This window comes from Ovis canadensis, chromosome 7, assembly GCF_042477335.2.
Source record: "Ovis canadensis isolate MfBH-ARS-UI-01 breed Bighorn chromosome 7, ARS-UI_OviCan_v2, whole genome shotgun sequence".
In the NCBI taxonomy this organism is placed as follows: domain Eukaryota; kingdom Metazoa; phylum Chordata; class Mammalia; order Artiodactyla; family Bovidae; genus Ovis; species Ovis canadensis.
This window is the reverse complement of record NC_091251.1, coordinates 109263943-109336031: the sequence shown is the minus strand read 5'-3', so window position 1 is coordinate 109336031 and position 72089 is coordinate 109263943.

Sequence of the window (72089 nt, the reverse complement as noted above, 5' to 3'; positions counted from 1 at the left end):
TGAACCAGTCTTATAGAAGAGGCCTCACCAAGTTCCAGCCCCTCCCATCACTTGAGGATAAAGTGAAAAGTTAGGAATTTATAACCCAGGAGACAGCCTTCACCAGAATCTGAGCATTCTGGCACCCTGATCATGGACTTCTGTTGTTTATAAGCCATCCAGTCTATGGTATTTTGTTATAGCAACTCAAACAAACTAAAACAACAAGGTGGGAGATTATACTTTGTTGGAGTAGGGTTTGGGGAACAGAAAAAGATTCTCTGAAGTTTGAAAGAGTAATGGGATGATACCACAGATTTTTCTTTTTCTCTCAGATTCATATTTATGCTTTTTAGGGTAAGAAAAGTTACTTGAGGCTAACATAAGTAATATTCTAAATCTCTCGACACTTGTAGAAACAAGTTGACAATAATTTCATTTGCACAAATTGCTCACATCGTCATCCAGGACAAATTTTCCCATGATTTAGTAATTCTTTCTAAATCATCCATGACAGGTGACCACACAGCTTCAGCCTGAGCAGTTCTAAGAGGGAGAGACTGAGATTTCACAAGCAGCATGTTCTTGTTCTGTATTTCTTCTGGAATCATACACTCGCTATCTCACCAAATAAATATCTATCAAACAGAACTTCTAGCTCAAGCATTGGGGAAAAAATTAGGATATATGAATTAAACAGTTCTCATTCTTATGGAGTTTGTCACTAACTAAAAATATAAAGTACTTTACACAAACTCATCTAAATCACAATAAAATTCTTGTAATCAGGGCTTTAAAAGTACTGATGCTTTTAAAGTGGTGAACATGCTTAATTTAGTAGTAAAACACCAGCATAGATTTTGAGATAAGACAGACATGGATTACTTGTTATGATCCTGGATGAGTGACTTACTTCTGTAAACTGAAAAATGGGGAGACTCATGGTCCCTGTCTCACATGGAATGGATGGGGATTAACCAGAATAATGCCTGTAAAGCACTCAGACAATGTAGGAGATAAACTGAGTGCTTCATAAATAACTATTAAAATTCATAAGCATATTATCATTTTTAAGTGTTATGGGGAGGAAAGAAATGGACTTCTATCAAGAGTTTACTACATTCCAAGCATTATGTGCAAGGCATTTTACATCCATAACACAATCAAAGTAAAGCTTCAAGAAGACTTCAGAAATAGTCAGACATTCTTTTTCCTAGAGTGAAAATGCAATAAATGCATTAGGCTTCCTAGCAGAGTTTCATGAAGGCTAAACCATAACAAAAGTTTTTAACTTACCACAGTTATTTTATCATACAGAATAAAATAGTACTGTCCTTAAATTCATCTTTACAGCATTGATTTCCTACATGTCAGGGTAACAATGAACAAAGAGCTGTCCCCAGGCTGTGATAAAGCTTTTCATGTTCCCTTTCACTTTTCACTTTCATGCATTGGAGAAGGCAATGGCAACCCACTCCAATACTCTCGACTGGAAAATCCCATGGATGGAGGAGCCTGGTAGGCTGCAGTCCATGGGGTCAGGAAGAGTCAGACACGACTGAGAAACTTGACTTTCACTTTTCACTTTCCTGCATTGGAGAAGGAAATGGCAACCCATTCCAGTGTTCTTGCCTGGAAAATCCCAGGGACAGGGGAACCTGGTGGGCTGCTGTCTATGGGGTCACACAGAGCTGAACACAACTGAAGCAGCAGCCTGCCCCTTCTAGTACTGCTTGTAGCAAAAATATCTCAATTTTGTGTGAACAACGTAGATAGAATATGGACCTATGGAGCTGACTGATGTTAACTGGGTTAAAAAATTCCAGCCTTCACTTTCAACATTAGAGAAACCATCTGCTTGTTAAATTCCCAGCCAGAGACTCTACTCCCTATCTAATAAATATTAATTAAACCCTGCCATATTCAGAGCAAGATCATTTTCATACTTGCACTTTGGTTATTTGATACATAGCCCAAAGAAAATCCCTTGATTCTGTGCATTATTATATAACTCTTAATTTTACAGTCATTTATGTAATCATCTAATCATTCAAATATCTATGCAAGAAATAATACCAATAGCTTGTTATCTAAAACAGTGTACTGTGTGATGCTGAAAAGTAGAGTTGTTCCTTGGATAGCAATACTCATTAAGTTACATAAATAGCAAAACACTTCTGCCATTCATTTGCATTCGTAATGCAAAAATCAAGAGAACCAGACTACTTGGCTCAAAGTCAGATTCCTAAGATCCCTTTGGATCTACTTTTTCTTTGTGTACGAAGGAAAGAAAAGACCTATGTGATATCTACTAATATCTGTTTGAGGGCTTCAAAAGAAAACTTCAGGAAATATTTCAAATCCTCATTTGTTTGTTCCATTTTTAGGTGTTTTCTATTGGCCCATTCTCGGATGACGCAGTGGCAAATGAAGGAGACATTTGAAATTAACAGTCTGGAAAGACAGGCAGGAAATAAACAAGGAGATAAGTAAATGAATGCAAATATTTGGTAGGCATTTTGGGCTTCGCAGGTGGCTCAGTGGTAAAGAATCTGCCTACAGTGTAGGAAACATTTGGGTTTGATCCCTGAGTTGGGAAGATCCCCTGAAGAAGGAAATGATAACCCACTCTAGTATTCTTGCCTGGAAAATCCCATGGACAGAGGAGCCTGGCAAGTTACAGTCCACAGAGTCACAAAAGAGTTGGACACTGCTGAGCGATTAAATAGTAAATGACAAGAAAATTTTTCTAGGGGAAATAAGATTCTATGATAGAAAAATCCAACCTGTATTAGCTGGACAGGTCAGGGAAGCATCTCTCAGAAGGTGCCATTAAAATCAAGACTTTAAAACTAGAAAGAAGCTAGCGTTGTGGGGGGCTACTGAGAGAGCTGTACCCGGGGAGGGATGAAGGGTGGTACAGACTGTGGGGTGGAGGGCAGCGGTGAGCAGTGGATACCTGCATGATACTAGAGCAGGGAATGTGTGCAAATGGAAGGAGAAGTTAATGTTGTCTGAAATTTACTGCTGTTGATCCTCCTTTCAACAAGCTCATATTGGTTTGCAACTGTGCAGCCCAGCAGCAAAGGACTTCTGATAAGTGAGGATATTTATGTTTAGTTAATTGTAAAGGAAGGAAAGCTTTCCCTATAGAAGATGTAGGGAATTCAATACTGCTGCCAGCGTCATTGGTCCAGCAAGGCATGTCCTTTACCAGGTGACCTCCTGATGTCTTTAGATTTGAATTACTGTCCACGTTTCTAAGATTCAGCCTTGGTTGAGAATTTGTGTTACAGCTCTTTATTGAAACATCATTCTTGGCTTTACTTCATTTTGCTCCAAGGCCACTCACAATGTTTTCATAAGGTCAAAGCCAGTGTAAATGGAACTCTAGCCTGAAGCAACAAAACACAGGGTTTAGATGTGTTTATATTCCAGACCTGTCACAAGTGACTTTCACCCAAAGCCGCCCATTCTCTTTTGTCAGTCAACAACCTCCTCTCTGGGTCGATAACAAGAGCATATCTTGGCTGGAGATACAGCTTCCCATTTTCCTCATGGGTATTTATAGTCACTGCAGGCTTGCATTCAATTCTTGTTTCCTCCAGAAAGAGGATCCCTTAAAACTGAAAAACTTGGCAGTTAGCTCCTGACTTCCTATAATCCTATCTATTATTCTGATGACTGGGTTTTGGTTTATAGGTAAAGAGCAGCAGCTACAATGATTAGCTCTTTTGTTTCCTTAATGGTATCATGCATTTAATCTAGAAAGTTCTGCATTTCAATCTGATGGATTTGTGCCTACAAACACTGTTGCATAAGCAAATCCTCCCTTGCCCAAAATATTATCCCCTGTATATCTGGATCCCAGCCATTCTCCTTGTAACTTTTCTGGAGTATCTCATCTCACACAATTATCTCCCAAACTTTAATGACCATAGCTCTTTCAGCCCTGACACTCACTGGGCAATGAGTACTCTTTTTTTTTATTCTAAGCATGATTTCTAATAGACCATAAATTCTAAGAATATAAGAGTGCAATCCCCTAGTCTATCTTGCTTAGCATCTTCTTATACTGTATAGATGTTCAGTGGGAGACCTACTCAGACCATGTTGCTCTAAAAATTATGCATTTCTATAATGAAACTTTCTGTAGAATGTATTGCCACTGACTGAGATCTGTGTAAAGATTGTGTAACTTTGATTCAGACAAGACCTGAGCCTGAAAAGCCTCTGCTCACTAGTCCTGACATCTTGACAATGACGTCCATTTCCATGCTCATGACCATCTGAAATCCCTTCTAAACTGGGGTGGATATGCAATCCTTAAGAGTCTATGTGGGAGGCATGAAGCTTCTCCCTATTGGAGAACTGAAGAAAAGCTAGTACTCCCTTCCTCCTGACTCTGGGCCAACAGCCCCATGGATTATCAGACACCCTCACCCATCATTCTGGATCCTCAGTGGGTGTCAGTGAGACGAAGCAACAGTTGATGATGATTTCCTTGCCTAGTGTTCAGGGGCAGCTGGGGTGATTGTCCAGAGCTTAGGGGCATGAAAGTGAAAGAAAAGAAAGAAAGTGAAGTCGCTCAGTCGTGTCCGACTCTTTGTGATCTCATGGACTGTAGCCTACTAGGCTCCTCTGTTCATGGGGTTTTCCTGCCAGAGTACTGGAGTGGGTTGCCATTTCCTTCTCCAGAATATCTTCCCAACCCAGGGATTGAACCAGGGTCTCCTGCATTGTAGGCAGACGCTTTACTGTCTAAGCCACCAGGGAAGTTTGGAAATGTTTCTAGGGGCCTGAGTGTTGAGCAAAGGGGCACGCTTACCCTGTGGGGTAAACTTTGCTTTGGGTCTTACATCTAGACATTTTTGATTTCCATCCACTTTTTAGAGTACGTTCTCCCAGCTTTCTTGCCAACTGCTTTGCTGTTTAAGTTAACTAGATTTGGCTTCCTGGGCTGGCACTGAAAACGTGCCTGTATATCCATTTAGTAAAATGAGATGATCACGTCTACCTCCTTTCCATCTAAATGAAATTCTATTTATAAAATACCTAGCAGGCACCTGCATCACGACAACAAATCAGTTTTGTTATTATTTGCCAGTTTTCATGTCCTTATTCAAAACAGCTACTTTCTAAGCATCAAACTGCTCCTTCAGGAGTCGGCAGATAATTGTCCTTATTGTTTAATCATTTCCTTATAACGCTGCCACCAGCCCTGCTCACGTTTGGCTCGAGCCAGCTCATTTTACGGGAGCCGTTTGGCTGCTCTCGCTGCTGGCCAAACACACCTCCTCAGCCCGGTGGGCCTGGGGCTTCACTTCCAGGGCACTGTTGTCACAGTTCTGGCTATGAATATTCATCGTAGCCTAGAAGCAACGCTAATGAAACAGTGAGATCTGGACTACGTGTGACTACCGCAGGAAGTCAGATCAAAGAATTCCCCAAACCCTCATCTGACAGTTACCCATCTTCCTGCCAATGTTCATGCTGCTTTCTCTGTGCCCTTCAGAGACCATGAGGCATCTTCTGCTTTAAATTTTAGTTATTTGAAATTATTTGTTAATCTGTTTTTAATTGAACTCTAATCTCTTTAGGGTTGAATCTTTAGCTGTATCACATTATAATACATACAGTGATTATAATCAATGATATATTTGCTTGGCTGAATATGTTAATAATTACTTACAAATTAATGTGGTTGGAAATTACAGAGGATTATGTTGAAATATTGCTGCAATGCTCAGCAGATTTCCTATTATTTCCCTTAATATTATATTGGTCACAAATCTGAATATGTCTCTTTGTGGCCAATAAACAAAATTTAAAGGAGATATTCAAATTCCTAGAAAAATGTATCATATGAAAATCGAATCAAGTTTGAAAAAAAAAAGAATGCCTGGATTCTGGACCTAATCTATGAAGAATAGTCTATATAATAAAGCCAATTAAAGTGCTTTAAAAAGCTAACAAAATATGTGTTTTTGCAGCAAATTAACTCAAAAGGTAAAAATGACATAAACAAATGAGAGCTTTATCATGATCACGTGTAAACATGGACTGATAAAATATATGAATAATTGTCCTTTCTCCCTCAATAACTTCATAGATTTCATTCAATTTCAATAGAAATCGATCATGGTTTTGAGGATAAGCTGAATATAAAATACATTGAAAAGAACAAACCCCAAGAATCAGTTCAGTTCAGTCACTCAATTGTGTCCAACTGTTTGTGACCCCATGGACTGCAGCATGCCAGGTTTCTCTGTCAATCACCAACTCCCAGAGCTTATTCAAACTCATGTCCACTGAGTCAGTGATGTCATCCAACCATCTCATCCTTTGTTGTCCCCTTCTCCTCCTGCCTTCAGTCTTGCCCAGCATCGTGTCTTCTCCAAAGAGTCAATTCTTCACATCAGGTAGCCAAAGTATCAGAGCTTCAGCTTCAACATCATTCCTTCCAATGGATATTCAGGACTGATTTACTTTAGGATGGACTGGCTACATCTCCTTGCAGTCCAAACTCTCAAGAGTCTTCTCTGACACCACAGTTCAAAAGCGTCAATTCTGTGGCAATCAGCTTTCTGTATAGTCCAACTCTCATATCCATACATGACTACTGGAAAAACCATACCTTTGACTAGATGGGCCTTTGTTGGCAAAGTAATGTCTCTGCTTTTTAATGTGCTGTCTAGGTTTGTCATAGCTTTTCTTCCAAGGAGCAAGCATCTTTTAATTTCATGGCTGCAGTCACCATCTGTTGTGATTTTGGAGCCCAAGAAAATAAAGTCTGTCTCTGTTTCCATTGTCAGGGAAAAATAAGATTATCCATTGCTTAACCTGAGTTCCTTAAAAATACTGATGACCTAATGTTTTATTAGTGGGTCTAGTCCCAGATAAACAAGGGTGAGGGAATAGTAGAAGTGTGGCAGGGAAGAAGTAAAAACATTTAACAAGATCAAGATCAAGATTACTGCATGAGCCACCACTGTCTGGAGTGAAACAGCAGGTAAGGGCAGGCCAACATTTGTCCCAGCTTCCCTGATGTATTAATAGCTGATACCACCCAGCATTTGCAGGTGGACACAAAGAAATCTCAAGGTCCCAAGAGCTGGCATGAATAGGAACCTTTACACAGTACCAGAAGGATTATGATTTGGTGTAACCACTTTGGAAAATAATTTTCTGCTATCTCGCAAAGCTGAACATTTGCATATCCCTTTGTGTATCCCTTGACTCCATATGTAGGTATAGAAACACTTATTCTTGGGCATCTAGAACCATGTCAAAGGTTGCTCTTAATAGACAACAACTAAAGCTATAATGAAGAAAATAAGCAGGTGTTTGTTGTTGTTCAGTTGCTCAGTCATGTCTGACTCTTTGAGATCCCATGGGCTGTAGCATGCCAGGCTTCCCTGTCCTTCACCATCTCCCAGACTTTGCTCAAACTCATGTCCATTGAGTCAGGGATACCATCCAACCATCTCCTTCTCTGTTGTCCCCTTCTCCTGCCTTCAGTTTTTCCCAGCATCAGAGTCTTTTCAAATCAATCAGCCTTTCTCATCAGGTGGCCAAAGTATTGGAGCTTGAACTTCAGCATCAGTCCTTCTAATGAATATTCAGAATTGATTTCCTTTAGGACTGACTGGTTTTATCTCTTTGTAGTTCAAGGGACTCTAAAGAGTCTTTTCCAACACCATAGCTCAAAAGCAACAATTCTTCAGTGTTCAGTTTTGTTTATGGTCTAACTCTCATATCCACACATCAGTTCAGTCTAGTTCAGCCGCTCAGTCGTGTCTGAATCTTTGCGACCCCATGAATCGCAGCATGCCAGGCCTCCCTGTTCATCACCATCTCCCAGAGTTCACTCAGACTCATGTCCATCGAGTCCATGATGCCATCCAGCCATCTCATCCTCGGTCACATGACTACTAGAAAAACCATAGCTTTGACTATATGGACCGTTGTTAGCAAAGTAATGTCTTTACATTCTAATACATGTCTAGGTTTGTCATAGCTTTTCTTCCAAGGAGCAAGGTTTTTTTAATTTCATGGCTGCAGCCATCATCTGCAGTGATATTGGAGCCCAAGAAAATTAAGTCTGTCACTGTTTCCATTGTTAGGTTGCTTATAATATGGTACCCGTATTATAAGTCTCAAAACAAGCCTGTCATGAGATATATATGGAAATACTATGAACATAAAACAAGTGAATGGCAGATTCTTGTTAAGTTTTTTTCTCCTCAAGAAAATGAAAAGTGGTGGGATATGGACGTAGCACTCAAGTCTGTATACATGGAAGTAACTGATAGCAGTCTAACCTCACAGAAGAGGGTTGCTTTTATGACATTCATTTTGTCACTGTGACTTAATATTGACAAATAGATGTATACACACACACACACATAGTGTACAAAGCACAAACTATTATTATTTTTTTTTTAAACAAGAACGTTTCATGATTGTAATGTAGACAATTTGGGCTGTTTGGCAAAGCCCTGCAATGTGCATTAATGATGCCTTATTAAAAACGCAAAAGTGAAAACAAACAAAAAAACCCCAAAAACAGTCCCCACGGGGGTACATGTGCCCCCCGTCCTGAGCCCCCTCCTACCTCCCTCATCCCATCCCTCTGGGTCATCCCAGTGAAGCACAAATTATTAAAAAAAAAAAAAAAACAACTAAACTAAAAATAAGAATTGCTTTCCTGAAAGACACTGAAGTGGGCATCTTGTGAAGCATATGATGACCTTTTGGTTGTGTCTTTCTAATCCTCCCTGGCCTCCTCCCAGTGTAGACTGCTAAGCCAGGTCTACAATTTGGGCATCACACTTTGAAAAAGATCCCCAGAAAAGGGAAAGACGACTCACTCCAGTATTATTGCCTGGAGAATTCCTTGCTACAGTCCTTGGGGTTGCAAAGAGTTGGACATAACTGAACCATTAAAACTAGTGTGATGATAGCTTTTGTATGCTTTGAACTGGTTACTTGGGAAGTCTATATAATAATGCAATTTTATGCCTCTTGTGTTCCCTATCTCAACAGAGTGCAAAAACTTTACAAGTTGAATGAGGGAGAAACATGGATATTATCCATAACTCTCAAAACACCCTCCCTATGTCACTTGTACTAAATCACAAACTGCTCTAAGACCTATTCAATATGCACTGAATATATTCATTTTTCTCCATCCTCCACATTACTATTTAAGACAAGATAGCCATCATAGTTATTCTTCTGTATTATTATAACATAATTGCTCTCATCACCTGGCCCCCCCTTATGCTACAAACAGAGTAGCAGATGCATATTCCAAAAATCACAAATCTAATCATGTTGCTCTTTTACTGCAAATCTTTCCCGCTGGTCTCAGGATACAATACGACTTTCACAAAGCATAGCACACACGCTTGATTATTTATCTGGCCCTGTGCACTCTCTGGTCTCATATGTCAATATTACTATTTTATTACTGCCCCGATATTAAAAGCTTAGGACTTTCCTCATCTTTCTTTTGCTTGTCAATGTTGTACTCCCTAGAATGCCCTTTTACAAATTTTTGACTGACTGCTCTCTTTCTCTCTTTTCCTTAGAATAACATAACTTCTATTTATCTCCTAACAGTGGCCTTTTTATAGTGGTTAGTATCCCCATCTGTCAGGTGGGAGACTGGGGTTCAATTTCATGATGGGGAGGTTGGCAGCTTCTTTGAGCTTCCCTGTTGACTCAGAGGGTAAAGCATCTGCCTGCAATGTGGGAGACCTGGGTTTGATCCCTGGGTTGGGAAGATCCTCTGGAGAAGGAAATGGCAACCCACTCCAGTACCCTTGCCCAGAAAATCTCATGGATCGAGGACCCCGGTAGGCTACAGTCCATGTGGTCGCAAAGAGTCGGACACGACTGAATGACTTCACTTTCACTTCTTATACATCTTTGCCCCATGCAGTGTGTACTTATTCTGATCACATACTTATTTCTGAATTTGGATCTTAGAAGCCCCAAGCACTAGAAAGTGTACAGTTCCATGCTAAATCATCATGTATAATTTAAAAATGAAAATGATGTTGAATCATACAGTAAGTGTATGGGAGTCTAAAAGAGGGTTGATTTCTCCTAGTATGATTATGTCTTGCTTATGTTGAAACATCAACTGCACAATCTAAAAAATTCATGTCCCTCGATTGCTGTGACTCTAATGAAAACTGGTCTTTATATTGAGTAGTTCACTGTGGCATGTATTTACTGTGGTGTTTCAAAATTGCCTTTCTATATCTCTCTACCTTGAGGATAAGGATTATGCCTTGTTAACTACTAGACCCTCAGTGTCAGCTCCAAAATAGTGCGTCACACTCATCCACTAACAGAAAGGACTAAATGAGTCAATGAGGGGCCACAGATTCACTCTTCTTGCCTTGCTTCTAATTACAAAAAGTGGCCTCTTGCACACCTCTATTCCACTTTACTCTTCTTGGCTACATACTTAATTTACTGGACTGGGTCACCAAACTAAATGAATAGACAATTATTCCATGGCTGCTTTTTAAATAGTCCTGAGATAGAAGTCTCCTAAATGGCATTTATTTCAGCCATTAATTCAAAAGTGAGTTTGAGTTCTCCAAAACTCACAAGAAGCCACCAGAGATGGGAAAACATCAGATGGCAAATATATCTCACCTTTCCGTTTTGTTTTCCAAATGGAAAATCTAAAGCCATTATTTTTCCATTTACTGGAAATTAGTTATCTACTGATGCATAATAAATTGCTCCAAACATTAGCAGCTTAAAAAGCTTAAAACAATAGGTACTTTCTCTTTTCTGATCTCCCAGCTGAGTCATGAGTCAGGGCAGTTGTTTAGATGGTCTTCTCTCAGGGTCTCTCATGTAGCAGCAATCAAAGTTTCAGCCAGGGTTGCAGTCATCTGAGATTTAACTGGATCTGGATGATCAATTTCTGAACTCACACAGCTGTTAAGAGAAGATTATGACTCCTCAATATCTGTGCCTCTGCCTAGGACTTCTGTCTAAGGCGTGGCTCCCCTCAGACGGGTGATGTGAGAGAGGTGAAGGGAAGTGGGGAGCAGGAGGAAAAAGAGAGAATCCATAGTCTTTTATCAAACAGAATCCATAGCCGTTTATCAATATAATCTTATTTTGGATGTGATGTACCATCACTAATGGTCACATGAACCAGACCTTGATGCAACATGAGAAGGAATCCTACAAAGGGGCAAAGACTAGGGTGTGACATTATTGGGGACCACTGCGGGGGTGCACAGGAAGAATTTTGAGCAAGTATATAGGGTGAGCTGACTTACATACACATAATAACCCTACTGGTTGCTTTGTAAAAAATAAAACGGAGATGATCAAGAGTGCAAACAAGTAGATCAAATCCAAGGCTGCTGAAATTGGAGAAGTAGATAATAAATTGTTACTTGAACAAGGGCTGTAGAAATTATGGTGTTAATAAGTGATCAAAGAAAATTAAGTCGTTCAGTCATGTCCAACTCTTTGTGACCCCATGGACTATAGCCTACCAGGCTCCACCGTCCATGGAATTTTCCAGGCAAGAATACTGGAGTGGGTTGTCATTTCCTTCTCCAGGGGATCTTTCCAACCCAGGGATCAAACCTAGGTCTCCTGCATTGCAGGCAGACACTTTATCATCTGAGCCACCAGGGAAGTGATAAGTGATCAAGCTATATGCATATTTTTAAGGTATAACCTGATGGAGCAGAGGTGAACTGTGAGAATTAGAGGAATTAAAGGCAGGCTTAAGTTTGGCCTGAGAAACCAAATAGATGGTGGTAACACCAAGAAAGAGAAGACTGGTAGAGGGGCCAATTTGGAGCAAGAGGAATCTAGTATTCTGGATGCATCCAAGTAGAGAAGTCAGAGAGGTTGTTGAATTACAAGTGTGGGTTTTAGGAGAAGGGTTGAGGCTGTAGATATAAAAATAGGAGTCGTAAAATTACAAATGCAGTCATCGTAGTGAAAACAGCATTTAGAATCATGAGTTGGCTGATATAATCTAGGACAAGAGTGTAGAGAGAGAAAACGATGAAGACCAAAGAAGTGAAGTACTTATATTTGGAGATAAGGAAAACGTGAAAGATACAATGATGCAGGATTGCAAGGGACAGTATTGTTTTAAAAGCCAATGAAAGTGAAACTCACTCAGTCCGACTGCATGTGACCCCAGGTACTATGCAGTCCATGGAGTCCACCAGGCCAGAATACTGGGGTGGGTAGCAGCTTGTTCCCTTCTCCAGGTGATCTTCCCAACTCAGGGATTGAACCCAGGTCTCCTGCAATGCAGGCAGATTCTTCACAAGCAGAGCCAGCAGGGAAGCCCAAGTAGACTGGAATGGGTAGCCTATCCCTTCTCCATCATATTTTCCCAAGCCAGGAACCGAACCTAGGTCTTCCACACTGCGGGTGGATTCTTTACCAGCTGAGCTACCAGGGAAGTCCAAGAGAAGACATATTCTCTAAAAGGAGGATGATCAGGTAAGTCACTCACAGCTGATGAGTCACATAAGATGAAGATGAAGTGGACCGCTGGATTTGGGAATGCTGAGGTCACTGCCAAGCTTATAGTGCAATGAAAGTGGAGTGGTATGGGCAAATCCAAAATGGTATGAATTTCAGAGATATTGGTAAGAAAGGAAGAGAAAACAATGAGTGTAGAAACACTGTTGAAACGTTTGTGAAAATATTGTAATAAGGAAACAAAGCATTTGGGTGGTAACTGAAGGAGGTTGTGTAGGCGAGGAAGAATATCTGAAGGCTGGAGAATATTGTAACACATTTGAATCTCAATCTAACCGGCTAATTGGGAAACAGATGATGAATAACCAAACCCAACTGTTGTTGTCTGATCGCACAGGTTATATGCAGCTTTCTTTCTTTATTCCTTTCCTGACAACATTATATCTACTTGGAGTGAATTTCTTCATTTTTTCCTACATGAAAAGCATCCATTCTTCAAGATCCAATTCAAAATTTCTATCCAAAAAGAAATGGGCCTGATGTTGTTCTGAAAAATAGGTCTTCAAATATGTTGACATCTGAATCTCCAGAACATGGAAATGTTACGACAGTGACTTTGCAGAAGCCAAGGATCTTGGGATGCAGAGATCACCCCAGGTGGGGCTAATGTGATTGAAGCCGTCCTGATAAGAAAGATGCAGAAAGAGTCAGAGAGAAGGGGATATAATGAGGGAAGCAGATATTGGTGATGCAACTTGAGGAAGGATGCAGGGGCCATCTGCTAAAGAATAGAGTCAGACGCTAGAAGCCGAAAAAGGCACGGAAGTCGGTTCTCCCCTCAGAGCCTCTGGAGGGAATCAACTCTACCAATATCTTGAGTTTAGGGCAATGACACTGATTTCGGGTTCTGAACACCAGCAGTGGAAATGAGTACATTTATGTTGTCTAATGAAACCAAATTTGCGTTAATCTGTTCCCACAGCGCTATGAACATGATGCCGATGCCCTCTAAAAGTTCTTCCTTCTTCTGTCCTCCCCATGTCCCTACCTCGTGTGGAAATTTACTTTACAACAGCTTTCAGTTCAGTTCAGTTCAGTCTCTAAGTTGTGTCCGACTCTTTGTGACCCCATGGACCACAGCACGCCAGGCCTCCCTGTCCATCACCAACTCCCGGGGTTTACTCAAACTCATGTCCATCAAGTCGGTGATGCCATCCAGCCATCTTATCCTCTGTCATCCCCTTCTCCTCCTGCCGCAATCCCTCCCAGCATCAGGGTCTTTTCCAGTGAGTCAGCTCTTTGCATCAGGTGGCCAAAGTATTGGAGTTTCAGCTCCAGCATTAGTCCTTCCAATGAACACCCAGGACTGATCTCCTTTAGGATAGACTGATTGGATCTCCTTGCAGTCCAAGGGACTCTCAAAAGTCTTCTCCAACACCACAGTTTAAAAGCATTGATTCTTCCATGCTCAGCTTTCTTTATAGTCCAACTCTCACGTCCATACATGACTACTGGAAAAACCATAGCCTTGACTAGACAGACCTTTGTTGGCAAGGTAATGTCTGCAACAGCTTTACTGACATGCAATTTATATATTATAAAATTGAGCATGTGCAATTAAATGACTATTAGTAAATCTACCAAGTTATGCAATATCACTGTGAACTAGTTTTGGATGATTCTGATCACTCCCAGGTTATTCCCACTCCCAGCCTCAGCCACAGACAATTAGCAGTCTATTTCTTGTTCCTGTGGGTTTGCCTTTTCTGGACACTTCATGTACGTGAAATCACACTCTGCATTGTCTTCTGTGTCTGGCTTCTTTCACTTACCACAATGCTTCTGAGGTTCATCCATGCTGTGCTATGCATTAGAACTTTGTTCCTTTTTATCACTGAATATTTTCCCATTGGGTGGATATGTCACATTTTGTTTTTGTGCAATTAAATGTGTGTGGGCATTTGGGTTGTCTTTCATAATAACTTAATATTCATCTTTTTCATATAACACCTACACCTACTTCTTTACAGCATGTGACATAGTCGTGAATCATGAACAGGGAAAGACGTGTGTCTGATTCACTTTTATATGCCCGTAGCCTAGTTCTGCCAGATCATCAGTAATTACAGGCTGTGTGTGTGTGCACGCTCAGTCACTCAGTTGCGTCAGACTCTTTGTAACCCCATGGACTGTAGTCCGCTAGGATCCTCTGTCCAAGGAATTTTTAGGCAAGAATATTGAGTGGGTTGCCATTTCCTTCTCTAGGAATTGAACCTGTGTCTCTTTCTGTTCCTGCACTGGCAGGTGGATTCTTTACCTGTGCACCACCTGTGAAGCCACCAGACTTCTAAACAGGCTCTTTCCATTTTTTGCACTGATTCTAGCCACTTGCACTTTTTTAATGCTGCACTTACTACTGGCAGATTGTTTAAGTCACAGTCTGCTCAAAACTCACCCTTTAAAATTCCTAGTGCAAAGGCCACATGCTTTGCAGAGGTGAGGTCTAGATATGGATTTTGGGGGCGTTGGAGAAAGAGCAGTTATTTGAGTAAAATTTTACCTATGATTATCTTGTTCTTTTGCCAGACAACATTGCATTAATACATAAAAGTAAAGATGAATGACAGTGAGGACATAAACTTAAATGGAAACCCCTCAGTCTCAAGAACTCTAAGCATTTAAGGAAAGGAAAATAAAAGTCTTCGTGAGGTACAGTTAAATTCCTTTGGATGTTTCCGATGTTCTGTTTTGAATTCCAATAATCAGCAGAGAATTTTGGCATACGATTCCTAGGAGCCTTCGATGAACGCCTCTTTTTAAGGATTTAGTTTCTCTTTCATAGCATGTTAGTAATCACTCATGCTGCTAAGAAAATAGGATAATGGCCCACAATACATCCTGGAATGAAAAAGAATGCAAAGGGAAATAAAGCGAGAAAACCCACAACACGCAGGCATTATCAATTCAGGCTCAATCAGGCTTCGCAGGTGGAATCAGTCTTAATTCAAAGGGCCGTCTCCTCAGAGATGGAGGCAAGTGATACTTTTCTTTGTGGCCTTTCAGAGCTTTTCATTCCACACAATCATAGCATACACCAACTTTGAAAGGCAGGCTTTCAGAAATATGTAACAGGACGTTGAAATGAGAAAAGGGAAAGAGGCAGAGGGACATTTTATTGAAAAGCATAGTGTAGAGCTTAGCTTAAAATTGGACACTTGCCTTTGATGGGTCTGCTTTTAAAATAGGAAATTGATTTTCAGTTAACCAACTGAAAGAAAAATGCACAGCTACACTCTGCTCTTAATTCTGCAGGCAGTCCTTTCTTCCTAACTGACTTTCCTGGTAAAGGCATTTGAATACTTTGCAAATAGAAAGTGCATGGGATTTAACATGCTGTGTCCTGAGCAGTTCAGGCTAAGTTTACGTTGGTGTGCCTTCTGTTTTCTCCAGGACTGAAAAAGGAGCACTTCCATTAAGACGGGGTACAGCTCACTGGAAACTGCATGTGCAGGCAGCTCTTTGAATCGTGACAACGTGTAATAAGTGAATTACATTCTAGTATATGAAATGTGACACGTATGAATTAATTACTGTTACTAAATTGATTTACATTAAATTGCCAGTGATTTGTCATTTTAAATTATCTATGGAAAAAAATTATTTTGGTTTATGGTCCATTTCAAATGAGGAACTTTAAGTAGGCAAGATAAGATAGTATTGTGGAGTGGAAATACCCAGGGGAGGTTCAGCCCTCTCCCTCATCCTGCCACTATGAATTTTATGACCACAGGGACAACATCTTCCTTCTCAACTTCTTCAGTGCCTAGCAGAGTGCCTTACACATACTAGGCCCTCAAAAAATATTTGCTGAGTATAATTGAATGAACGCTCAGCAGTGTCAGAGTCTTTGCGACCCCATAGATTATAGCCTACCAGGCTCCTCTGTCCACGGGATTTTCCAGGCAATAGTACTGGAGTGGGTTGCCATTTCCTTCTCCAGGGGATCTTCCTGATCCAGGGACTGAACCCGGGTCTCCCGAATTGTAGATAGACACTTTACCATCTGAGCCACCAGGGAAGTCTAATTGAATGAACAGTATATATTAAGTGGAATTTGATCTCACAAGACTTTTGTTTCTAAATACGTAAAAACAAAACAAAATAGAACAAAGCTGGGTGTGCTTGTTGTTGCTGTCTGCTCTTCCAGTCGCGTCCGACTCATTGTGACCCCATGGACTGCAGCACGCCAGGCCTCCCTGTCCCTCACCATCTCCCAAAGCTTGCCCAAGTTCATATTCATTGCATCGATGATGCCATCCAGCCATCTCATCCTCTGATGCCCTCTTCTCCTCCTGCTTTCAATTTTTCCCAGCATCAGCGACTTTTCCAATGAGTCAGCTGTTCTCACCAAATGACCAAAATACTGGAGCTTCAGCCTCAGCATCAGTCCTTCCAACAAATATGCAGGGTTCATTTCCTTAAAGATTTACTGGTTTGGCCTCCTTGATGTCCAAGGGACTCTCACGAGTCTTCTCCGCCATCACAGTTTGAAGGCATCAATGTTTTGGCACTCCACCTTCTTTACGATACAGGTCTTACAACCATATGTACCACTGGGAAGACCACAGCCTTGACTATATGGACCTTTGCTGGGTGTGCTATCTAACCCCAATACTCATAACATATAGGGTAGGAAGTCAACTTATTCAATGAACATTTAATAATATTTGAATAAATAGTCATCTTGTCTCTGCTTAAACATTACAATTCACAGGAGATCTATCATCTCATGAGGAAGCCTATGTCATATTTGGTTAGCTTTCTTCCTTTAAAACATCATATCTCATATTGAGCTCAAACATAGCTGCCTTCCCAGGTGGCACTAGTAGTAAAGAACCTACCTACCAGGGCAGGAGATGTAAGAGACAAGGGTTTGATCGCTGGGTTGGGAAGATCCCCTAGAGAAGGAAATGGAACTCACTGCAGTATTCATGCCTGAGAAATTCCATGGACAGAGGAGCCTGGTGGGCTATACAGTCCACGGGGTCCTACAGAGTCAGACAGGACTGAGGCGACTTAGCATGCATAGCTTCCTAACACACACCATCGTCTTTGTGGATAATATATGTAACAAGCTGTTAGATGTAACTCTTCATGTTGCATTGGTATTTTAACAAACACTTCAACAGTCAAGAACAAAACAGTTGGTATGCTCTTATCCTAACATGAGATTACCTAGATCATCTATTCAGGACTTGTGGTGGAATTGGCCGCAGACTAGCTCCTCATTCACAACCTAGCAGCACAAACAAGTATTACTACTGCACCGGCAGAGAGTGAAGAGATTGGACTAGGATGCTTTACTGCACGTTTGCAAAAAATTATGCTTGTTTTCTTTTTTTTTTGCCACTTCAAGTCAAGTAAGTGGGGTTTTCAAAAGAACTGAATGCTTGACATGCTTTCCCTGGAGATTGAAAGACAGAGAATCTGGCATCTACCATTTGTCCGAGAAGTCTAATGGTAGGAAGGTGTGGCTAAAGAACCCGATTTGGAAACAGCAGAGAGAAGGGCTTGCGTTGAGAATGGTGCTAGGATTCTGAATACTGCGCTGGCCTCCAGGAAGGCAGATGTGGCCATCACAGCGAAGGGCTTGTCTCCTGAGAGGGTCTCCTCCTTAGAATAACATCTAGGAATTAGGATGCCTCTAAAATAAAAGGAAACTTCTGGAAACCAAGAACTGGAGAGGGCAAAAGAGGCAAAGGGGAAGTGACAAGACCCCCATCACAAGATGCGAAATTGCAATGCATCATGCCCACAACTTTCCAACACCTGATTCCAGTTCTTATCAGTCAGGCGCACTTCTTCTTCCTTGAGCTTCCTTGCCTTTGACACGTAAGACCCAAAGCATCACCTACCAAATACAAGAGAAAGAGGAGCAGAAAATAGAGGTAAAACTGATCACTTTCTGTTTCTCTTCCAGAGATTTCCAACTGAAAATCAGGCCTGATACAGGAAAGGGAAAAACATTTCATTTTGATGACATTTAGAGGTTTTGTGATGTCGGAATCTAGATTTTATTACCAGAAGAAGAAAGAGTCTTCGCAGATTTTCTGACAGTCATTGGTAAAGCTGCCATCCATAGTTAGGAAGGAGGAAGGATAGATTTAAAAAGTGAACTAAAATAAGCAGTAGTGGAAAAGAATAGCTGTTTCCTGATAACATATTAGTAAATCCAACTCACTCAAAAATATGTTTACACATGGAACATAAAATTCCTTTTCTAGATCGCCAAAGTTCAAATATTTATTTGTACATAAGACTCTTTTGCTATATGTAAATTTTTATTTCCTTTTGCGAAAGAGGTGACTCACGGAGGCAAGAGTTTAATTAACTGTGCATCAGGAATAAATGTGGAAGACTTCGAAGCAGGCGAAAGAGATTATTGCATCTTCCTTTACTTCAGTGCTGGGTGTTGTCTAGTGGGCTGTGCTGGAATTATCTGATTCTACAGCTCTCTTTGCCTTTGATTGTGTGACCAGGTTATTCCACCACTCTGTCGAGAGAAAACGTAACTACTGAAAACTGGCAGCTATGCACGTGTTTGCTGTCCATAGTTATTTACAAATAACTGCTACTCATAGAAGTACAGAAAGATCTTTTCTGGTCGACAAGATAAAACTCTGTAAGTCAGATCCTCATTTGGATGGTTCTAACGTTTACCAGTGCCCTCATTAGTGAGTGGGTTATGCAAAATCTTTGACAACAGTTCATTTCATATTTGTGTGAAAAGCATGCTCATACTCTCTTTTAAAAAATTCCCTCTGACAGAAGGCTGGGGGAGTTGGCAGAAGGTATGCTACTCAGAGGTCTGGATTCTCTGAAAATTGCCCATAGTAATGACATCTACCTAGCTGGGAGCTGAGTAGGGAAACAAAGTTGCTAATTCAGAGTGCAGTCCAGTGACCTACACAAATGCAGTGTTCAGGAGCAGACGCACTGGGCAGAAGGCTAGCATATCCAAGACACCGCAATATTACAGGCACAAGAGTAGGCAGCGGAGAGCAAGCTTTTGTAAAATTCTGGTAAAATTTATGAGAGAGAACCTATCTATCTGTGGCTGGTCCTTATATTCTTACTATGGTATGGCGCTCAAGGAAGCCGACTGTATTAAAGGCAAGTAATTGGATAGACAGACCCAATGAAAGTTTGTGGATTGCACCGGTTATATCTCATTCATCTTTATAGCCTCAGCTTTTATCTCTTAGACATTTTCATATGATAAATGCTTGCTGTATACAGACATATATATGTATATACATATATATACACACATCATATTGTATGGGAAAACATATATGTTTATATATGTATTCCATTCAATATAACAAAACACAATAACAAATAACACATACACATACTTGAGAAGTTCTGTTTCCTAATCTCTTACCTTGAAACTGCAGGTTCCTGAAGCGTTTGCTTCTCAAGTTGTTGCAGGCCGTACTTTTTTCATGCTTTGCCAAGGCACTACACGGGTCATCATTATTCCAGCACACGTTTCCTGTCAGTTTCCTCTCCAGGTCCACCATGCCAACACTGCATATTTTAATGTTTGTCGTGGTTGCGTGTCTTTCTCTTTTGGCTGATTTCTATATTCGTCAGGAGAGACTAGTCATGTTGCAGTTAACTAACAAAATGTCAGCAACCACGTGAAACTACTTCATTCACATCAATTTAGGGCAGCTCTCTACAGCAACTGACCAATATGAAGGGGTTCAACATTTGATGCTTTTGAACTGTGGTGCTGGAGAAGACTCTTCATTGATGCTTTTGAACTGTGGTGCTGGAGAAGACTCTTGAGAGTCCCTTGGACTGCAAGGAGATCCAACCAGTCCATTCTGAAGGAGATCAGCCCTGGGATTTCTTTGGAAGAAATGATGCTAAAGCTGAAACTCCAGTACTTTGGCCACCTCATGCGAAGAGTTGACTCACTGGAAAAGACTCTGATGCTGGGAGGGATTGGGGGCAGGAGGAGAAGGGGACGACCGAGGATGAGATGGCTGGATGGCATCACTGACTCAATGGACGTGAGTCTGAGTGAACTCCAGGAGTTGGTGATGGACAGGGAGGCCTGGTGTGCTGCGATTCATGGGGTCGCAGAGAGTCAGACACGACTAAGCGACTGAGCTGAGCTGGACTGGATCTGCCATCTCTCCTGTTGCTGCATGGAGCATTTTCAATGTCACTGCAGCAGGAATAAGATGGGAAAATCCTGTTGAATTAAGTCACTCAGTTGTGTTCAACTCTGTGATCCCATGGGATGCAGCACGCCAGTCTTACCTGTCCATCACCAACTTCCAGAGTTTACTCAAACGCATGTCCATCAGGTCGGTGATGCCATCCAGCCATCTCATCCTCTGCCATGCTCTGCTCCTGCCTTCAGTCTCACCCAACATCAGCTTTTCCAGTCAGTCAGCTCTTCGCATCAGGTGGCCAAAGTATTGGAGTTTCAGCTTCACATTCAGCCCTTCCAGTGAAAATTCAGGACTGATTTCCTTTAGGATGGGCTGGTTTGATGTTGCAGTCCAAGGGGCTCTCAAGAGTCTTCTCCAACACCACAGTTCAAAAGCATCGATTCTTTGGTACTCAGCTTTCTTTATAGAGTCCAACTCTCATATCTTTACATGACTACTGGAAAAACCATAGCTTTGACTAGATGGACCTTTGTTGGCAAAATAATGTCCCTGCTTTTTAATATGCTATCTAGATTGGTCATAACTTTCCTTCCAAGGAGCAAGCGGCTTTTAATTTCACGGCTACAGTACCTTGGAGCCCCCCAAAATAAATTTTCTCACTGTTTCCATTGTTTCCCCATTTATTTGCCATGAAGTGATGGGAACAGATGCCATGATCTTAGTTTTCTGAATGTTGAGTTTTAAGCCAATGTTTTTACTCTCCTCTTTCACTTTCATCATGAGGCTCTTTAATTCTTTTTTGCTGTCTTCCATAAGGGTGGTGTCATCTGCATATCTGAGGTGATTGATATTTCTCCCCGCAATCTTGATTCGAGCTTGTGTTTCTTCCAGTCCAGTGTTTCTCATGATGTACTCTGCATATAAGTTAAATAAGCAGGATGACAATATACAGCCTTGACGTCCTCCTTTTCCTATTTGGCACCAGTCTGTTGTTCCATGTCCATTTCTAGCTGTTGCTTTTTGACTTGCATACAGATTTCTCAGAAGGTAGGTCAGGTGGTCTGGTATTCCCATCTCTTTTAGAATTTTCCACAGTTTGTTGTGAGCCACATAGTCAAAGGCTTTGGCATAGTCAATAAAACAGAAGGAGATGTTTTTCTGGAACTCTCTTGCTTTTTCGATGATCCAGCAGATGATCTCTGGTTCCTCTGCCTTTTCTACATCCAGCTTGAACATCTGGAATTTCATGATTCACATACTGTTGAAGCCTGGCTTGGAGAATTTTGAGCATTATTTGCTAGTGTGTGAGATGAGTGCAATTGTGCGGTAGTTTGAGTATTCTTCGCCATTGCCTTTTTTGGGATTGGAATGAAAATTGACCTTTTCCAGTCCTGTGGCCACTGCTGAGTTTTCCAAATTTGCTACCCTATTGAGTACAGCACCTTCACAGCATCGATATTTAGGATTTGAAAAAGCTCAGCTGGAATTCCATCACCTCCACTAGCTTTGTTCATAGTGATGCTTTCTAAGGCCCACTTGACTTCACATTCCAGGATGTCTGGCTCTAGGTGAGTGATCACATTATTGTGATTATCTGGATCATGAAGATCTTTTTTGTATAGTTCTTCTGTGTATTTTTGCCACCTCTTCTTAATATCTTCCACTTCTGTTAGGTCCATACCATTTCTGTCCCTGAGTCCATCTTTGCATGAAACGTTCCCTTGGTATCTCTAATTTTCTTGAAGAGATTTCTAGTCTTTCCCATTCTGTTGTTTTCCTGTATTTCTTTGCATTGACCACCGAGGAAGGCTTTCTTATCTCTCCTTGCTATTCTTTGGAACTCTGCATTCAAATGGGTATATCTTTCATTTTCTCCTTTGCCTTTTGCTTCACTTCTTTTCTCAGCTATTGTAAGCCCTCCTCAGACAACCATTTTGTCTTTTTGCATTTCTTTTTCTTGGGAATGGTCTTGATCAATGTCTCTTGTACAGTGTCATGAACGTCTTTCCATATTTCTTTAGGCACTCTGTCTATCATATCTAATCCCTTGAATCTATTTGTCACTTCCACTGTTTAATCATAAAGGATTTGTTTTAGGTCTAGTGATTTTTCCCTGCTTTCTTCAATTTAAGTCTGAGTTTGTCAATAAGGAGTTCATGATCGGAGCCACAGTCAGCTCCTGGTCTTGTGTTTTCTGCCTGTATAGAGTTTTCCATTTTTGGCTGCAAAGAATATAATCAATCTGATTTCAGTATTGACCATCTGGTGATGTCCATGTGTAGAGTCTTCTCCTGTGTTGTTGGAAGTGGGTGTTTGCTATGACCAGTGCGTCTCTTGGCAAAAGTCTGTTAGCCTCCTTCATTCTGTACTCCATAGCCAAACTTGCCTGTTACTCCGGGTATCTCTTGACTTCCTACTTTCACATTCCAGCCCCCATCATGAAAAGTACATCTTTCTGGGGTGTTAGTTCTGGAAGGTTTTGTAGGTCTTTATAGAACCATTGAACTTCAGCTTCTTCAACATTACTGGTCAGGGCATAGACTTGGATTACTGTGATATTGAATGATTTTCCTTGGAAATGAACAGAGATCATTCTGTCTCTTTTGAGATTGCATCCAAGTACTGCATTTCTGTACTGCCAGTCATAAGGTATGTCTCATGAGTGATTTAAGTAACTTCTTTTATGAGCCCATTACCCCAACTAGACACTTGTTCCACCGAATGGGGAGTCACTAGGACCTATATGTTTAGACTAAAAGTTCTTGAGTTTTCAGACCTCTGGGAAGGAAGTGCTACTTATCTCTAGGTGGTATTCTAGGATCTGAATAGAGGGCCTGACAAAGCATGTTATCGGGTTTTGAGGAGGGAGGTCTGTCTGACTCTCTTGGTATGACTTGAGACGCAGTGAGGCTGGTTACAGAAGCACCAGAAGAAGCTGGAAGTTGAAGCCAGTGGCCACTAATGGGGCATCACTGATGGAAATGACAAATGCAAAATACACGTGTATGTGTGCATTAGCAAGGGTGTCCTTTCCCCCACTTTTCTCCTATATTCTGTTCCTCTGCTGGAAAAATCTAAAAGCGAACCAGTTAGCAACCATGACTGGCATGCATAGCTTCCAGAATTCTGGTTTCAGTTTTGTAAAGGAGAGTCAGTCCGGTTCAGTCGCTCAAGTCATTTTCAACTCTTTGTGACCCCATGGACTGTAGCTAACTAAGCTTCCGTGTCCACAACCAACTTCTGGAGCTTGTTTAAACTCATGTCCATTGAGTCAGTGAATTTGGGCATCAGAGGTAATAGGTAAGTATACCAGCACAGTCTATACCTTCTTGGCTGCTCAGAAAACTTACATGTCATACTATACATACTTGACTCTTCATACAACAAGATAAACCAGTCAAGTCCTAAAGGAAATCAGTCCTAAATATTCATTGGAAGGACTGATGCTGAAGCTGAAGCTCCAACACTTTGGCCACTTGATATGAAGACCCAGCTCATTGGAAAAGACCCCGATGCTGGGAAAGATTCAAGGCAGGAGAAGAAGGGGAGGACAGAGGGTGAGATGGTTGGATGGCATCACCGACTCAATGGACATGAGTTTGAGCAGACTCTGCGTGTTGGTGATGGACAGGGAGACCTGGTGCGCTGCAGTCCATGGGGCTGCCAAGAGTCGGCAGCAACTGAACTGAACTGAATAACAAAATAAGAGACTTCCTCTGCCAAATAAGATGTAAATCTCTTTGGATACATGGAGATGCTCTCATCACACCTCTAACCAAGGTAGGAACCAAATCACAAAGTGAGGTCAGTTCAGTTCAGTTCAGTTCAGTCGCTCAGTCGTGTCTGACTCTTTGTGACCCCATGAATCGCAGCACAATTTTTCTTTTAATTCAGTCACAGAATTATTTGGATATTCTTTATCACAAACATTCAATTATGATGGTATCACCAACTATTCTTATATAAAGTAATATGCAAAAAAATTGAAAAGAGAGGAATTATATTATCTATGTCAATCAATATAAGGCACCCCCCACAATTTCTGTGACAATTATATGCATATAATTGCTATAATTGTCATATTTTTATCATTTCTGTAGCTAATTGTAAGGCTATATTGTGTGTTTATTTCCATTTTTACTGGATACTGTACCCAGTAAATTTACTGGGTTTTACTATACAGTAAAATAGGTACATCACCTTTGTCCTTTGTCTTTAGCTTCCGTTTTTCTTGACTTTATATGTGGCAAAATGCCAGAACCATCAGGCCTAGAGTGTCTAATTCTTATTAGTTTAGTTTTTTGTTGGGTTTCTCCAGTTTTTCACTAGCTTTCACTATGGAGACATTGGGATACTAAGAGGCACCCTAGGGAATCCTCTGGACTCTAAACACATATTTTCCCAACCTTTCAGAGTGGCAACAACCCAGCTCTCTCTTGCTAAAAAGGGTCAATCCTTCAGCAAATACTGTAACCTTATTGGTGCTGTGGCATAAAAAACACAAAATTATCAACTGTCAAATTCAATTTTCAACACAAATGAACTGTTATATCACCTGTTGGCAGCATTCTGCCCTTGAGAACTCAGTGAAGTCAACCCATAGACTCCAAAGATTCTAGAAAAAAAAAAATTTGCAAGGGGATTATTGCTGTATGTGTGTGTTTTGCTTTCCAGCACCATCAAGCAATTCTCCAATACTCAGTGGAACTGGCTGCTGCTGCTGCTGCTGCTGCTTCTAAGTTGCTCGGTCGTGTCCAGCTCTTAGTGACCCCATGGACTGAAGTCTACCAGGCTCCTCCACCCATGGGATTTTCCAGGCAAGAGTACTGGAGTGGGTTGCCATTGTCTTCTCCGGGAACTGACTGGGTATCCTATAATTTAACAGATAGACCTGGAGATAGTGTCAGATGCTACAGATAAAGGGTTCAGTCTTACGAGAATATTCTCCACACCCAAACTGAGACACTGATTGCAGGTCCAGATGGCCACCTGTGCTTCTGACCAGGTGGCTACAGTTGGGGTTTCCATGACCTCCTCCTTAGGTTTGATTAATTTGATTGAGTGTCTCACAGGACTCAGAGAAACATTTCATTTTCTCCATTACCATCTTATTTTAAAAGGCTGTAGTCAAGGAATGGCAAGATGAAAGAGAAGCATAGGGCAAGGTATGTGAGGACGAGTCTTGCTCTCCTGCTTGCTCTGGGTCGACAGCTCTCACCTCATCTTCATGGCTTCACTGACCCAGAATGTGGAGGTTTCATTACTTAGATGTTAATGTTTAAACCACTGGCAACTAATTCAACTCAAGGCCCTCTCTGGTCTCCTGGGAACCAGTTTCCACCCTTAAATATTATCAAGCTCATTTACATAAACTCAGTTGTAGTTGAAAGGGGTTTAGAATGAATATCAAGACATATGTATTGCTCTTATCACTTGGGAAATCCCAAGATATTAAGAACTCTGTGCCAAGAATAGGATAAAAACATATATTTCTTATTGTAAAATCACAGTTATTAAGTAAAAGAGTGAAATAAGTCACTCCTATTTCCATCCGTTGTTTCTGCTACTTATGAATTCTGGCTATGAGAGAAATAGCACCATTATTGAGCTTGTTGTTCAGTTACTCATTTGTGTCTGACTCTTTGTGACCCCATGGACTGAAGCACACCAGGCCTCCCCATCCATCACCAACTCCCAGAGCTTACTCAAACTCATGTCCATTGAGTCGGTGATGCCATCCAACCATCTCATCCTCTGTCATCCCCTTCTCCTCCTGTCTTCAATCTTTCCCAGCATCAGGGTCTTTTCCAATGAGTCAGCTCTTTGCATCAGGTGGCAAAGGATTGGAACTTCAGCCTCAGCATCAGTCCTTCCAACGAATATTCAGGACTGATTTCCTTTAGGACGGACTGGTTTGATCCCCTTATTGTGGTGGTTTACGCAAAAACCAACCTAGACAGCATATTCAACAGCAGAGACATTACTTTGCCTACTAAGGTCTGTCTAGTCAAGGCTATGGTTTTCCAGTGGTCATGTATGGATGTGAGAGTTGGCTGTGAGGAAGGCTGAGCATCGAAGAATTGATGCTTTTGAACTGTGGTGTTGGAGAAGACTCTTGAGAGTCCCTTGAACTGCGAGGAGGTCCAACCAGTCCATTCTGAAGGAGATCAGCCCTGGGATTTCTTTGGAAGGAATGATGCTAAAGCTGAAACTCCAGTACTTTGGCCACCTCATGAGAAGAGTTGACTCATTGGAAAAGACTCTGATGCTTGGCGGGATTGGGGGCAGGAGGAAAAGGGGACGACAGAGGATGAGATGGCTGGATGGCATCAACTGACTCGATGGACGTGAGTCTGAGTGAACTCCGGGAGATGGTGATGAACAGGGAGGCCTGGCGTGCTGTGATTCGTGGGGTCGCAAAGAGTCGGACACGATGGAGCGACTGAACTGAACTGATGCAAACACATAACCCATTCTTTAAAATATTCTGCTAATATTTCAGGGCTTTTAATCCCCATTAGCACTGCATCTAAATCTTCACAAGGCTGTTTCATTATTGTGCCAGTCCAGCTGCTTCTGTGCAAGGAGATACCTGGTAGGTAATTAGAATAAACTCTTTGGGCATGAGCCCATTGTCATGCTTCTTTGTTGATGTGAATCCTCATGCTAGAGGCAATGTTGATGGGAATGTCCTGATAATGAGTAAAATAATCTTAGAAGTCTACAGTACAGCAGAAACATTATAGGCATGGAAAGCAAATGCTTACCCAGAATGCGTGTCTGTGCTCAGTCACACCCAACTCTGCGACCTCATGAACTGTAGCCCACTGTTCTCCTCTGTCCATGGAATTTTGTGGGCAAGAATACTGAAATAGGTTGCTATTTTCTCCTCTAGGGGATCTTCCTGACTCGGATTGAGCCCACGTCTCCTGCATATCCTGATTTGGTAGGTGGATTCTTTACTACTGAGTCATTCACTAAAACTCATGGCTAAATTAGCCTTGATGAAGATATGTCAAGATTTCTGATCCTATTATATCCTTATTATTCACTTATCGATATATTGTGGACGATTTTTTTCCCCCTTCTGTGTCTTAATTCTATAAATGGGCTTCTCTGGTGGCTCAGATGGTAAAGAAGCTGCCTGCGATGCAGGAGACCTGGCTTTTTTCCCTGGGTTGGGAAGATCCCCTGGAGAAAGAAATGGCAACCCACTCCAGTATTCTTGCCTGGAGAATTCCATGGACAGAGGAACCTGGTAGGCTACAGTCCTTGGGGTGGCAAAGAGTCAGACACAACTGAGTGACTAACACACACAATTCTATAAAATTTATTGAAAATTTTATTTTTAATGAGTGCTTAACTTTTTTTCTTTGACATGCTTTCTTTGTGACTACAGAGCAACATCTTTTTGAGTAAGTTGTAAACTTGAGTCCCAATGAAATGAGTTTTATTTTTGAATTTAGTATAAGACTAAATTATTCTCTTTTTATAGTCTGGGCTTCTAGAGATGCAATAGCCCTGGTAGTCTTAATTGTTGGCTGCTGTGTGCCTTTACCTCTTACAGTTTTATTCACTTGTATTGAATTGGGTTTGCAATTTTTATTCTATTTTTTCTTTCATTAGAAACACTATGACTGAGGTTTAACTAAAGTAGCTTCAGGCTGTACTAGGCAAAGTCGAATTGACTTTGCACAGCTTGGAATCTTCAAGTCTTTGGATAATTAGCTATGAACAGCTAGTTCCTGGGGCCTGTGGTCTATCAGGCTATTTTTAAAGGTATTCACGTGTCAAAAGAAAACTCATAGGGTAGAGCCCATGCGTTGCCTTCCACCATTTCATTTTTCCTCAGGCCTTTAAAATAAACTCCAAATCCATCGTCTATGAAAACATTCCCTAAGGAGACTTCTACTAGCAATGGCATTTTGTGTTCTTACATGTAACCAATTTAGACATTTGTATTGATCCACTGGGTATATTTGCTCTGTTTTATTTAGTTTTTCATTGCTGTTGCTATGTTTATTTGCTCCTCCTACTCTTCTCCTAATTTTGGATTCTTTATTTATTCATTTGACTCTTTATTATTATATGAACACTTATATGCTGGGTTTGGCTTAGTAAAAGTGGTATTGGAGCAAAAAACCACTAGCTTCAAAATCATTCCTATTTTCATTGTAGACCTTCATTTACATTATATCAGATGACTAAATGTTTATCAGAAGAAATAAACCTTCAAGAGTGGGCTGTCATATATTAGCAATTTTTATGTAGAAGGGGTATACAGTTTGTAAAGGGGAGCCTTCAGTAATTTATCACAGCAGATTTGTAGCTGTCTATGTAATGAATAGGCTTTCCTGTCACTCATGTTTGACCTTTATATTTTTCTCTTCTTATTCATTGTCCTCCTCAATGCATCAGATGGACATTTTTTTTTTCATAGTAGTCACTCATGCAAAACTTCTCAAATATACAATAACTTATACAATTTACTAAAGCTCTTTTTTATTAAAAAATGCATTGATAGACTTTACATTCTTCCTAACAGATTTCCCAGTCTCAAAGCAAGCAAACAAGCAAGATAAGAAAGAAACACAATGTCTTCTAAGTGAATTCTTCCTATATAAGAAGGGAAGGAACAAAACATTATCAGGGCAATTTCAAGACAAGATTATATCTAGAAACAAAGAATGCATGCTAACTGGTGCTGATTTAACAACACAAAAGAAGATTTAAGTGGGAGAGAAGTGTCTGCCCAGATTTTGAATATCTTTAAGGTATTTGCCAACAAAATGTTGATATGCTTTTGGAGGGATAATCTCACTTAGGCAGACTCCCAAGAACCTTGCCTGGTTCATATAGTATGGAGCAGCAATGCCTGGCTAAGGCAGACTCTTGAGAGTCCCTTGGACTGTAAGGAGATCCAACCAGTCCATCCTAAAGGAAATCAGTCCTGAATATTCATTGGAAGGACTGATGCTAAAACAAGCTCCAATCCTTTGGCCACCTAATGCTAAGAGTCAACTCATTGGAAAAGACCCTGATGCTAGGAAAGATTGAGGGTAGGAGAAGAAAGGGATGACAGAGAATGAGATGGCTGGATGGCATCACTGACTCAATAGCCATGAATTTGAGCAAACTCCAGGAGATAGTGAAGGACAAGGGAGCCTGTTGTACTGCAGTCCATGGGGTCACGAATAGTTGGACATTACTTAGAGACTTAAAAGCAACAAAGGCAGTCTAGTAAACCTCTCAAGGAATCTTAGAAGATCAGCTGTCACAGGTTTCCAGCTTAAAGCAGATGACTACCATCCCAGCTACTCTTGAAATCTCTTTCCCTCTCAACGCTGCCAATGGTTATTTCAGGTGGACCTGGAAATTAGACAAAAAGTTTTCTAATGACAGAGAAGAGAAGTCTGAATTTTCATATAGATTACTATGAATTTTCTTTTTTTTTTTGATTTATTATTTTTATTTTTATTTTATTTTTTTATTTTTTTAAATTTTAAAATCTTTAATTCTTACATATGTTCCCAAACATGAATCCCCCTCCCACCTCCCTCCCCATAACATCTCTCTGGGTCATCCCCATGCACCAGCCCAGGCATACTGCATCCTGTGTCAGACATAGACTGACGATTCAATTCTTACATGATAGTATACATGTTAGAATGCCATTCTCCCAAATCATCCCACCCTCTCCCTCTCCCTCTGAGTCCAAAAGTCCATTATACACATCTGTCTTTTTTGCTGTCTTGCATACACGGTCATCATTGCCATCTTTCTAAATTCCGTATATATGTGTTAGTATACTGTATTGGTGTTTTTCTTTCTGGCTTACTTCACTCTGTATAATCGGCTCCAGTTTCATCCATCTCATCAGAACTGATTCAAATGAATTCTTTTTAACGGCTGAGTAATACTCCATTGTGTATATGTACCACAGCTTTCTTATCCATTCATCTGCTGATGGACATCTAGGTTGTTTCCATGTCCTGGCTATTGTAAACAGTGCTGCGATGAACATTGGGGTACATGTGTCTCTTTCAATTCTGGTTTCCTCGGTGTGTATGCCCAGCAGTGGGATTGCTGGGTCATAGGGTAGTTCTATTTGCAATTTTTTAAGGAATCTCCACACTGTTCTCCATAGTGGCTGTACTAGTTTGCATTCCCACCAACAGTGTAGGAGGGTTCCCTTTTCTCCAGCATTTATTGCTTGCAGATTTTTGGATCGCAGCCATTCTGACTGGTGTGAAGTGGTACCTCATGAAAAGATGCTCAGCATCACTCATTATTAGAGAAATGCAAATCAAAACCGCAATGAGGTACCACTATGAATTATCCTATAGATTTTATTTCAGCATTTTGTCATGTACTGCTGTATTTCTTTCACTCTTATTGATAGAACTGCAAGCTGATTGGACATACAGCACTTGATTTATGTATCTTTTGATAGCTTCTTCTTTCTCTGCCTTCGATATCTGAGTTATTATGAACTGGTTTGAATTGTTATTGTGGAAAAAATGGCATTTCAGTTCATTATTCAGTCTAAATGCTCTAAGTGAAGTCGCTCAGTCATGTCCAACTCTTTGCGACCCCATGGACTGTAGCCTATCAGGCTCCTCCGTCCATGGGATTTTCCAGGCAAGAGTGCTGGAGTGGATTGCCATTTCCTTCTCCAGGGGATCTTCCCAACCCAGGAATCGAACCCGGGTCTCCCGCATTGCAGGCAGACGCTTTGCCATCTGAACCACCAGGGAAGCCGAAATGCTCTAAGGGAAGATGTAATTTATCTTTCTATCTCAAGAACCCATCAGGGACCTCCTGCATATTAAGTACTCAACACACACTCTTTGAATGAAAGGAAAAAAGTAAACAAGTAGCTAGATGGAGGTACACAGGGATGATAAATAAGTCTAAAACAATACTATTTTGGATTATCAAAGACAGTGATGAAAATAAACGTATGGCAGTGACAATTACAGGGGGTCTAGCCTTCCAGGACCCTGCTATCACTTCACTTGAAACTTGTCTCCTCTACTTGGAATACAGGCAATTGATGATGGGCTGTGTTTCTCTTACTGTCTGGCTATAATCCTGGCCTTGGTCTATTGGGATTAGAGAAGAGCAGGAAGGATTTAGGTCTTTGCCTTAAACAAAACGCTCAAGATGGACAGAGAAAGACACGTCCATGCTTAAACTGAAACTGTGAAACAGGCAAGGAGCTGCCTGTTTTTGCACAGAGGTGTGGACTTGGGCAGTTCAGGACGATTTATAGGAAATAGTGAGCGGGCTTTATCATCAGAACTGGCTGCCATAGCATTGAGCTAGTGGCTCTGCTGCTCTCATTTGGACTTTTTCTTGTAAGTCGTGGAGATCCTTTCAGCATATGTGTGTCTGTGTTACAGGGGAATGGTTACCAATGAATGTTTTGGTCACACGCATGATAGTAGTAGGGTTCCCTGATTTTTCTCATGCCATATTTTAAGACAATATATTCACCTTTTAAGACAATATATTCAGAATGCCTAAGCAATTCTGAGATATTGTTAACCCTGGCCAAGTGGCCATGTTAATAAGACTAGAATATTAACTATGATTTTGGCCGCTTATTCATATTAGGTGGCATGCTCAGAGTCACCCTAGAGTCTGGAAAAACTACAAGTTCCATTCTGACTTTGACACACCAAGATGTAGTATTTAATGGATGCATACAGAAAATTTTATGCCAGTGGGCAATACTATAAAATGCCTTTGACAACAGTTTTAGTATACGCTACCTATTTTCAGCTTTCCTCATTTGTTTTGCTGCTATTTATATAGAGCTGTAATCTCCAACAAGCAGTACTGGCCTCCTACATTATTTATTGTTTCAATATAGGGGACAATTACATATAATTAGCTGGATGACATTACCCGTTTGCTGGTGGAATTTGCTATGAGCGTATTTGCTTCTTCTGGGAGCTGCTTTCCATTTCCTGCGCCACTGCTCTGAGGCTGCTTAGAGAGACCTACCTTTTTTTTTTTTTCCCCCTGTTTATTTATTGCTTCACTGGTCCAAGGCAGGAAGAAAGCATATGAAAACCAGTATGGAACAGCCTGTGAATAAGCATCACGGGAGGCAGAGAGAGTTGAATACCAATTAGGAAACACCCAGATAGGCACAAGGTAAGTTTTCAACACCAGGTTTATTGTAGGTGAAGAAATCCTACAACACATTGATGAATGTGTCAATTCTTTGTGAAATTTATGGAAACCATCATTTGGTGCCATGGAAGATGTAATTCACCTAGTATCTTCTTTCTCCCCCATGATATGTTCTGCATAACTTGATTTTCTGAATGCTGAAGGTCACTCCCTTGGTATGAAACCTTAAAGTAATTAGCATTCTTTTAAAAGACAGTTTTCTCAACTATATTAATCTCCTTCCTATCTTCTTAGAGTTTACAGAATATAACTGAACCCACTGAAAGTTCTGCGATACATGACCTTAAGCCAGACTATCTCACATGACCCACTGAAGACGGAGGAACTGTGATAAATGATGCGGTCTTTCTGAGTCCTATTCACGTGACAGGCTCCGAGTGCAAGGAAAGCTCTTTAAAAAGTTAGAGCTTAGACATCTGCTGTCAGTGGTCTACCTCATGCCACAGCTGTCCATCTTGCCATCCTACACGTGCATGCGAGAAATCTTACTTATGTTGAACTCTCCAAAGCGCTTGTCTTGGTTCCCTTTCCATCCTACCCAGATTCCAACCTTTGCTTTTCCTTATCCAAAGTTCCTTTAGATCGTAGTCATATTCATTTTTGGCCTCCTGAACTGACTTCTTGACTCAGACACAGTAGTCTCACTGGCCGTCTTTATAAATTGGGGCTCTAGTGCACGTTAAAGGAGCTTATTCCGGTTGCTGAACTTCCTCGTGGCGCTAGAGGTAAGGAACCTGCCTGCCAATGCAGAAAAAATAAGAGACACAGGTTCAGTTTCTGGGAAATGCCCTAAAGGAGGAAATGGCAGCCCACTCCAGTATTCTTGCCTGGAGAATCCCTTGAACAGAGGAGCCTGGTGGGCTACAGTTCCTAGGGTCACAGTCAGATACGACTAAAGCAATTTAGCCATCAGCAGCAGCATTCCAATTGCTTAAGATTAGGGTATGATGACTTACCATCCATTCCACGCTTATGTAAGCAAGGAGATAGCTTTTTAAAAGATCACAAGGAGCTTATTCCTACTTAAGTGAGTGTGCTTCATTCTGTTTTCCTCCATTAGGACATTTAGTGCTCTTGATCCCTCCTACTCACAAGATGTCATTTATGAAAGAGGTGGAAGAAGTCACAGAAATTATGCAATCTTACAATCCCATTTTACTCATGGAAAACGTATCCCAGGGAAATAAAGTAGTCAGCCCAGAGATACAACAAGTATCTGGGATTAGATCCCATAGTTCCTAATTCATGTGGATGCTCTTTCCTCATTTCATCTTTTTTAAGCCTTTGTCCCCTGATTTCTTGGTTCCTGCTCTTAGACCTCTCCTGGGACGCCTTTTCAGTCTCTCTTCTGAGTCTTACCATTCACACGTACATACACACGTACACTCATGTCTCTGAGAACCATTCACAAGCAGAGAATCTGCTATGTAGGCTTTGGTGTTAACAAATCTGTTTTTACAGGTTCACTCACTTTTTGCGTCTCATCTCTTGAACTGGGGGTTTCCCAGTTTTCATGAGTGGGAGAGAAATGCGGGCCGCCAGTGCGGAAGAATAAGAGAGGCTGGTTCAATGCCTGGGTTGGGAAGACCCCCAGGAGAGAGCATGGTGACCCACTCCAGGATTCTCACCTGGAGAGCACCACAGACAGAGAAGTCTGGTGGGCTGCAGTCCATAGGGCGGCAAAGAGCCAGACACAAGTGAAGCAACTTAGCACACACTCCGGCATTGACTACTAGGATTTTACTCAAACGTCCCTGAGATTTAAGCACGAATTGTAAGGGAATTCATTCTTCCACGCTGGTTTTCCCAGGATTTGTCATTGGTATTTACGTTTTTAAAAGCTATACATATTGTACAAGTTTAACAAATACCTAATGATAATTGTGGGTTTGCTGTTTTTATCTGCATTGCTTAAATTGTAGCTGCGTAGGTGATTCTATAGGAAATAAGAATGAGTAAGTTGGTTAGTTATATGTGACTCTTCCAGTGTTTTAGATCTATTCCTATTTAGGCAGATTAATATTTCCTGGGTGAATTCTTTTTTTTTCCCCAAAATGTAGAAAAAGGATACACTAAATTCCATCCACTATTCTACTATATTAATTTAATATCTATAATGTCAGTTGGCTAGATATTAAATGGCTAGACATGCTTTTTAAATGTATCAACATATATATTCTGCTAAGTGATCTCCTCAACTTTTCACATCATGAACAAGAAACTCCAAACTACTCAGCATGTTTTGATAACCCTCTCAACTACAGAGTTAAAGACAGCTGACCCAAATCCCAGCTTTGCCCTCCGCTAGTTGTATAACCTCAAAAATCTAAATAATGTCTTAGTGACTTCTATTTGTAAAATGTGGGCAATATTGGTACCTAATTTATTGTGGGATTAACTGAGGAGATGTCAGTAAAACCCTTAGAACAATTTTTGCTTACACATGAGAAAGAACAGCTTTTTATTTCCTTTAATGTTAGACTTCTTTAAGAAGTATGCAATTCTTAACAATAATAAGCTCTGATTAAATCTGATATAAATATGACAAAATGTGCAAAGCACTGTGGGGAGAAAAACACCAAAAATGTGGCCTGGATCTTTAAGAAACTTAAAAGCAAAACTATTTCTATATTTTCCTAATGATTTTGCTTTTTTTTAAATAGACCTCAGAAACAGTTGATTTTATTATTTTGATTTCAGCTCCTTACTAGGACAATATTATTTTTCATCATTAACTTATTACTTTTTCCTTCCTGTTTCTCTTCCAGTTCATGGCCACTTGGCACCATCACAAAATCACTTCTCACAGACACGGCTTAATTTCCTTTTATGATTTCAGTCTGCACACCTTTCCCTCAGCCAGGAGGCTTACCTTTGCGACTGTCTCTGGGAAGCAGAAATGGAGTGTGGATGGCAGAAGATGGGCCTTCACTTCTAACAACCAAATGGCTCAAATGTCCTGTGCTTTTAATGGTAGACCCAGTATTTACCCACTAGCTATTAATGACAGCTATTGGAAGCTAGGGCAAAGCAAAATATTTAATAGTATATCTCTCGTGCCCATGAATGCCAGTCTAAAAGCAGAAAGAATTTAAATACTTCGTTCAAGCGCTTATGAGAATGAAAGAAGCATCCAGGGTCTACTGGAGCATGGGGAGCCATCGCCATGCTCAGGTTACTTCAGCTGCTGTCAGTTGTACATGAAGACACCCTAGTGTGCAGCCCCGTCCTGCTGACATTTCCACTAGGTAATTTACCTTTTGCTTCACTCTCTCTGGAAAACCCTCCAGTTATTTTGTGAGATAAACAATATGTGCCTTTTATTCAATGAACTTTTGCTTGAACTTCATGACCTGCTCTGACTAAATGCAGTGGTCTCACTCCTGTAAAAAAAGAAAATGTTTCTACTAACACCCCTTTGCCTAGCAATTGCTTCTCAGTGCTCAGTGTACTTTAGCACTGGGGCAATTCTCTGCATTGGTTTCTCTGATTTTTCCCTTGCAGTGGGTCACAGGCAACCCACATCTGGACAGTTTTAGTGGTAGTATAACATTGGGATAAGCTCAAGGAGTGCAGAGTAGGGCAACCTACATTTCAATCATGGTTCTGCTAGGTTTATGATTATGAGCTGGTGACTTATTCAACCTAAGACTCAGCTTCTCCACCTGAGAATGAGAAAAATAATTATGCCTACATTATACGACTTAGAATAGGGGGATTTAATGAGACAATCTAAGCCACCAGGGAAACCCCTGTTTCTTATATATTCTTGGTACAAGTTCTATTTTGGTCGATGTATTGCATAGTAGTGGGGCTTCCCTGGTGGCTCAATTGGTAAAGAGGCTGCCTGCAATGCAAGAGACTGGGGTTTGATCCCTGGATCAGGAAAATGCCCTGGAGAAGGAAATGGAAAACCAATCCAGTATTATTACTTGGAAAATCCCATGGACAGAGGACCCTGAATCCACGGGGTCACAAGAGTTGGACATAACTTAGCAACTAAACCATTGCCACTATCAATGCATAATCTCTTACCATGCTGAAGTTTCCTTTTCACTGTCTTAATGTTACTTTTTATTTATTTATTTATTTATTTTTACTTTAAATATTGTATTAGTTTTGCCATATATCAACATGAATCCGATGTAACTTTTTAATATTTGGAACATAACAAAAAGCAATCTATCCATATTTTAATTTTTGTTAGTATATTTGTGGCATGATTTTAAAAATCTTCCCCACCTTAAGGCTATGAAGATATTTTCCTATTTTCTGGTTTTGCTTTATTTTTTTTCTCATTTTTATCTGTGATTCACTGGAATTGATTTTTGTGTTCATTGACAGGGAGGAGTAAATGTAATTTTTCTCTATCTGGATATCCAATTAACCAATACCACACATAATTTATTTCAAATCAATCTTTTCTCTGCTGCTCTATAGAACTATTTTTTTGCATATAATAATTGCTTGTATTTAGAGGGACTGTTTCTTGATATGTTTATCTTTACATTAATACCACACTGTTTTAATTAGTTATCTTTACTAGTTTTCTTATCCAATGTAATGAATCCTAAAACATTCTTAGAGATTTTCTTTGCTCTTTTGCCTCCTGCATTTCCATAGTTATTTAAGTGTATATATTATGAAAACTTTTAAGCATAGGCAAAAGTAAAAAAATAGCATAGTGAACTCCTATGCAACAATTCCTTAGTTTTATGAATGTTTGGTCATTCTTGTTCTATTTATACCCCATCTGTTCTCTACCACCATTGAATTATTTGGAAGCTAATTCCATCTGTAAATATTTCCATATGAACCTCTGAGAGAAAAGGAAAGGTTTTCTTTTGACATGTATCTACACCAACATGTTATGCTTAAAATTTTCTTTAGCATCATCAAATATTCACTCAACATTCAAATTTACCTTAATTTTAAAATTTTGTAGTGTGCTTGAATTAAGATCTACTAAAATTGATCTATTTGTAATTGGTTGATGTAAGGTTTTACCAGTGGTAATGTATGGATGTGAGAGTTGGACTGTGAAGAAAGCTGAGCGCCAAAGAATTGATGCTTTTGAACTGTGGTGTTGGAGAAGACTCTTGAGAGTCCCTTGGACTGTAAGGAGATCCAACCATTCCATCCTAAAGGAGACCAGTCCTGGGTGTTCATTGGAAGGAATGATGCTGAGGCTGAAACTCCAATACTTTGTCCACCTCATGCGAAGAGTTGACTCATTGGAAAAGACCCTGATGCTGGGAGGGATTGGGGGCAGGAGGAGAAGGGAATGACAAAGGATGAGACTGCTGAATGACATCACCAACTCAATGCACATGAGTTTGGGTGAGCTCCGGAAGTTGATAATGGACAGGGAGGCCTGGCATGCTGCGATTCTTGGGGTTGCAAAGAGTCAGACACAACTGAGCAACTGAACTGAACTGATGTAAGGTTATAGGACTTAAACTACTTTTAAATAATATCTTCCCCCACCATCACATTTTTCCTTGTGATTTATTTTTAAAAGAAATCTTGTTATTCTCCCTTTAGGATTTTCCACTGTTTAAAACAAAATGGTTTATTTAAGAATAATTTTAAACATGCCAGAGAGTTGTAAAACTAAGAAATTCCTGTATTCCCTTCACCCAGATTCCCTACTTGTAAACATTACAGTACCATTATAACTCTTTCATTCTCTCATACTTGTTCTCTTCCCTTCTCTTCATATTTTTCTGAGACTTCTGAGAATAAGTTGCAGACATGATTCCTCTTTACTACAAAATACATTTGTGTACTTGAATACAACATGAAGCAATGATCACATTCAGAAAATGATCATTGATACTATACTATTATCTAGTTGACACACTCTAGTCCAGTTTCACCAAGGGCTTCACTAACATTTCCTATGTTCCGAGACACAATTAAAGAGGTTATACTGTATTTAGTTGTTAGGTCTCTTTGGTCTCTTTTCATCTGAAACATGTTTTCAAAATGACTCTTTCTTTCATAATCTTAGTATTTATTTTAAAAGAACTGAATATGAAGAATTATGAGAGTTTACTGTACTTGATTGTGTGGATCACAATAAACTGTGGAAAATTCTGAGAGAGATGGGAATACCAGACCACCTGACCTGCCTCTTGAGAAATCTATATGCAGGCCAGGAAACAACAGTTAGAACTGGACATGGAACAACAGACTGGTTCCAAATAGGAAAAGGAGGATGTCAAGGCTGTATATTGTCACCCTGCTAATTTAACTGATATGCAGAGTACATCATGAGAAACGCTGGACTGGAAGAAGCACAAGCTGGAATCAAGATTGCCGGGAGAAATATCAATCACCTCAGATATGCAGATGACACCACCCTTATGGCAGAAAGTGAAGAGGAACTAAAAAGCCTCTTGAAAGTAAAAGAGGAGAGTGAAAATGTTGGCTTAAAGCTCAACATTCAGAAAACGAAGATCATGGCATCCAGTCCCATCACTTCATGGGAAATAGATGGGGAAACAGTGGAAACAGTGTCAGACTTTATTTTTATGGGCTCCAAAATCACTGCACATGGTGACTGCAGCCATGAAATTAAAAGACGCTTGGCTTACTCCTTGGAAGAAAAGTTATGAGCAACCTAGAGAGCATATTCAAAAGCAGAGACATTACTTTGCCGACTAAGGTCCGTCTAGTCAAGGCTATGGTTTTTCCTGTGGTCATGTATGGATGTGAGAGTTGGACTGTAAAGAAGGCTGAGCACCAAAGAATTGATGCGTTTGAACTGTGGTGTTGGAGAAGACTCTTGAGAGTCCCTTGGACTGCAAGGAGATCCAACCAGTCCATTCTGAAGGAGATCAGCCCTGGGATTTCTTTGGAAGGAATGATGCTAAAGCTGAAGCTCCAGTACTTTGGCCACCTCATGCGAAGAGTTGACTCATTGGAAAAGACTCTGATGCTGGGAGGGATTGAGGGCAGGAGGAGAAGGGGACGACTGAGGATAAGATGGCTGGATGGCATCACTGACTCGATGGATGTGAGTCTGAGTGAACTCCGGGAGATGGTGATGGACAGGGAGGCCTGGCGTGCTGCGATTCATGGGGTCACAAAGAGTCAGACAAGACTGAGAGACTGAACTGAACTGAACTGAACTGTACTTGCCACAGTTCATGGATTCGAATAGAAGAGACAGGATTACTGAAGCAGAGAAAATAGACCATATTACTGACAGCACAGGAGGCAGCACTGACGTCATGTTTGTGTCCGTTTCTCTGGTCCATATGTCTTGTGGGGCAGTGGTCCGTATGTCTTGTGGGGCAGTGGTCCGTATGTCTTGTGGGGCAGTGGTCCGTATGTCTTGTGGGGCAGTGGTCCCTATGTCTTGTGGGGCAGTGCAAACGGACAATGGTGAATGATGTTTTTGTAAAAGATGAGGAACCCCAAAATTAAGGAAACCAAATCTTTTTAAACAGACTACCAGTAAACCGACCCATTGAACCAAAGGGAAATACAGTATTTATTACGTTGAGCACTAAAAAAATCTCTTGCCTGAATCTTGAATGAGACATTGTCACTATCTTCCAAGGCTTTTTTATAAAATATTTTTGAAAATATCATTTACAACAACAACAAAAAGTGTGTGCTTTGCTGGAACACGGTGTAGAATTTCAAGAAACACATATAAATTTGTGTCTCTGAGAAACCTACATCTATCTTCTTGACTGTTTTTGCTCTCAGCAAACCTTCCTATGAGTATAGGCTACTCTGTTCGCCACTTTGCTTTTTATGTAGTTAACAAAGGTTGGCTACAAATCCATTCACTTTGTCTCATACAGTGTTAATTAAGACTATAATCAACAGGGTTCCAAGAAGGAACCTTGCTTGGAAAAACCAGTCTGCAGTATTGCCCTCAACTATGCCAATCAGTGTAACGGGCTGACCCAGCTGGCTAAACAAACCCCTAAAGCCATCAGTCTATCTTGCAAAGTCAGGTTGAATTTTCCTTACATTTCTTTATTGATTTTTCCATCTGGTTCAAGGCATTAATTGAGGTACCATAGGATGTATTAGTTGGAGAAGGCAGTGGTACCCCACTCCAGTACTCTTGCTTGGAAAATCTCGTGGATGGAGGAGCCTGGTAGGCTGCAGTCCATGGAGTCTCTAAGAGTCAGACATGACTGAAGTGATTTAGCAGCAGCAGCAGCAGGATGTATTAGCAATTACATAGACTACACCTTGGGCTTCACAGGTGGCTCAGACAGTAAAGAATGCGCCTGCAACATGGGAGACTTGGGTTCGATCCCTGGGTTGGGAAGTTCCCTGGAGAAGAGAATGGCTACCCTTTCCAGTATTCCTGCTGGAGAATTCCATGGACAGAGGAGCCTAGCAGGCTACAGTCCATGGGGTCATAAAGAGCTGGACACAACAGCAATCAACACACACAGACTACACTGTAACCCACCAGGAGGAAGCCTAGATGCATTCTGTCACCCATAACAATATTGGCCAGTGAGTTGAAGTTGACCTGAACGCCTTTCAGGGGTGATTTCATTGATGGCTTCGTCTAAAATCAACAACAGATTTTTGTATCTTTTTTTCCAATTGGATTATTATTCATTGTAGAAGCAATTCCCCAGAGAGTGTTCATAAATAAAAATTCTATTTAAACTTAGACATAAAATATTAAAAAAAAATCAATTTGTTGACAGTTATTCCACCAGTCTTTGTACTTGAACATGATTTTACTTCTGTTCAACTTGAAAAGCACATGTTTGTGTAAATGCGTGCCTATTGATATCATTTCACTTGTATATAATTAACCTGCAGAGATCGAGTTTCTCTTTTGATTTTTCTAGCTCTTCTCACATTGTGGGTTTGATGAATAGGACAGTTCTCACAATAATGTTGAGTAAATTAAAAACATGAAAAGATGCCAAACATATCTACATATTCCTATCCTTTTCATTTTGTAAGATGAGCAAGCTTATCTTTGGCATTGCTTGGAGGTGGTTGGGCAACTCCAAGGTTAAGTTGAGGGTACAAGATAGCTAATTACTGTGATTTGGGGGTCTTAACTTGAAAAAGGTAATATCAAAGCAATTATGAAAGCAGAAAAAAACATGGGATATGTCATAGGTGTATAAAGAACAAGTTTAAGGTAATATTTAAGATAAACATGTTTTATTTAAGATTAACACTTGCTTTCTTTCCACCAAGCAACAAAGAATTTTAAGGTTTCTAAAGTGAAAATGTTAGTGACTCAGTCCTGTCACTAACATATAGTCTTTGCGACCCCATGGACTGTAGTTTACCAGGCTCCTCTGCCCATGGAATTCTCCAGGCAAGAATACTGGAGTGGGTTGCCTTGCCCTTCTCCAGGGGATCTTCCTTACCAGGGATCAAACCTGGGTCTCTTACAATGCAGGCAAGTTCTTTACTGTCTGAGGTTTCTAGTTTTTCCAGAAATGACTTGTTAAAATACTGTTCAAGAGCATGCAAAAAAAGTCATGAAAATTGTAAAAGCTCTCACCATATAAAAAATGTTTATTATCCAAGGAAAATATACAGAAGACACAAATTAGAAAAAAGAAAAATCTATTTTATTGAAAAGTAAACTGAATTCCAGTTTTACCCATTTTTTTTACAACTGCTATAACGTTTTTTCCACTGTATTAGCAAGCCAGTTCTTCATCTTATGAATAAAGTCATAAAAACTGAACCAACTTTGCAAAAATTTTACGCATTGTAATGCTTCTTTCAAGCTCATTATTTGCAAGTATTTTAAATCAAGGTGAATAAATGTCACAACTCTTAAAATCTTCTACAACATAACTGTGCTATTTGCTGTCTCTTCTTTTTCACCTACTGCCACAATAACAGAATCATTTTATTTTTATTCATTTATTTATTGCAAATTTAAGAAGCAAGTTCCATTCAGACATAATGGCTACAACTTTTAACCAATGTAATTAACTTCTATTTCCTACAGAACAGAAAAAATCTGGGAGGCAGGTAAATGAACACTCTGTCATATTTAAGTACTGATCAGAGTAACCGAACTTCAAGGAAGACTATCTGAAACTCCTGAGCACAGATATTACGAAAAGGCAAAAATATATGACACTGAAAGATGAACTCCCCAGGCCAGAAGGTGCCCCATATGCTACTGGAGAAGAGTGGAGAAATAACTCCAGAAAGAATGAAGAGACAGAGCCGAAGCAAAGACAGTGCCCAGTGGTAGATGTGACTGGTGATGGAAGTAAAGTCCGATGCTCTAAAGAACAATATTGCATAGGAACCTGGAATGTTGGGTCCACAAATCAAGATAAATTTTAAGTAATCAAACAGGAGATGGAAAGAGTGAAAATCAACATTCTAGGAATCAGAGAACTAAAATGGACTGGAATGGGTGAATTTAACTCAAATGGCCATTATATCTACTACTGTGGGCAGGAATCCCTTAGAGGAAATGAAAGTGAAAGTGAAGTCGCTCAGTCGTGTCCGATTTTTTGCGACCCCATGGACTGTAACCGATCAGGCTCCTCTGTCAATGGAATTTTCCAGGCAATAGCACTGGAGTGGATTGCCATTTCCTTCTCCAGCGGATCTTCCTGATCCACGGATTGAACCCAGGTCTCCCACATTGTAGACAGATGCTTTACCATCTGAGCCACTAGGGAAGTATGCAGAGGAAATGAAGTAGCCCTATAGTCAACAAAAGAGTCCAAAATGCAGTACTTGGATACAATTTCAAAAATGACATAATGACCTCTGTTCATTTCCAAGGCAAACCATTCAATATCATGGTAATCCAAGTCTATGCCCTGACCAGTAATGCCAAACAGGCTGAAGTTGAAAGGTTCTATGATGACAGACAAGACTATCTAGAGCTAAGACAAAAGGAAAGAAGGAGAGAGGCCATTTTCATCATAGGAAACTGGAATGAAACGTAGGATGTCAGGAGATATCTGGAGTAACAGACAAGTTTGGCCCTGGAGTACAAATTGAAGCAGGGCAAAGGCTGAGAGTTTTGCCAAGAGAACACACTGGTCATAGCAAACACCTTCTTACAAAAACACAAGAAACGACTCTACACAAGGACATCACCAGACGGTCAAACCAAAATCAGATTGATTATATTCTTTGCAGCCAAAAAAGGAGAAGCTCTATAGAGTCAGCAAAAACAAGACTGGGAGCTGACTACGGCTCAGATCATGATCTTCTTATTCCCAAATTCAGACTTGAATTGAAGAAAGTGGGGAAAACCACTAGACCATTCAGGTATGACCTAAACCAAATCCCTTATGATTATACAATGGAAGTGAGAAATAGATTCAAGGGACTAGATCTGATAGACAGAGTGTTCCAGAAAAACTACAGTTAGGAGGGAGTGATCAAGACCATCCCCAAGAGAAAGATGCAAAAAGGCAAGATGGTTGTCTGAGGAGGCCTTGCAAATAGCTGTGAAAAGAAGAGAAGCTATAGGCAAAGGACAAAAAAGAAAGGTGTACCCATCTGAGTGCAGAATTCAAAACAATCACAAGGAGAGATATGGAAGCCTTCCTCAGTGATCAGTGCAAAGAAACAGAGGAAAACAACACAATGGGACAGACTAGAGATCTCTTCAAGAAAATCAGAGATACCGAGGGAATATTTCATGAAAATATGGGCACAATAAAGGACGGAAACATTATGGACCTAACAGAAGGAGACAATATTAAGAAGAGGTGGCAAGAATACACAGAAGAACTATACAGGAAATATCTTCATGACCCAATAACCAACATGGTGCGATCATTCACCTAGAGCCAGACATCCTGGAATGAAAAGTCAAGTGGGCCTTAGGCAGCATCACTAAGAACAAAGCTAGTGGAGGTGATGGAATTCCAGTTGAGCTATTTCAAATCCTAAAAGAGGATGCTGTGAAAGTGCTTCACACAATATGCCGGCAAATTCGGAAAACTCAGCACTGGCCACAGGACTGGAAATGGCCAGTTTTCATTCTAATCCTGAAGAAAGGCAATGTCAAAGAATGTTCAAACTATGGCACAGTTGCACTCCTCTCACAAGCTAGCAAAGTAATGATTAAAATTCTCCAAGCCAGGCTTCAACAATATATGAACCAAGAACCTCCAGATGTTCAAGCTGGATTTAGAAAAGGCCCAGGAACCAGAGATCAAATTGCCAGCATCTTGTGGATCATCAAAAAAGCAAAAGAGTTTCAGAAAAACATCTCTTTCTGCTTTATTGACTATGACGAAGCCTTTGATTGTGTGGATCACAAGAAACTGTGGAAAATTCTTAAAGAGAGGAGAATACCAGACCACTTGACCTGACTCCTGAGAAATCTGTATGCAGGTCAAGAAGAGACAGTTTAAATTGGACATGGAACAATGGAAAGGAGTAGGTCAAAGCTGTATATTGTCACCTGTTTATTTAACTTCTTGCTGGGATAGATGAAGCAGAAGTTGGAATCAAGATTGCTGGGAGAAATATCAATAACTCCAGATACACAGAGGATATGACACTTATGGAAGAAAGTGGAGTGGAACTAAAGAGACTCTTGATGAAAGTGAGAGAGGAGAGTGAAAAAGCGTTGAATGTTAAAACTCAACATTCAAAACACTAAGTTCATGGCATCCAGTCCCATCACTTCATGGCAAATAGATGGGGAAACAATGGAAACAGTGAGAGACTTTATTTGGGGGGCTCCAAAATTACTGCAGATGGTGACTACAGCCATGAAATTAAAAGACACTTGCTCCTTGGAAGAAAAGCTCTGACCAAGCAAGACAGCATATTAAAGAGCAGGGACATTACTTTACCAACAAAGGTCTGTCTAGCCAAAGCTATGGTTTTTCTAGTAGTCATCTGTGAGTGTAAGAGTTGGACTATAAAGAAAGCTGAGTGTCAAAGAATTGATGCTTTTGAACTGTGGTGTTGGAGAAGACTCTTGAGAGTCCCTTGGACTGCAAGGAGATCCAACCAGTCGATCATAAAGGAAATTGGTCCTGATTATTCACTGGAAGGAGTCACGGTCCATCTCAGGGGCAATGGTTGCTCCTAAGACATATTGTTCCCTTGGGAGCCATGGCAAGATTTATGTGTTTTCCTTCTCATCAAGTCACAGGCTAATCTTTTCCTCAACTCTTGCTCCCTGCTCATTCTGCAGTAACATTCTCTCGTAGGCATTGTTAACCTATTTCAAGGAATTTTGTGGGGTACAACAACTCAGCTCCTTTCAATCTTTAATGTAGGTAAGAATCACATGGACATCTTTTGAAAAGGCAGATTCTGATTCAGGATGTCTCAGGTGGGGCCTGAGATTCTACATTTCTAACAACCTCCAAAATTACACCAATGATGCTGGTCTACACGTCAAACTTGGAGTAGCAAGGTCCAAAACTAGGTGATCTCCAGAGTCATCTGGGAACTTCTGTGGGATTTATACATTTTCAGTAAAATGCCCAGATCAACTAAATCAGATGTGCTAGCAGCAAAGTCTGGGCGTTCTTACTTTCAAAAGCTCTCCTGTTTGAAATTTGAAAGGGTCTCAGATGATGCTTGAGAAGGCAATGGCACCCCACTCCAGTACTCTTGCCTGGAAAATCCCATGGACAGAGTAGCCTGGTAGGTTATGGTCTGTGGGGTCGCAAAGAGTCAGACACGACTGAGCGACTTCACTTTCCTTTCATCTGTATCACCGAAGCACAGGCATTCCTTCTTATTTTAAGCTCCCTTGGGAGTTCAGCAATTAGAGAAAAAGATAATTATTTTTCTAGAAGTTTCCTCCCATGGCCCTCTTGCCGTCCCTTCCTTCCTCTCTCAAGGTTCTGAACTCCAGCTTGAAATTAAGATAGAATGAAATCTCTTGTTTCCTCCAAGGAAAAATGTCACAACTCTTTCTCACTGTCCCTGGACTTATATTACCTGGTCTTGACTTTTAAACTTTGGCTCCCTTCTGCAGTCTCTTATTTTTCTCATCAGTTGTCTAAGTCCTGGGGAAAGTAGACTACATTCTATGAAGACTGCATGTCTGCACATCTTTAGTATTTTAAACTTTATTTCTATGAAATTCTCTGAAATACTGGTATATTTGGGCCACATGCTAACCTTGTGTTTTTCTGCTTTGCTTTTGTTCCCTTGTATCACATTTTAATTCCTCTGCCTTTCTGGTATCTTGCTTGCCCTAAGCACATTCTACAAAGGAATCAATGGCTTTATGATTAAAGCTGGGATGGTTTCAGATCTCCCCAGAATATTCCAAATATACACATTTCATCTCACTGCAAGATCTGATATTTTCTCAAATGTTCGGTTACTTATTTCAAGGTCTTTATGGTTTCTTGGTGTGTGCTTTGCTATTTCTCTCTCTGCCTAGACTTCCTATTTGCATTGCCTGAAACCTGTATTCACAGCTCAAAACAAAAGACACTTTTCTTTCCCTGTCTGAGAGAAGAAGTAGCAGCTTTCATCAGGCTGAGGATTAATTACTCCTGACTATGACCAGTGCCTAGCAATGGATTCAGAAGTAAATGACTACCATAAATTGTTATCGTTGAGTGATATTTCCATGAGTTGTTCTGAGGCATGTGATGATCACAACTGAATACTAAGTCTTTGAAAAAGCCTCATAAGGTCATCTGGTTACAGCAGTTCTTATGGAAGAGATTTCTGTCTGTATGTCTGTGGATAAATGTCTCAAAAAATCATTCCTCAGCATGTCTTTGACACGCAGCAAGAAAGTTTTAAAAAAAAGAAAGAAAGAAAAAAAAAAACACTATCCTAGTCCATAAAAACTAACTATTCAAAGCTGTCACCAAGAACAAAATGATAACACTTTGGTCTGATCAGTGAACAAAATCATGTGTGACATTGTTTTCCTGCCCTTCTACCCAGAAATGCAAACCCTAACTATGCTTTGGGTAAACTGATAAGTTCTAAAATGGATTTTGCCCCCGCTGGGCAGTGGGAGTGGGTAGAGAGGACGGAAAGCGGAGAAGAGTGACTTGCTTGCTTTTCGATTCACGTTCAGAATGCTTTTCATCATGTGGTGTAGGATTTAGAACATAACATCTTTTCACTTTTTCTTATCTAAAACCCTACCTAACTCTGTTTTTAAAGGGCAGTGTAAGAAATCTTGAAACATTTTAATTCCCAGACTGCATTGCCTTTTACTTTTTATTTTGAAGGATGAAAAGATCTCAGCTAGGAGGCACCTGGAGAATTTTGGAGGATCCCTCACGCAGAACAGTGTTTAATATATTACTCCTTTAACATGCTGGGTGTGCTTTCGTGCCATAGAAAATATTACCTTTGAGAGGTCACCTGCTCTTACTGTTCACACACAGATTTTCAACTGGGCAGCAGTGTTTCATGCTGTTTGGAACTTACAGCCCGCTTCTATACTGTAAAGGGAGGGCTTTGAATATCTAGTGCCAGACCTGCAGAACAGAGCAGAGAATACGGAGCATGCAGGGGAAAAGTTGGAGAAGGAAATGGCAACCCATTCCAGTATTTTTGTCTGGATAATCCCATGGACGGAGGAGCCTGGTCAGCTATAGTCCATGGGGTTGCAAAAGTCAGATATGACTCATCATCAGACTGGGGAGAAAAGAGTGGGCCAAAAGGCAGTCGGCTCCCGTAGCCCTGAGCTACCTGGATCCTCCTCCTCATCCCTATGTTCTACCAAGCCTGTCTTTGCATTTCTCACCTGTATCCTCTTCTGTTTCCACAGCCACCTCCTTTCATAAAATCTGCCATATAGTCCATTTGTGCTGCTTCTCAATTTATCAAAGTGAAGCCCAGCTCTAAGCAGGGCACTCCTGCTTTGCATGGCTTCCATTTACTTCCAACCTGAAGGCTACCTCTCCACCAATTTCAGTGCAAAGAAATCCTCCCTTCCATGTTCCTGTTATGCTCAGTTGTGCCTGACTCTTTGTGATCCCATGGACTGTGGCCCACCTGGCTCCTCTGTCCATGGAATTCTCCAGGCAAGAACACTGGAGTGGGTTGCTATTTCCTTCTCCAGGGGACCTTCCCAACCCGGGGATGGAACCATGGTCTCCCACATTGCAGGCAGATGCTTTACCATCTGAGCTACTAGGGAAGCCTCTATTCTTCAGTAAAACTCAATGACTCCAGGCACTATGACATGGGCTGTATTTGGGGTGGCCAATTCTGCAATGATTAATAGTGGCTCTTTCATTTTGAAAGGACTCAACCTTGGAGAATAAACTACATGGTTGCTGCATATATCCTCTATATATGATACTACATACTCCAGGAACAGTTTTCTAAAAACAGACTCTCATCTAAACATCCACAGAAATTTATCTATGTTTTTTTTCTCATACTATTATTTTATATTCTTTTGTCTTTCCTCTTTTGTGTCTATCTTGTTTGTCTCTAATTGTTATACAATAGGGACTTGATCCTTTAAGATTAGCATCCTTATAAGAAGAGATACGAGAGAGGTCTCTGTCTCTTGTGTTGTGAAGACACAGCAAGAAGACGTCCGCTTGCAAACTAGAAAGAGGATGCTTTCCAGAACCTGACAATGCGGGCATACCAACCGTATACTTCTAGCCTCCTGAGCTATAAGAAAACAACGTTATCTTAGCCACTCAGCCAGTGGCATTTAGTTATGGCAGCTCAAGTTAGCTAATGCAGTAGTCTAGATTAAATTCTTTGTGGGAGAGAGTTGATTTTCTATAAGTGTGTTTACATACTTGAAATATCAAGTACATATTTGTTCCTTGATATAGTATGAGGCTAACTACACACAGACACACACACACACCACTCCCACACACCATTCACCCACCCATTGACACACACACGAACACACACACACACTCACTATGCTGATCAAATTAAAAGACTTTCAGGTAGCTTTAGTAAAACTGAAGTATGGTTGATGTACAATGCCCGGCTTGCTGCAGGTGTTCAGCACCATGTTTCAGATATGTGTGTATACTCTTTTTCAGATTCTTTCCCCTTATAGGTTGAGTATAGTCCCCTGTGCTATACAGTAGGTCCTCATTGGTTATCTATTTTATACAGAGTTGCATATATCTTTTAATCCCAACATCCTAATTTTTCTTTCCTCTGCCACTGGAAACCATAACGTCTATGGGTCTATTTCTGTTTCGTAAATAACAGAATGACACATTACATAAGGAATCTTTAAAAAATGCAAAGGAACTTACTTAAACCTGTCATAATTTAATAATTCACTTGAATTGATTGGACTTGATCACCTTATTTGCTGTCTTGAGCGGCTTCCCTGGGGGCTCAGATGGTAAAGAATCTGCCTGCAGTTGGCGATGCAGGAGATCTGGGTTTGATCCCTGGGTTGGGAAGATTCCCCGGAGAAATGAATGGTTAACTACTCCATTATTCTTGCCTGGAGCATTCTATGGACAGAGGATCCTGGCAGGCTGCAGTCCATGGAGTCACACACAGCTGAGCCACTAACCCTTTCACTTTGCTGTCCTGATGAAGATACGGGTTCTTTTCAAAGCAGTGCCAGTTAAAATTTATATCCTTATGTAGAAGTGTGACATGAGAGACTGAATGGATTAGTTTCTTAAGATATAAACATAAAGAACATGTACTTATCAGATTCAGTTACATGGATAAAAGAGAAGCATTCTTTTGACTCCCTCCCAGCAGTTTCCATTTTTTAATCTTAATGTTTTGAACCTCTGAGGAAGAACGCTGCTAAGAGACTGGTTCTGCCCCTTTGTTGTGGTTTAGTCATTCAGTTGTATCCAACTCTTTGCGACCCCATGGACTGTGGCCCACTGAGCTTCTCTGTCCATCAGATTTTCCAGGCGAGAACACTGGAGTGGGTTGTCCTTCTCTGCTCCAGGGGATCTTCCCAACCCAGAGATCAATTCCAGGTGTCCTGTGTCTCCTGCATTGAAGGCGGGCTCTTTACCACTGCACCCCAGGGAAGTCCAGACGTGGCCCTACTCGTCATTAAACCCCTGATGGTTTCTGCTTGTCATAGGCATATTTTAATCTGGAAAGTACACGTCAGATTCAGCTTGTGCTGTCCCTGGAATGGCAGATGCTTTGCCTCTTGCTGCATCATTATGGACATTCCATCAAGATTCCACCACCCAGTGACCACCTGAGACCAAGTCAAGCCACTTTCAGTTCAGTTCAGTCACTCAGTCATGTCCGACTCTTTGCGACCCCATGAATCGCAGCACGCCAGGCCTCCCTGTCCATTACCAACTCCCGGAGCTCACTCAGATTCACATCCATCGAGTCAGTGATGCCATCCAGCCATCTCACCCTCGGTCGTCCCCTTCTCCTCTTGCCCCCAATCCCTCCCAGCATCAGAGTCTTTTCCAATGAGTCAACTCTTCGCATGAGGTGGCCAAAGTACTGGAGTTTTAGCTTCAGCATCATTCCTTCCAAAGAAATCCCAGGGCTGATCTACTTCAGAATGGACTGGTAGACACCACTAAACTTTTTCAGCCCACCTTAGGAACGTTAATACCTGGTTAAAAAGAAAAAAAGGAATATCTTAAGGTGGATCAGATTTCCCAGAAACTAAGCATTTAATTCTCCAGATTTCCCATCAAGTTCTGTCTTCATAGTGATGTCCTCTATTCATGGTTTTTGATTTCACAATAGGAAGATTCAAATACTGGCTTTGTGCATATTCACATTTATACTCCAACTTTTGAACTTGTAGTATAATAGAATCACTGGCCTAATAATAGAAGATATAATTTCAATAGATTGTCCATGAGTTACTAATTATTAGTAACTAAGTGCAGCAAAAGTTACTGTTAACACTACAAATTATAATTTATAAAAATTCTTTGATGATTTGGAAAGCAATTGTGTACTACCGTAGAGAATCTCAAGGTCATGATTTTGAGCATATTTCTTCCTGTGCTATAGACGTGAAGCCATAGTTTTCTTTTAATATGGAGTTTTTCTTAATTCAGCCTATAGAACTTTATAGACATTAATCAGGATTATGCTAAAATGGCATTGCTTTCAAATATCTTTCTATCACTAATGCCTAATATGTTATCTAATTGATGAGGAGAAGAAAGATAGTTTCAGTAGAATAAGAACATTTTCCCCCAAGTAATTCTATCTAAATCTGGCATAATGTGAACTATATATCTTTAGTATTACTGCAAAAGATTATAGTAACCTTTTCTTTAAAATGTTCTTTGCATTTTCATGTGGCTTCACACTGCCAGTTCCTTGGACCTGATTCAAAATGTCAAAACTCTCCTTGTATTTCAGTCCTGGACTTAAGATAAATTGTTTCTTAGAGAAACCTTTCTTATAGGTCCTAAAATTTTTCTCTAAGTTTCTAAAAATCAGAGTGTGATTTTAAATGAAACATAAAGACCATTAGCTTATTGACACAGATTTTATTAATAAATCAGAATGTCAAGGCTATGATTAGGATGAGGTTAAAATTAAATTGCTTAAATTGCAACATACTGTACTTATTACAAAAAAAAATTATTCTAATTTTCAAATTATATTATCACAAAAGAAAAAAATTAGGGTTTTTTTTTTCAGCACACTGTGTTATCTTGGATAAAATTTTATAATTTCCCACAATTTCTTAAAATACTACTATCAGTTCAGTTCAGTCACTCAGTCATGTCTGGCTCTTTGTGACCCCATGGAATGCAGCATGGCAGGCTTCTCTGTCCATCACTAACTCCTGGAGTTTACTCAAATTCATGTCCATTGAGTCTATGATGCCATCCAACCATCTCATCCTCTGTCATCCCCTTCTCCTCCCGCACTCAATCTTGCCCAGCTTCAGGGTCTTTTCCAATGAGTTGGTTCTTCACATCAAGTGGCCAAAGTATTAGACCTTCAGCTTCAGCATCAGTCCTTTCAATGAATATTTAGGGCTTATTTCCTTTAGGATGGACTGGTTGGATCTCCATGCTGTCCAAAGGACTCTCAAGAGTCTTCTCCAACACCTCAATTCAAAAGCATCAGTTCTTTGGCACTCAGCCTTCTTTATGGTCCAACTCTCACATCCATACACGGCCACTGGAAAAACCATAGCTTTGACTAGACAGACTTTTGTTGGCAAAGTAACACCTCTGCTTTTAATGCACTGTCTAGTTTTGTCATTGCCTTTCTCCCAAGGAGCAAGGGTCTTTTAATTTCATGGCTGCAGTCACCATCTGCAGTGATTTTGGAGCCCAAGAAAATAAAGTCTGTCACTGTTTCCATTACTTCCTATATTTGCCATGTAGTGATGGAACCAGCTGACATAACTTTTGTTTTTTGAATGTTGAGTTTTAAGCCAGCTTTTTCACTCTCCTCTTTCACTTTCATCAAGAGGCTCCTTAGTTCCTCTTCACTATCTGCCATAAGGGTGGTGTCATCTGCATATCTGAGGTTATTGATATTTCTCCCAGAAATCATGATTCCAGCATGTGCTTCATCCATCATGATGTACTCTTCGTATGAGTTAAGTAAGCAGGTTGATTATATATAGCCTTGATGTATTACTTTCTCAATTTGGAACCAGTCAGTAGTTTGAAGTACAATTCTAACTGTTGCATCCTGACCTGCATGCCGATATCTAAGGAGTCAGGTAACGTGGTCTGATATTCCCATCTCTTTCAGAATTTTCTGGTTTGTTGTGACTCACACAGTCAAAAGCTTTGAAGCAGAAGTAGATTTTTTTCTAGTATTCTCTTGCTTTTTCTATTGATCCAGTGAATGTTGGCAATTTGATCTCTGATACCTCTGCTTTTTCTAAATTCAGCTTGAACATCTGGAAGTTCTTGGTTCATGTACTATTGAAGCCTAGCTTGGAGAATTTTGAGCATTACTTTGCTAGCGTGTGAGATGAGTGCAATTGTGCGGTAGTTTGAACATTTTGGGGCATCACCTTTCTTTGGGATTGGAGTGAAAATTGACCTTTTCCAATCTTGTGGCCACTGCTGTGTTTTCCAAATTTGCTGGCAGGTTGAGTGTAGCACTTCCACAGCATCATCATTTAGGGTTTAAAATAACGCAGCTGGAATTCCTGAGTGTCCAGGAGTCTCCAGCAGACACGTGGGTCGACAGTGGCTTCCATGGGATCAGGGGCACTGAATGCAGCAGCCCTCACATCAGCCCTTTTGAAGGAGGTTGTCACTACTGCCATGACCCCCACGACGGTTTGTCCTCAGGCCAAACTGCAGGGAGGGAGCACAGCCCCATCCATCAATAAACAATCGGATTAAAGATTTACTGAGCACGGCCCTAGCCATCAGAGCAAGACTCAGATTCCTCCGTAACCAGTCCCTCCCATCAGGAAGTCTCCACAAGCCTCTTCTCCTCATCATCAAAGGGCAGACAGAATGGGCACCACAATCACAGAAAACTAACCAGTCTGATCACATGGACCACAGTCTCGTCTAACTCAGTGCAGCCATGAGCCATGCCGTGTAGGCCACCCAAGATGGATGGGTCACGGTGGAGAGCTCTGACAAAACGTGGTCCACTGGAGAAGGGAAGGGCAAACCATTTCAGTATTCTTGCCTTGATAACCCCGTGAAAGGCAAAATACTCATATGAATATGAGCAAAAGAAAAGTTAGTGATATCTTCAGTTATCCTGCTCAAAGGGATAGAATAAGCCCTTGTAGAAAAAATGGATTAGTCATTCATAAATGGAAAACTGTGGTTCCAGCCATTGGAAACAGACTCAAGAGAAAAAAATGAATTTCTTGGATTTAAGAACATTTTCACAGAGTCTCTGAATTGACAAGACCACAGATTTCAAAGGTTTCTAGAAGAGTCCTTCCTCCAGGTATGGTGACTGGAATGTGTTATTATACTGCAAAGCCTCTCCACAGTCTCATTTTTTTTAAGGTGAAAAATATATTTACTTCATCTAAGATTTAAAAAAAAAGTCTAGCATTTTCTTGGATCAATAATAGTATGGCATCAAAATAATTTTTTTTCTTTTTTTTAAGTCTTAAAGGTAATATGTAAAATGTTGATTACAACATGTTTGCAATCTATGACAAGCAATTTTTCTCCACAATAAAATTTACATTTTGTGACTATTTCATCAAGGTATTTACCAATCCATTCCTCAGTATCAGTAGCAAGAGAAGAGATATTCTAATGTGGGCAATTCAATTTAATCTGTTTTGTCAGACCATGCTTAACATTGGAATAATAGCCCCTGAAATTCTTTTCTCTTAATTTTGTAGAAAGCTTCTTATTTTCCTAGGCAGTGGTGAGTCTGAAATAATGCTCTCAAGGCAGCCTTTTTTTTTTTTTTTAATAAATGTCTATTCCCATAGGTTAATTAAGGAAATGCTCTTGCAGCAATAACAGGCAGCGGAGATTACAAATTAATTGCTAAGAAACTTCTAGAAAAAAATGATGAAGTGAATTAAATTGTCAGAGACCTTCCCTTCAAAGTTTCTGATGATATAGCCATAAAATCATGCGGAAAAGAAAAAAAAAAAAGCTTCAGCAGTCACAATTGATAAGAATAATTTAGTGTATGGCAACCATTAGACTTTTCCATAAATTTCTACAGTGATGGTAAAGGAGGATTAAGAGACAATACTTATAAGAAATATGAAGAATGCCAGAAAGAATGCCATTTGGTCAGGACTCCATAAAAAGATAACAAGAGTACCCTGAATGACGTCTCCTGAGCTAGACAGTGGGAGGACTCTGCGGTCAGCCCTAAAGTCTAATTCCAAATGCACTTTCAGCATCTCTACTTTTTATGAGAGAACCATGTGTGTTCAAGACTTGAGGTGACTTATCCTGAGGCATTATAGTATTAATGTCTTTACTAACCCAAGACTTTTGCAGAAAATCCAGTAGATCTTTCTCCTTTCATCGGGAGTGAAAAATAAAAAAAAAAGAAACCCCCACATTTTCAGCCCCTACGTTTTGCGTGTTCAGTTTGCAGTGGAGAGCTAAAAACTGATGCCAAAACTGACCTAGTTCCAAAGCTGCTGAAGAAGGCAGAAGCTCCCTCTGCAGAAATGGGGCATTGGCCAAAGCCTTTGGATTCTTGAAATAAAGTTGAAAGAGTGTTAAAAGATCTTTGTAAATTTCAGTCATGCTTGAGTAGGAACTGATAACAAATGATGTTTAGCAGGGGAAAGACTGTGTTCTGACATCCCAAAGAGTTTCTACTTTGAAGTAAATGGCTCACATTCAAACCCAACCTTGCCAGTTACAAGCTATATGAGGCTTGCTTAAATTATTCAGTTTCTTTGAGCCTCAGGTTTAATATTGGTAGAGTCACGGATCTCTTAAGATTATGGACAAGAACAAAGTGAATGCATTTGTAAAGGACCAGTATGATGTCTGAAGCATAGTAGGCACTCAATCTGTATAAATATTTTCATGTATCTAATCAGGTATTCATTTAAATCCTGTCATAAATTCATTATGCAAGTCTTCAATAGCAGCTGTAGACTGCTTTTATAATTATTAAAGACAGGTATAAAACTTCAAAGCTTATATTTCATGGGAGTTTGGAGGAAAGATGATAAATGTAACTTTATTTGTCTGAAATAAATTGATTTCCTCTCCATCTTAAACTTGTACTTCTTTGGGGATGAAAACAGCCACTCCAATGTTTTCTTTTGCTTCAGAAAGAAAACTCAAGCAATACATTCTGCTCTTCTATCATTTCTCATTGCAGAAGCATTAAATTGGAGGTTTGGAAGAGTGCATATCATCCTGTCCTCAAGCTTTGCATCTGATCATTGACTTAAACTACTTTATGACAATATCTACAGAAACACTTTGCCATTTCATCGTTGGCATATGACCTTTACTCTATTTACTAGGAAAAAAACTATTATGACTTGACTGGTTCATAGTATCTTCTCTGCAACACTCTGACTCAATGAGATGATATGGGTGACAGTTAATGCCCCTTCAACAACATGTATGAGAACTCGACATGGGCTGTTCCAAGCCACCTCTCGGAGATCTCCATGCTGTCATGTATATCCCACTTATCAATGCCATAATGGGAAGGCACACTGGGAGGCTTGCCAATACTCAAGGCAGTCAGACAGGGTGGGGTATACATTCTTCCATTCTTAATACCCAAATCTCTCTGTGGTTCTATTCCCCCTCTTAGCAAAGAGCTCTGGCTGCAGCTTCCCCAACATCTAATAGTCTTGGTTCCCCTCTGAGCCTTGTTTCTCTTTTTTAGGTTAAATCATCTCTTTCTAGCCTGGGTGGTGGTGAAGGATTTCGGTTATGTATTCTTTGAGTTGTACTTTCACTTGAATATAGTCCAAAGAAACACAATAATTTGATGTTAGTAACAGTTCTACGTGATAAGATTTCCTTGGAACAAACCAAAGCCTTGTGTGTCTTGGACAAAAATATAACAGGGATTATAAGAGAGTGAAAAAGGAATTGAGGGAATCAAAGTGTGATATACATTGACTAATACTTCAAAATATTGGCCTTTTCCATTTTTCTCACTAGAAAATAAATTAAATGTATCTTGAATTAGGACAGTTTTATTTCAACTATCAGCAACTGGAAGTCGATTCAGTTCATTCGTTCACTCATGTCCAACTCTTTGGACCCCGTGGACTGCAGCACGCCAGGCCTCCCTGTCCATCACCAACTCCTAGAGTTCACTCAAACTCATGCCCATTGAGTCGGTAATGACAACCAACCATCTCATCCTCTGTCGTCCCCTTCTCCTCCTGCCTTCATTCTTTTCCAGCATCAGGGTCTTTTCCAATGAGTCAGCTCTTCGCATCAGGTGGCCAAAGTACTGGAGTTTCAGCTTCAGCATCAGTCCTTCCAATGAATATTCAAAACTGATCTCCTTTAAGACGGACTGGTTGGATTGCCTTGCAGTCCAAGGGACTCTCAAGAGTCTTCTCCAACACCACAGTTCAAAAGCATAAATTCTTCTGCACTCAGCTTTCTTTATAATTCAACTCTCACATCCATACATGACCACTGGAAAAACCATAGCCTTGACTAGACAGACCTTTGTTGGCAAAGTAATGTCTCTGCTTTTTAATATGCTGTCTAGGTTGGTCATAACTCTCCTTCCAAAGAGAAAGTGTCTTTTAATTTCATGGCTGCTGTCACCATCTGCAGTGATTTTGGAGCCCCCCAAAATAAAGTAAGCCACTGTTTCCACTGTTTCCCCATCTATTTCCCATGAAGTGATGGGACCGGATGCCATGATCTTAGTTTTCTGAATGTTGAACTTTAAGCCAACTTTTCCACTCTCCTCTTTCAAGAGGGTTTTTAGTTCTTCTTCACTTTCTGCCGTAAGGGTGGTGTCATCTGAATATCTGAGGTTACTGATATTTCTCTCAGCAATCTTGATTCCAGCTTGTTCTTCCTCCAGCCCAGTGTACTCTGCATATAAGTTAAATAAGCAGGGTGACAATATACAGCCTTTTCCTATTTGGAACCAGTATGTTTTTCCATGTCCAGTGTTAACTGTTGCTTCCTGACCTGCATACAGATTTCTCAGGAGGCAGGTCAGGTGGTCTGGTATTCCCATCTCTTGAAGAATTTCCCAGTTTATTGTGATCCCCACAGTCAAAGCCTTTTATAGTCAATAAAGCAGAAATAGATGTTTTTCTGGAGCTCTCTTTCTGTTTTGATGATCCAGCGGATGTTGGCAATTTGATCTCTAGTTCCTCTGCCTTTTCTGAAACCAGCTTGAACATCTGCAAGTTCGCAGTTCACATATTGTTGAAGCCTGGCTTGGAGAATTAAGGTCAGGAGCAGTGGCTGCACTCCAGTAGACTGGCCATGAGGAGATACCCCATGTCCAAGGGCAAAGGAGAAGCCTCAGCAAGATGGTAGGAGGGGCGGATTTGCACTTAGAATCAAACCCCATTCCTACCAGAGGTGCTCAGAGGCTCAAACAGACCTTGTGCACACTAGGACATGGGGACCCCACAGAGGCTGAGACAGAACTGTGTTTGAGCATCTCCTGTGGTGTCCAGGTCAGCAGTGGACTGCCACAGGGGCAGAGGCTCTGGGTGCAGCAGACCTGGGTTTGGCATAAGCCTTCTTGGAGCACGTCACCAATAACCCCACAATAGAACTTTCACAGGACTGGGAAATAGACTCTTAGAGGGCACAAACAGAACTTTGTGCCCCAGGACCCAGGAGAAAGGAGCAGTTCAGTTCAGTTCAGTCACTCAGTCGTGTCCGACTCTTTGTGACCCCCTGAACCACAGCATGCCAGGCTTATTAACAATATTCCATTGGGCATGTACGTGTGTATGTGTAAAATGCCACATATTTTTATCCACGCCTTCATTCATGGATGTAGGTTGTTTCCATGTGTTGGATTTTGTAAGTAATGCTGCAGTGAACATAGGGACCATTATATCTTTTAATGATTTTAATGATTATATCTTTTAAAAGTTACTGCTTTTGTTCCCTTTGGATAAATACTCTGTGGAGAAGGCAATGGCACCCCACTCCAGTACTCTTGCCTGGAAAATCCCATGGACGGAGGAGCCTGGTGGGCTGCGGTCTATGGGGTTGCACAGAGTCGGACATGACTGAAAGACTTCACTTTCACTTTTCACTTTCATACATTAGAGAAGGAAATGGCAACCCACTCCAGTGTTCTTGCCTGGAGAATCCCAGGGACAGGGGAGCCTGGTGGGCTGCCGTCTATGGGGTCGCACTGAGTCGGACACGACTGAAGCGACTTAGCAGCAGTGAAATTACTGAATCATAGAAATCATAGAGTGGTTTTTAGACTTTTGGAGGGACTTCCATGCTGTTTTCCATAGTGGCTGCATCAATTTACATGCTCACCAACAGCACACATGTCTTCCCTTTTCTTCACATCCTTGCAACACTTGTCACCTCTTGCCTTTTTGACAACAGTTTTAATAGGTGCGAAGTGATAGCTTATTGTGGTTTTGATTTGCATTTCCTTGATGATTGATAATTGCGAGCACATTGTTTTATACTTGTTGGTCATCTGTATTTTTTTTTAAATGTCTATTCAGATCTCATGCTTAATCTTTAGTTGGATTGTTTATTCTTTTCCTGTTGAGTTGTATGTGCAGAATATTTAATAAACTTTCAGTAGATGATAATTCTTTAATATTTAAAACAACCAGAGAATTCATAGAGGTATCTTAAGTGAAGTAATAAATTTAATCCAAAATCCTATAAATTGCTGTTTCTTTGAAGTTCCCTTAAAAGAAAGTTTTCTTGATAATGTTTATATTATAGAAGCTCTTTTTCTATGGTTGTAGCCAGAGTTTCACAAAGTACTTTATGAACTGGTGAGCGTGTTTTAACATTAGTAACATTAGTGATTTTCCTAAAAGTTTTCGTCTATTTGGACATATGTTTGCAAGATAAGCAATAAACTGCTTTATTTGTAAATGAATAACTCTTCTGAAAGCCAGATTGAAAACACATTTAAACACACAAAATCATTCACGTCTTCTTTTCTTTCAATATTTATTTAAATTTGCTTAAATAATGAGTATTTATTCAACGTACATCAGTTTTGAGGCTCATCCAATGGAAATTAGCATTTTAAGTTTAGTGCCTGCATATAGATAATAGACAGAAGTGTATCTGGTGCTTTTTGCCTTATTACAGTGAAATTCTGATTATTTAGATAATATGTATAAAAGGGAAATTTGCATTTAAGAATTTGAGGTTTAAACTCCTGACTTTGTAATTGAGCATGATTTCCCCATACACATATAACCCCAAGTTATAAAGAGAACATCTATGGTTTATGATAATTGCAACTGGGAGATGGTTAAAACCACTTTTATAAAAAGAGCTGTCAAAATCTGCTTGAGCTCCTCTCATGGAAAGCCTTTAAAATCAAGCTCAGAGTGTTTTTCCTTTACTCAGAGTGTAAACAGAGTTAGTATTTATTACAAAAAGCAACTTAAATTGTTGTGTAAAATATTTATGAGTCCAGTCAATGTAGGAAACAATTTCCCCTAATCAAAAACCCCGAGCCATTGACACTAGAATCCATTTGGGCAGAAACCAAGCCTAGCAAGTTGCAGTGACACTTGTAGGTAAGGGAGGAATCCTTGAAGCGATGTAGCTATGCATGTGTTTCATCCTTTGGAAAATATGGAGCAGGGTCTCCACATATTCATTGTTTGAAGATCAATAAGCATATTTGTGATCCTTTGGACTGTAGCCATCAGACTCCTCTGGAGAAAATCCACAGGATTTTCCAGGCAAGAATAAAGGGTGAGTCGCCATTTCTTTCTCCAACAAAGTACATTAAATTATTAAATAAGGGACTATTGACCCTGTTTAAAATATGTGAATGTGAGAGAATTACAGAGTAAAATCTTCCAAAAATCTGCCCCTTTATTATAAAAGTGAGAATAGCTGGGGCCAGAGGTAGAAGCCCACCCCCAACTCCCAGGCTAAAGCAATCAGAGACTCACTCCCTGTTAACCAAAACTCCAAGACGAAAACAGCAGAACAATTAAGGGAGGAAGCTGGTCCCTGCCCAGACCGTATGTTTTTTATTCTGGAAGCCAGGAGACCTTCCCGATCACACATGCACAGAAAAGCTCCTTGGGGGTCAAAGGTGAGTGATGTCAAGAGATGTTCTACCCACAGGCCTCTTTGGTAGAATCCATCTTGCCTAAGAGATGTGTGTGAACATTTGGGAGGATTCTGAGATGTAATAAATGTGACTGTGAACCAGGCAAATCAAAACAATTGGCCAAAGGACACCCAGAAGAAATGGCCTAAACAAGTGGTTTAAGCTGCCATGAGGACGCGACTCAGGGGCTCTCCCTCTGAGTCTGAGTTTATTCCTCTTAATAAACTCTTTACTCACTTCATTACTTTCCATCTTTGTGGAAGCTCTTCTTTGCAAAGCCAAAGGACCAGGGCCTTTGTCACTGACCACTGGTCTAGCGGTTAGGAGTTGGTGCTTTTACCGCTCCCACCAGCCTCAGTCTATGGCTGGGAACCCAGGTCCTGCTCCAAGTCGCTGCGAGCTGAGGCCACCTGAGAACATACTGGCTGGCAAAATTGTCCAAATTAAGTTTTTCAGAACTCTGAAAATGAATCAAAGGCTTGAAAGAATCAAAGGCTTGAAAAAAAATCCAAGGAACATCTACTTGAGAAATATAACTGAATCTCAATAAAAACAGTGAGCTTTGCTGTATTTTAACATGCTCCCATCCCTTTCTAAAGTGGTTTTGAAAACAAAAGGCTTTTAATCATGGTAGCCTTGTAAGCAACAGCCTCACAGATGCTGGAGTGGCAGAAGGAACGTTATTTTTCTCATCACTGCCTGACCTGGAGGCTTTGCACGTGCTGGAACAAAAAGCAAAGGCGACGTTGTAAACCGCATGCCTGAATCTGAAGGCTTTTTGTACACAGAGGCCCTCAGCAGACTGGAAAGTGTGGGTTTAAAGCATTTAAGGAAATCTCTGATCGATGATTAGCTCATCATTTGCTAACTGAGCAGACAGTTCAGTGAACACATATGACAAAGAATTTTGATTTTACAGAATTAATTCAGAAAAGTCAATAAACAAACATGACTGCTACCAACAACAGCAAACCACAACACAAAATACTTCTGGGGGGATGATCGGAGATTTGTATTCGCCACTTTATACTATTTTGAATTTCCATCTTCTAGATCAAAAACACGAGATCAAAAAAAGAGATAAAAACAAGAAAATACAACCTATATACTGGGGGAAATATAATAGTCAACAGAAATTGCCCCTGAGGATTTCACATTGGACTTATCTAAACAGATTTTAAACCAACTATTATAAACATGTTCTAGGAACTAACAAAAGCAACATCTAAGGATAAAAAGAAAAGAGTAGAATGATGTCTCACAAAATACAGAGTAGAGAAAAAGAGATAAGAATCACAGAACAAAGGGTCGAATTCAAATTCTGGGATTGAAAATTACAACAACACAAACAAACCTTTCCACACATGATTTTATACACACACATACACACACACACACACGTATATATATGTTTAAGCTTAACAAACTCCAAGTAAGAGAAGCTAAAAAAGTGCACATTTAATATGCAAATGAAAAAGAATAAAGTTGGACACTTGTTTTATAATTTTATATATAGAAATTTAATTTGAAATGTAGCCAAGACTTAAATGCAAACTCTGAAACTCAGAGTTACAGAAGAAAATAGAGAAAACTTCATGACATTGAACTTGGCTGTGGCTTATTGACTATGACACCAAAAGCACACGCGTAAAGGCATACATAGACAAATGGGACTACATAGGATTTAAATACTTTTCTGCATCAAAAGATACAATCAACAGAAGGAAAAGACAGCCTGCACACGGGGAGAAAATATTTTCAAATCATATATCTCATAAGAGGGGAAATATTCAGAATATATGAAAGACTCCTATAACTCAACAAATAAAAAATAGAATAACCAAATAAGTGGACAAAGAATTTATTGTCTAAAGTTGATATTCCAAATGTTAACAAGCATTTTAAAATTGCCTAAAGGCTGCAGAAATGACTATACTTGTACTTTCAGGTAAAGACAGCCAATAATAAGACAGCTCAGTGATTCATAAAAATATCAACAAATGGTGTTGAGTGATTTTTATTTTCAAGACTGAGTGTCTGGAAATGTTAGCTAGTTTCCACATGAAGCAGTGTGTTCAGCTCTGCATATGTAAACGTAGGAGTGCAATGGTGGCTCGTATGAAAAATAAAGACAACGCCACAAAAGAGTCTGAAATTAAAGAAAAACAGTTATACAAATTATGTTTTCAGATCATAGTGAGAAAAATTACAAACCGGTACTGAGAAAACTTGAGAAGTACACAAATATTTGGAAATTGAGCAGTATGTTTCTAAATAATGATCCAAAAATGAAATCACGAGGAAAATTAGAAAATGCTTTGAGATGAAAGAAAATGGTGAAACAATATATTAAAAAAAAACTTCTAGAATGCAGCAAAAATAATGAGCAAATGATAGTTTTAAATGTCTATATAGGAAATTTCAAGTTAATAACCTTCTGGCTTAAGAAATTAGAAAAAGCAAAGTAAACTCAAAACAGCAAAATGAAGGAAATAAAGATTAGAGCAGAAATTAATGAAAGAGAGAACAGAAAAACATTAAAATAAAATTAATTTTAAAAAATTGGCTCTTTGTGGGGCGGGGGTGGGAGGGGGGGAATTGACCGACTTTTAGCTAAACTGACCCAGAGGAAGAATCAAAGACTGAAATGACTAAAATCAGTAATGAAATGATTTTTGACAAGGGTGCCAGGATAATTCAAATGGAAGAGAAATGGCCTACCATTTTCTACGTGCAAAAGAATGAATTTGAAACACATACAAAATTATTTAGAAATGATTCAAAGATCTAAATGTGAAAGCCAAAATCATAAAACTTTTAAAAGAAAACTCAGATGTAAATTTTCATAGCATTGCATTAGGCAGTGATTCTCGCCCACCCACCCCCCCCCCCCCACCCCAAGAAGGAGACAGAGTACAGGCAAGAAGAAAGAAAGAAACTGGGATTCGTTAAAATTTAGAACTTTCATGTTTCAAAGCATGCCAGTAAGAAAGTGAATTGAAAACCCACAGAGTAGAAAAAGATAGATTCGCAAACTATTTTTCTGCTAAAGTTCTTGTACTCAATATGCAAAGGACACAATCATCGGAGCAAAATAAAAATAACATACTTAAAACATAACCAAAAAATGGGAATACTTTCTTTTTTTTTTTTTTTTTAGCAGCACTGAGGATTTTATTTTATTTTTTTTTTTTTTAATTTTTAGTTTTTTATTTTTAAAATTTTAAAATCTTTAATTCTTACATGCTGGGAATACTTTCTAAAGACTATATGCCAGGGATCATTAAGCCCAGGGGAAAATGTTCAACATCATAAGTCACTAAGGAATTGAAACATCAAATGAAAACCACAGTGAGATATCACTTTAAATCCACTGTGATGGCTAATCAAAAAAGACCAAAAATGGCAAGTGTTGGAAGGAATATAGAGAACTCAAATCCCTTATACATTTCTGGTGAGAATGTAAAATGCTAAAACTGCTTGGGAAAGTGGTTTGGTAATTCCTCAAAAAGTTATGTAGAGAGTGGGAAAGACTAGAGATCTCGTCAAGAAAATTAGAGATACCAAGGGAACATTTCATGCAAAGATGGGCTTGATAAAGGACAGAAATGGTATGGAACTAACAGAAGCAGAAGATATTAAGAAGAGGTGGCAAGAATACTCAGAAGAACTGTACAAAAAAGATCTTCATGACCCAGATAATCACGACGGTGTGATCACTCACCTAGAGCCTGACATCCTGGAATGTGAAGTCAAGTGGGCCTTAGAAAGCATCACTACAAACAAAGCTAGTGGAGGTGATGGAATTCCAGTAGAGCTATTTCAAATCCTGAAAGATGATGCTGTGAAAGTGCTGCACTCAACAGGCCAGCAAATTTGGAAAACTCAGCAGTGGCCACAGGACTGGAAAAGGTCAGTTTTCATTCCAATCCCAAAGAAAGGCAACACCAAAGAATTCTCAAACTACCACACAATTGCACTCCTCTCACATGCTAGTCTTCCCAGGTGGCTGAGATAGTAAACCGTCTCTCTGCAATGCAGGTGACCCGGGTTTGTTCCCTGGGTTGGGAAGATCCCCTGGAGAAGGAAATGGCAGCCCACTCCAGTATTCTTGCCTGGAAAATCCCATGGACAGTGGAGCCTGGTAGGCTACTGTCCATGGGGTCGCAAAGAGTCAGACATGACTGAGCGACTTCACTTTCACTTTCACACACTAGTAATGTAATGCTCAAAATTCTCCAAACCAGGATTCAGCAATACGTGAACCATGAACTTCCTGATGATCAAGCTGGTTTTAGAAAAGGCAGAGGAACCAGAGATCAAATTGCCAACATCCGCTAGATCATGGAAAAAGCAAGAGAGTTCCAGAAAAACATCTATTTCTGCTTTATTGACTATGCCAAAGCCTTTGACTGTGTGGATCACAATAAACTGTGGAAAATTCTGGAAGAGATGGGAACACCATAACACCCGACCTACCTCTTGAGAAACCTATATGCAGGTCAGGAAGCAACAGATGGAACTGGACATGGAACAACAGACTGGTTCCAAATAGGAAAAGGAGTACATCAAGGCTGTGTATTGTCACCCTGCTTATTTAACTTTTACGTCATGAGTACGTCATGAGAAATGCTGGGCTGGAAGAAGTGCAAGCTGGAACCAAGATTGCCGGGAGAAATATCAATCACCTCAGATATGCAAATGACACCACCCTTATGGCAGAAAGTGAAGAGGAAATAAAAAGCCTCTTGATGAGAGTGAAAGAGGAGGGTGAAAAAGTTGGCTTAAAGCTCAACATTCAGAAACAAAGATCATGGCATCTGGTCCCATCACTTCATGGGAAATAGATGGAGAAACAGTGGAAACAGTGTCAGACTTTATTTTTGGGGGCTCCAAAATCACTGCAGATGGTGACTGCAGCCATGAAATTAAAAGACACTTACTCCTTGGAAGGAAAGTTATGACCAACCTAGACAGCATATTAAAAAGCAGACATTACTTTGCCAGCAAAGGTCCATCTAGTCCAGGCTATGGTTTTTCCAGTGGTCATGTATGGATGTGAGAGTTGGACTGTGAAGAAGGCTGAGCACTGAAGAACTGATGTTTTTGAACTGTGGTGCTGGAGAAGACTCTTGAGAGTCCCTGGGACTGCCAGGGGATCCAACCAGTCCATCCTAAAGGAGATCAGTCCTGGGTGTTCATTGGAAGGACTGATGTTGAAGCTGAAACTCCAGTACTTTGGCCACCTAATGAGAAGAGTTGACTCAGTGGAAAAGACCCTGATGCTGGGAGGGATTGGGGGCAGGAGGAGAAGGGGCCGACAGAGGATAAGATGGCTGGATGGTATCACCGACTGGATGAACATGAGTTTGGGGAACTTCCAGAAGTTGGTGATGGATATGGAGGCCTGGCATGCTGAAATTCATGGGGTCACAAAGAGTTGAACACAACTGAGTGACCAAAATGAAGTGAACTGAACTGAGAGTTACCGTATGAGACAAGAATACCACTTCCGTGTACACAGCTGCAGAGCATTGGAAACATATTTCCACTTGCACATGGATGTTCATAGCATCACAATTCATCAGAGTTTAAGTATGGACAGGATCTAAATTCAGCTAACAAGTAGACAAAATGTAATACAGGCATACAATAGAATATTATTTAGACACAAAAAGAAGTGATGTACTGATATATGATACAACAGGGGCAAACTTTTTAAACATTACGGTAAAGGCCCCACACAAAAGCTTACACATTTTCTAACTCCATTTATGGTTCTGGACATTTCAAAATGTCCAAAAAAGGTAAATTAATAGAAATAGAAAATATATTATCATTTTCCCGAGGCTGGATGAAGGTAGGGGTAGTGAGTGTGCAGAGTTTCTTCTTAAAGGGATGAAAATGTTCTGGAATTAGATATCGGTAATGGTTGTACAACTTGGTAAATATAAAAGCACTGATAATTTACAAATAAGAGATAATGAAATTCATGTGTCCAATAGAAAAATATGTTATGACTTATTTAATGATTAGGGGAAAAAAATCAGTAACAAGATTAACTGGCTCAGCAAAAACTACTTCCCTGATAAAATTGTGGCATAGCATTTTCCTGAAAATATTAAGATTAGATAGATGATCAAGAAATACTGCCTTGTCATAAAATGTAAGTTCATCACATCTTCTAGGTTTCAAATTCCAAGATGTGAGTAGTACTGGCATTTATTTTCTAAAAGTAATTTTTATAAGGCACGTGCAGCCGATTAATAGAAATAATCACCAACATACTACAGCCTCACATACTTGGTTCAGTTCAGTTCAGTTCAGTCGCTCAGTTGTGTCTGACTCTTTGTGACCCCATGAACTGCAGCACGCCAGGCCTCCCTGTCCATCACCAACTCACGGAGTTCACTCAGACTCATGTCCATCAAGTCGGTGATGCCATCCAGCCATCTTATCCTCGGTTGATCCCTTCTCCTCCTGCCCGCAATCCCTCCCAGCATCAGGGTCTTTTCCAATGAGTCAACTCTTCACATGAGATGGCCAAAGTATTGGAGTTTCAGCTTTAGCATCATTCTTTCCAATGAACACCCAGGACTGATCTCCTTTAGGACTCCTTTAGGATCTCTTTGCAGTCCAAGGGACTCTCAAGAGTCTTCTCCAACACCACAGTTCAAAAGCATCAATTCTTTGGGGCTCAGCTTTCTTCACAGTCCAACTCTCACATCCATACATGACCACAGGAAAAACCATAGCCTTGACGACAAGGACCTTTGTTGGCAGAGTAATGTCTCTGCTTTTTAATATGCTATCTAGGTTGGTCATAACCCTCCTTCCATGGAGTAAGCGTCTTTTAATCTCATGGCTGCAGTCACCATCTGCAGTGATTTTGGAGCCCCAAAATATAAAGTCTGACACTGTTTCCACTGTTTCCCCATCTATTTGCCATGAAGTGATGGGACCAGATGCCATGATCTTCATTTTCTGAAATTTGAGCTTTAAGACAACTCTTTCATTCTCCTCTTTCACTCTCATCAAGAGACTTTTTAGTTCCTCTTCACTTTCTGCCATAAGGGCGGTGTCATCTGCATATCTGAGGTTATTGATATTTCTCCTGGCAATCTTGGTTCCAGCTTGTGCTTCTTCCAGCCCAGTGTTTCTCATGATGTACTCTGCATAAAAGTTAAATAAGCAGGGTGACAATATACAGCCTTGAAATACTTGGTTATATCTGTGCAATTCAGGGCAGAAGAAAAAAAAAAAACACCTGGGACTAGGCACACAAGGGCAGCAAATTGTCTTATAGGAAACAGATTAAGATGTAAAGGTTTAAGAAGCTATATAAATGGATAACATTGGTATCACCAACTGGGTCAGAAGAAAGTAAACCTATTCTAAGCTTGAATGTTTGAAAAAGATTACAGTGTGTTTGCTCCCTATCTTGGAAATTGGGAAAAAAAGAAAGAAAGAATTGACCTGCTCTCCTCTTAGAAAATGTTGAAGGCAATGGCAACCCACTCCAGTACTCTTGCCTGGACAATCCCATGGACAGAGGAGCCTGGTGGGCTGCAGTCCATGGGGTCACAAACAGTTAGACACAACTGAGTGACTTCACTTTCACTTTTCAGTTTCATGCATTGGAGAAGGAAATGGCAACCCACTCCAGTGTTCTTGCCTGGAGAATCCCAGGGATGGTGGAGCCTGGTGGGCTGCTATCTATGGCGTTGCACAGAGTCGGACGCGACTGCAGTGACTTAGCAGCAGCAGCAGCAGCCCCTTAGAAAATAACTATTCATCATAAGCTATGACTTAGGATTTGTCTTTGAAAAGTGTATGTTAGCATTCCTGTAGGTTGTTTTACTTGAATTGATGACTTTATCTGTCTTTATCTCGTCAGTCAGCTTCTTGCTTTACCTCTTTTTATAAACCAATTTGAATGTTAGCCTAGGCTGTGTAGTGGACATTATGTTTTTGGACTAATTAATATTCATCTCCACGTCTTTCAGAAGCAGCTCCCTGATATTCCTTTGAGAAACAGAGACTCTCCCAGAGTCTGTGCTCATCAAATCATTGCTAGAGTCTCAACCTTCCGTAACCCGGGGCGGGGGGTGGGCGGGTGGTGAGGCAAGTATGGCCATCAGACTCTCCAGGAATCAGCTCTGCATCTGGGAGGCACAGGGTGGATAAATGGTAGATGCATTCATCTCTTCAGCTGGTCCTCAAGAGGAATGAGGACCGGCCCACTTATTTCTTGTAGGTCCTTAAAACAGGGGGGCTTCCCTGGTTGGCTCAATTGGTAAAGAATCTGCCTGCATGCAGGAGACTTGGGTTTAATCCCTGGTCAGGAAGATCCCCTGGAGAAAGGAATGGCAACCCTCTCCAGTATTTTGGCCTGGAGAATTCCATGGACAGAGGAGCCTGGTGGGCTACAGTCCACGGAGTCCCAAAGAGTTGAACAAGACTGAGTGATTAACACTTTCACTAAAACAGACGCCTGTTTTACGCAAGTTCTAGTTATTCTGTATTTTCTTTGACCCTCTGCACATCTTATCCCTTCAGTAAACTTCTTTTGGCTGAGTTTACCCATACTGTGTTTCTGCTGCTTCAATTACCTTACTCCATCACTTCAATACAGGGTTTAGATACTGCTCACACCATCTAGGCTTATTTATCCATGTAGCGAGAGACTGGGGAGTTATTCTATCTTCCTGGGAACAAATCTGCAATTGATATTGTTATTTCAGGATTGCCTTTCACCATTGTCCACCTCCTCAGTACACACAGTGAAAAGAGAGGCTAGAAGAGACATCAGACTTTCCTTTTTTCCCCCTTTTATGCCTTGTGGTACATTTCTATCCTTTCACTGGTTTGAAAAACAAAACCCAGTTATCTATGTAGGATAGAGGAGTGTATGAATATATATATATATAGTATATATGTATAATATATATTCACTAGTTTCCCATGACAATATAGAGCTTAATATAGAAAGTATGTTTCTTTAATTGATTTATTCATTTAAAAATAATGAGCTCATTTTGTCCAGAGTCATCTTTCAGTCCCATTCCTATAATTCTGAGTAATTTCCTGGAAAGTTTTGACAATCAGATTGTCTCTTAAATTTTACCAGTGTTACTTTGTTTAGAATGTTCACTATTCAGTATGCAAAGGTTTTACTTTAGTGCAAATGGCATTTCTCCGGGAAGATTTCCTAATAATGGAGAAATCTAGAGGACTTATTCTATCTTATTCTGAAAAATTAAACATCTGCCCTTATGATAAAGAAGTTGTGCCGCATGTATACCATGGAATAGTACACAGCCATAAAAAATAATGAAATGATGTCCTGTGCGGCAACGTGCAGGGACTTGAGATTATCATACTGAAGAAAGTCAGAAAGAGAAAGGCAAATACCAGATGATGGCACTTACATGTTGAATCTAAAGACAAAGGAGCCTACCTTCAAAACAGAAACAGATTTGCGAACATAGAAAACAGACTTGCTGTTGCCAAGGTGGGGAGGATGATGGGGGGTGCGTTGAGAGCTTGGGGTTAGCAGTTGTAGAGAATGGATAAACAGCAAGGTCCTACTGCACAGCACAGGGAACTGTTCACTATCCTATGATAAACCATAGTGGAAGAAATACAAAACAGAATGTATACATATGTAAAACTCGATCACTTTGCTCTACAGCAGAAACTAACACAACATTGTAAGTCAACTATATATCAATAAAAATTTTTTAAAAAGCAAACAAACAAAAAAATTCCATTAAAGTAAGTTTCAGTAGAAGGCATTGGCACAGAGGGTGTATTTTTTAAAAAATAAAATATAATGGGGAAATAAATAAGATTGTGCAAAGATGACTCTAATTGAGACAAAGATTTTATTGCAGCAGGCCAGAAATTAAGCTATAACGTTAATTATGGCAACTAAAAAAATTGAAGTATGCTACATTATCTAACTGACATTACCTTAACCAAATAAGAATAAGCTCAGCGTGAAAGAAGAATTTCTCTCTGTCTGTGAATTTTCAAAGATATTTTCACATTAACGTATGAGGCAATGGATCACATAATTGACAACGCATTCAGTCTTTCTATGAGTTAGGCGTCTTTCAAGTACAAGTGGCAAAAGTAGCTAAGAAACAAAACAAAATTTACTGCCGCCCTTAACTGCAAGTTTTCTTTTTTTCAGACATTATTAGAAAACAAAGATAAATAACACGAGAATGTTTTCTTTTCTCCAGAAGGTTACAGTTTGGGACAGAGACAGAGTGTGAGTTTTTTTCTCCTACACCAAGTAACCAGGGGGCATCAGCTGTGTGTCCTACAGTTTAAGTCAATTTTGACACTACCTACCAGAGAAGGCGATGGCTCCCCACTCCAGTGCTCTTGCCTGGAGAATCCCATGGATGGAGGAGCCTGGTGGGCTGCAGTCCATCGGGCCGCTAAGAGTCGGACACGACTGAGCGACTTCCCTTTGACTTTTCACTTTCCTGCATTGGAGAAGGAAATGGCAATCCACTCCAGTGTTCCTACCTGGAGAATCCCAGGGAGGGGGGAGCCTGGTGGGCTGCCATCTCTGGGGTCGCACAGAGTCGGACACAACTGAAGCGACTTAGCAGT